This window comes from Bos grunniens, chromosome 18 (assembly GCF_055505025.1).
Source record: "Bos grunniens cultivar Pamir isolate PY7600 chromosome 18, Bosgru_T2T1.0, whole genome shotgun sequence".
Lineage (NCBI taxonomy): Eukaryota > Metazoa > Chordata > Mammalia > Artiodactyla > Bovidae > Bos > Bos grunniens.
In genome coordinates this window covers 25,235,453-25,294,706 of record NC_141182.1, presented here as the reverse complement: position 1 = coordinate 25,294,706, position 59,254 = coordinate 25,235,453, and the positions used below count along the sequence as shown (strand labels likewise).

At 52.9% G+C, this 59,254-nt stretch overlaps 1 protein-coding gene and 1 long non-coding RNA gene across 4 annotated transcripts; one reads left to right on the top strand and one right to left on the bottom strand.

The window, feature by feature from the left end:
- Window positions 1-3,588: 3,588 nt before the first annotated feature.
- CPNE2 (copine 2) lies at window positions 3,589-58,825 on the bottom strand. Of its 2 annotated transcripts, XM_086350784.1 has the most exons (16): window positions 58,626-58,825; window positions 35,476-35,690; window positions 32,447-32,626; window positions 30,413-30,487; window positions 28,527-28,598; window positions 27,070-27,153; window positions 26,693-26,782; window positions 25,607-25,705; window positions 25,067-25,153; window positions 22,951-23,010; window positions 20,923-21,056; window positions 18,822-18,876; window positions 13,936-13,987; window positions 12,340-12,473; window positions 5,354-5,590; window positions 3,589-4,019 (listed from the first exon to the last, which is right to left on the bottom strand). In XM_086350784.1, exons 2-16 carry the CDS (start codon window positions 35,653-35,655, stop codon window positions 3,912-3,914), a joined length of 1,647 nt encoding a protein of 548 aa, XP_086206910.1. In that variant the 5' UTR covers window positions 35,656-35,690; window positions 58,626-58,825; the 3' UTR covers window positions 3,589-3,911. The 2 variants fall into 2 exon arrangements, with proteins under 2 accessions (XP_086206910.1, XP_086206911.1); XM_086350785.1 differs by lacking the exons at window positions 3,589-4,019; window positions 5,354-5,590 and adding an exon at window positions 7,909-8,135.
- LOC147353282 (uncharacterized) lies at window positions 5,589-12,643 on the top strand. Of its 2 annotated transcripts, XR_015145511.1 has the most exons (6): window positions 5,589-6,161; window positions 6,797-7,013; window positions 7,491-7,568; window positions 9,580-9,763; window positions 10,556-10,790; window positions 12,231-12,643. It is a non-coding gene; the product is annotated as an uncharacterized LOC147353282 (long non-coding RNA). The 2 variants fall into 2 exon arrangements; XR_015145510.1 differs by lacking the exons at window positions 5,589-6,161; window positions 6,797-7,013 and having other exon boundaries at window positions 7,090-7,568.
- Window positions 58,826-59,254: the final 429 nt, after the last annotated feature.

Below are 59,254 nucleotides of genomic sequence, written 5' to 3'. Positions count from 1 at the left end.
TGCCTTCTGTGGATATATCACGGTAGCTTTGTGCTTGGAGCCAGACATTTTTTACTGGCTGAGTCACTTGGGCGAAGTCCTTAACCTCTCCGAGCCTCAGTTTCCTCCTTGGTAGATAGGAATAAGGATACTAGCTTCACAAATAAGGGTGAAAGATGATCTGGATTAGATACTTGGTGTGGTACCCGGTGCTCAGTAAATGGTAGCCATCCTAATGGTAGTACTGTTATCCTCGGCCTCCCCAATCTGGGTAGTGTCCAGAGTTTCTGTGAGTGGTGATTTATGGCAGGTTTATCCATCCTGCTGGCATTCCTCAGTTGTAGCTTGAACACTGCCGTGGTGATGGGTCAGATCTGGCCATCAGAGCTCCAACCGCCTGCGTCTCCTGTGTGCTTTCCTCTCAGTTAAATGTTAATTGCTCAGGCACACCCCGTTCCTTGGCTCGGGTGTCCTAGCCGTGGGTATATGGCTCAGCTGTCATCTTTAAGCCCCTCCAGGAAAACAAAAAGAAAAAGCTTAGTGGCAGTGCACCATCACTTGGATTTGGATGTTTCTTGATTTCTTGGTGTCCCCAACCCACTTAGGCGTAACAGTATGGAATGCAAGTTCTACTTGGTGGGAGGCTAGATCTTGGCAATACTTCCATAGTGTTGAACACAAAAAGCCAGTTGCGCATTCTTGCCTTAGTGACGCTGGCAGGGGCTGGTATTTTGCTCCCTTACCTGCTGGAGCAAGGGTTTAGGGAGAGGTGAGTCACACCACAAACAGGCAGAATGGGGCCCCAGCATCAGAGCTCCGCGGAGCAATGGTCAGCATGACCATGAGACAATGTCTGCTCTGAGCTTTAGGTCTTCGGCTGGGCGTCTCCTTCAGTTTTAGGCATGGTCATGCATATCCGTATCCCTTAATGTTAATTTGTTCATCAGTCGGCATTTACTGAGGGCCCACTGTGGTTGGACCAGGGATGTGTGGGATGTTTGCAGATTATAGTGTCTTCCATCCTGAAAAAAAAGTCCCGTGAAGCAGCCCTTCTCTACATTTTATAGAGGAAGCTAAAGCTCATAGTGATTCAGTGACTCGCCCAAGGTCACACAGGCAGATGTCAGAACCAGAATCTTAATTTGAGCCTGTAAGTCTGGGTTTCTGTGGTTTCAATGAAACTTTAAAACAAATGCTTGTGCCCAGGCCTTAGTGGAGGTGACTCAAGAGTGAAGGAGATTTCTGAGTTTACTTTTCATCCTGCTATCCATGTGCAAGAACCAAATAGCACCAAGGCGTGGTTTGTTCTTAGTGAAATACAGTTGACATATAACAGTTTCAGGTGTACAACATAATTATTCAATATTGTGTATATTGTGAAGTGACCTATCATCACAGTTACCAAACCATCTTTTTCTCGCGATGACAGCATTTGAGGTCTACCGTCTTAGCAAGTTTCAAATATACAAGCTGGTATTATTCACCATAGTCAACGTGCTGTATGTTACACCCCCGGGACTGACTTATTTGGTTTGGTTTTTACGTGGTGGTTTACCTGGTCAGGAGTTGAGTACATTCCTTTCCCCGGTGAACTCAAACCAACTGGGAGTAGAGGGCTTCCTTGACTGATCCATCCAACATCGGGCAGAGAAGCGGGAAGAAAGACATGACTAGATCTGCTCCCTTGTGCGGCTGTGAAGTGGGGGCTGCCGGCAGCACACTGAGGTAGGTGGTCCACAGGAGTTTGAGCCTTTATGATGGGCCTGATGCAAGACAGGGACTCTGCCTTAACCCATCCAGCAGATGTCAGTCCCCATAGCTTCACCAGTCTGGTAAATTATTCTCAAGGGGAGGTGTACGGGAGAGGTCTGCATCAGAAGGTGTCTCCCCAATATACGCATCCCCTGGGGGCCAAGGAGAGGATGTGGGGCTGGGAGGAGAAAGCTGTTCCACTAGAGAAGCCTCTGGTCAATCTGAACTTGACAGATTCTCCCAGGCTGAACTGGGTACAAACTTCCCTGGGTATGACATCTAGCTAGACTCACTTCAGCTACCAGACAGGAGGGTAAAGTCAGCAGTCGTGGGGTGTTATTTCACCCACCATGCAGTCTTACAGCTGGCCTGAGCAAGGGCTGGGTATGAAGCAGAGGTGCCAGTCCTGGGATTCTATCCATAGGGCCAAGATGGCCCTTGGCTGGTGGGCTGTGACTTCCCAAATGTCACTGAAGCTCCCTGCAGTCCTGCAGCCCTCTCAGGAGAGGTGAAGATGTCCTCGAGAATGTTTCAACCGAGTTGGTGGCCATCGAATCAGCAGACGCATCAGAAGCCTAGGATATACATGTCCCTCGCTCACTCCCACCAGATGGACACCAGATCCTGAACTTACCAGGAACCTGGAGGTAGCAACATGCCTGGTGCACCATCCCGATCTAGCAGGCCACTGGTGTAAGAATTGCTGACCTGGGAGAGTAGGTTAAGATGACTGACTGCCCAGTTCATTGGAGAGGAAGGGCAAATTCATTAGCAGCTTGAGCAGAAGATGGCCTCGTAGAGTCTCAGGAAGACAGTCAGTGCAGTTGAACAAGTGCGGGCTCTGGAGTTGGCCAGACCTGGAGCTGAATTCTGGCTCTGCCTCTAATAGATTTGATTAGCCTCTGCTTGTTTCCTCATCTCTGAAATGGTCATAGGCAGGAGCTGGTGGAAGGGTTCATCAAGATTATGCCTGTAATATGCTTAGTGGGGAGCTGGAAACCTAGTGCTTAATATGAATGTCTGTTGTTGGTTGCACTCAGGCCTGTGGCGTAGGGCCTGACTGGACCTCCAAGGAGGAAGTGGACAAGAGAGAAAGATGTTTGTTATGTTGAGGAGGGAACTGGACTTCTGGGGTTTCAGAGATGTGTCACCTGGCTAGTTTCATGAGGTTGGGCCTGAGCCCAGGGTGGGGCCTGTGAGAGAAACCAACGTCTGCAGCCAGGACAAAAGCAGCCCTGTTTAGTTAGCATCCTGAAGCCAGAGAGGCTTTCACGCGCTGTAAACCACAGGGTGTACCCCAGTGCCTGGAGGACCTCCAGGAGGAGCAGACAGGTGGCAGCGACTGCAGTCTTGTGGTGGGGGGAGCAGGTTTGGGGAGACATAGGCCAGGGTGTGGACCAAGAGGGAGGGCAGGGCACCATGTGTGTTGGCCAGGGCAGCATGGGCTCTGCCGGGGCCCAGGAGGCCTGCGACCACTGGTGAGGGCTCATGCATTCCATCCTGCTGCAGATGTTTATTGAGCACGCATGATGTGCCAGGCTGTGTGCCAGTTTAACAGCTGTATTCTGTTTGTGTGGAATGCATGTCCCCAGGTAGAGGTGATGGTACCGACTTCACAGGCTTGCTGGGGGAAAGGCGTTCTCATGTTTCCTTTCCCAGATCAGTGAGCCTGTCAGGTCCCAGCTGAGGAAGGAGCTGACACAGGGACATCCAAAACTCCTTTATTACCCTGAGTATAACAAATAGAACATGGTCACAGTATTAAAAAAACAGGAGGAATTAGGTGCAGGCTACCACAGAGTAGGCAGCGGGGACACGTTCCTTTGAGTCTGCAGCTAGTTACTTGGAGAAAGCCGATTATGATTGTAAAAATTTTATTCTCTTTAATAATAATTCCACTAAAATTATACAAAGTACATTCAATACTTAAGAGTGGCGAGGATGGGGAGAGGAGGACAGGAAGCCAGTTTGGCCTGGAAGCATCATCAGTCAAGTCCAACAAAGGAAGCCCAGCTGGGCTGGAGGAAGTTGGGGGTGGGGGTCCGGCTGTAAAAAATAAAAATGTGGATCATTTAAAAAAAAAAAAAAGGGCCACCCACAAGGAAGCAGGGTGAGCGTGCATGTTCCTGGGGAGGGCAGGAGGCCCAGCCGGCATGCTGCTGCTGGGTGAGGGCTGGCACTCAGGCGGGCTCCGAGTTGGTGGGGGGCAGGTTTTTATGCTTGAAATACTGAACAACTTGTTGGGGCAGTTCTGCCAGCACAGCTTTGGCCAAGGTCTCTTTTGCTGCCTGCAGGGTAGGGTGGAGAGTGAGAAGAGAGAAAGGATTACTGGGTGAAGTGGGGAGGCGCACCACACCCAGGCAGCTGATACAGAAAGTGTCCCTGGAGGACAAGCTGGACCAGAAGACCAGAGCTGTCTAAAACTAGCGTCCCTCATCCAACTCAAACCTGAAATCCCACCCTCAGCAGCGCTTTCCTTTGCCTTGACACTAAGTGTGACTCTTACCTGAGCACTCCACGTGCCCAGGAGTAACATTTCAGGATGGATTTGTCTGTAGGAGGCTTTTGGGGGAAAGAGACGGTGGAGGCGGGCTGCACAGCCTACTCATCTTGCAAACATTTCCTGATCTCCTTGGTCAGGATCAAGGGGCTGCAACTGTCTGATTTGCTGCTCATCACCCAGACACAGGCCAGGCACACCAGGAGTTCGGTCAGTGTCCGTGCGGTGCCTGGGTGGGCAGTGCTCAGCACTTGTCCTCAGGAAGCTCACACTCAGAGGAAGGAGCTGAACCAGCTCAGGCAAACCCACAGGGTACTGGGCGCAGAGGCGAGTACCACTGCTTCCAGGCTGGAGTGGCCAATTCTTCCTGGGACTAGCTCCCAGGACCTGAGCCACAGCACCCCGAAGTCCTTATGGTTGAGGCAGCAGAGGCCAGGAGGAGAGGAACACAGTGTGCCTCTCGTCGAATGAGAGGTAGGCTCCAGGCTGGCAGTACAGGGTGGCATCTGAGAGCTGCCTCTGGGGCTGCTTGTGGGCCCTGCTGCAAGGGCAGTGCCCAAGAAGTTAATGCCAGCCTCCCTGTAAGCAGACCTGGGTCCCCTGCAGAAGGACCAGAGCCAACTCCAGGAGCATAGTAGGCCTCCAGTTCCCCCTTAGAGAAGCCCTCAGGGAGAGGAGGCCATTGTAAGGTGGGCCTTGTTTTCCACCTGAAGTGAGGAGGCTGGTGAGCTATGAATCCCAGGAAAGCCCCTCGCACCTCAGGGCCTCTGCTCTCATCTTTCTCCTGGGATGCTCTGCCCCACGTGCATAATTCTGACTTGGTTCAGGGTTAGAAGGCAGGTCCTCCCAGAACCCCTATCTTGAAGTCCCAGTCTGGACTGGGCACTGCTCCCCTGAGTTGCTGAAGCAAGTGCTCAGCGACTGTCACATAGCCTCATCTGGGGACAGGGCCTGGCATGGCCCCGGGCGTGTAGTAAGCCCTCAGGAAGTATGTAGTCAACAGAGCTGAGGGTAGAAGAGCCTAGGACCAGGCAGGCAATCCCAGCGCCTTCAGCCTGGATTATTAACTGTGCTGGTTGGGGTCCTGTAACTGCCCCCTCCCCAGTCTGCGCCCACACTCACGTTGCGGAATTCTCGAAAGGGCACGAACTGCACAATATCGCGGGCTGCCTCCTCTCCTGTGTGGGAGCGCAGCATGCGGCTGTCCCCGTCCAGGAACTCCATGGCCGCAAAGTCGGCGTTGCCCACGCCCACGATGATGATGGACATGGGCAGCTTGGAAGCCTGCACCACGGCATGCCGCGTCTCCTCCATGTCACTGATGACACCGTCCGTGATGATGAGGAGGATGAAATATTGCTGTGGGAGGGGGTCAGCAGGCACTCAGCACAGCCCAGGGCCCCTGGCTGCCCTTCCCCTCCCTCCTTTCCCACCCGCCCCAACCCCTCTGACCCCTGGGAGGAAGGCGGCGCTTCTCCCAGAGCTGCTGCCAGATCGCAGGCACCTCCCTTCACGCTCGGGCCCTTCAGGCCTATCACAGCCGGAAGCACAGACTGCTTGCTCTCTTCCTCTGCCTTTCCCAGCTCAGGAGAGTCTGAGAGCTCCAGACTCCAGGCCTGGCTCTGAAAGTGGCTACACTGTGGGACTCTGGGCCACTGTCTCAACTGGCTGTGCCTCAGTTTCTTCATCTGCAGAATGGGAGTTCCCACACCTCTCAAAGAGACCACGCCAGCCATGTGGTAGCAGCTTGGTAATTGACAGCTGTACCCCCGGCAGAGCGAGGTCCACGGCTGCTGGGGAAGATGCCTTCTGGCTTGTGGACTCTGAGACAAGCCTACTCTTCTCTGCTCTACCTGCACATGAACACCTGTGACCCTGGTCATCCCCCATCAGCACAGCGGACCTTGTAGGAGCTAAGCAGGTCATCTAGGTCAGTGCTTCTGGGAGTGTGGGGTCTACTGGCAACAAGCAGACTCTGGGCACATCCCAGACACAGCAGCAGTCACAGTGGGAGGGTACTGGCTTTGCAGTGGTCTTTGAATTCTACCAACTGCACCCAGGAGGAAGTCTGTCTGGTGCCAGTGTGTCACACTTGCTAACCCTCCCTGTTAGAAGGCAGGAACCTAAGCGCTCCAGAGACAGCAGTCTTACTACTAGACCTTACTACCACTGTGCTGCCTGATGTATTTATTTCTATTGTTACTCTCTATCCTAACTCTATAACTAACTTTTCCTACACAGTGGGTTATTGTTTCTTTATAAAATTAAGTGAAAAAAATACTGAATAATAATTAGTGTAAGTGACAGGTGGCCATAGCACAGACTGTGGAGATGGGGGTGAGTAAATGAAGTTCAGGAAAGCTCACTGGATGATCTCTGGGCAGAAGCCCCAGGACTCCCAGCTGCCTGAGATCTCCTCTTCAGCTTGGCTCTGTGCCTAGCACCCCCTGGCCCCTTTTGGGGACTCAGTTTTCCCCATCCATAAAATGAACAGAAAAGCCCTTGTGGTCTTAACAGTCTCTGTTAAGAGCTTTTGCCTTTTCGTCTGACCCTTCTGATTCTTAGGAGAGTCACTGTGGAACCAGAGTAGTCAAGGTCATAGAGGTAAAAAGGACAGAACTAAGCCAGCTCCCAAGTCAGCATCTGGCCACCTTCTCACCCAGCAAAGCCGTCCACTGACTGGAAAACATATGGAGACCACAGGTTCAGCCATCAAGGATTCCTTACTCTCCTGCCTGTCTCCCAGGCACAGCTGTGGAAGGCAGGAATGAACCGCATGGAGGTATGGACCCCACCATCCTAAGCCCCAACCCCCAACAGTAATCCAACTTCTGCACTGTGCCTTTAAGAGACTGATCACTTGGCTGGGGATGGATACCTGTTGCTATGGAGATGGCAGCCTGAATCCTTGCAGTGGAGGTTGCTGCTGCCAGTCCCCATTCCTCTGGTTGGGGGTCACCTCATAAGCCCTTCCAGACGCTTGTCCCCTCACAGCCCACCATCGTCCCAGCCAGCCAGCACCCCCTTCTCTTTGTGGCCCTCTAACCCACTGCTATCCTACCACAAATGGTCCAGGACAGTATTTCTGGAGTACCTAAGTTGGCAGGAGAAGTCTGGCAATGAGGACAGAAAAGAAGCTTGGCCTTGGGTGACAGGCTTCTCCACTCAGTGGGTGGGGCTGGTTTCCAAGCCCTGTCCAGCTCAGACCACAGTCTCCTACCCTCCTCCTGACACGGCCCTCTTGACTCCTCCCTTTCAGCCAGCCACGTGTCTACATTTGGAGACCTGGAGCACGCAGGCCAGGGTTCCTGCAGAACTGTAGGCACCAACTAAAAGGGTGAGTCATGGTGGCAGTGACCACACACTCCCTGTCACCCTCACACTGGGATTCTCCTTTTGGAGACGGGGAGACAGGCTGAGGGGGTCAATGACTTGCTCAAGGACTCAGCCAGGAAGGGCATAGTCAAGGTTCAAGCCCAAGCCTGGGGCTCTTGCCACAGTGGTATCGGTGGCCAGTAGCTGTCTCTCCAATAGTGGGGACTGGCAGGGCAAAGGTTTCTGCACCCTCCCCCAGCACCCCAGTGTCAGGAAGCCTGAACGTCCAGGACAGCCGCCTAGGGCAGGGCCCAGAGGCATGGCACGGGACTCTCAACCCTCACTCCTGTGCACCAGCCAGACACACCCACAGTGCCCACACCGATGTGCCCGGCCTCAGCATCTGTGCAGCTGGGCCTTCCAGGGAACAGCCTGGGCCAGCCTTGGCACTGGAAGTGCCGCTGACAAGTCCTGGGCTTCATGCCCGTCCCAAGCAAAAATGAGGTTGTCCAGGAGCCTGAAGGTCTACTCCAACTCCAGGGGTCCACGATCCCATCCCCAAGACATCAAAGGAGAGATGGGGAGGGTGCTGTGGAAGGGGAGAAAGAAAGGAGGAGTCGGGCAGGAGGACGTGGGCAGGGCCTCTGCTGTCCCCACAGACAGTCCTGGTCTACCCCACCCCAAGCTTTCCCACCTCCGTGCCTTTCCTGGTTTACCTCCTGCCTGGGAACTCTCCCCAGCCACAGCTCAGAGACTCCCTGGGGGCCTGAGCTCTGCTTCAGCTGCCAGCGAAAACCCGCTGGGGAGGGCTCCTCTGGACACCTCTCCCCGCCTCCACACCCCCACCCCCCGCACCCTAAGAGCTCTTCAGGGCAGCCCCTCCCCCCAGGCCTTCTGTATCTCATGGGCCTGGCACCCTGTGTGTGCTCCATAAACATGACCAGCTGCCACGGGGTCAAACCCAGATCCCAAATCCCCAACACATTACAAAGATGGAGTGTATCTTGCCCTTACCCAAGAGGTTTTTTCAGGTTTCTCAGGCTGTAAGTAGTCACTTCCCCTAACACATTTAACGTGTGACTTGATTTATATGAAACTGACTTGACCACAGAATTCCAGGCAGAGTCCGGGAAAGTTGCACTCGTTCCTTCCTAGCTTACTTCTGAGAAGTTGGCAGCTGAGGGCCGTGGGGAGTGGAGGGAGATTCCCAGGGTGCTGACTGCTTCCAGCTTGCCCCCCACCCCTGCCCCACCCACCATTAGGACACTGGTTGCCTAGGCAGCCAACCAGCAATGGACCACGGATGGGAAGGCCCAGGGCAGAGGGGAGGATGAGGAGCTCTCCACAGTAAGAGGCCCGTGGTCCCACCCAAACTTAGTATCTTTCAGTGACTGTCACTGCCCTCAAGAGAAAGTCCAGGTTCCTCACTAGCTTAGAAGGCGTCTCTGGGACCTGGCCTACCTTTCAACCTTACCCCCACACACCCCTTCCTTCAGTTACGCCACACACCACACCTCCAAGCCTTTGCCCTATTCTGTTCCCTCTCCCTGGGACACTCCACACACACACACCCACCCTTTGTGAGACCAACTCTTAAGCAGCCTCCAAGTCTCAGCTTGGACATCACTCCTCGAGGAAGCCAGCTCTGAGCCCTCTGTCTGGGGTAGGTGCCACCTTTATAATCCTGTGCTTCTGCCATCACAGGTTTAATCGGTTGGCATTACAGCTGCTGTCTCCTGGCCCAGCTCCCCACTAGACCACCAGCCCTGGAAGGGCAGAGGCCACGGCCTGGGAACACGGTCTCCCCAGTGCTGCACAGAAACACACTGTAGAACTGAGCTGTGTGAATGAATGGGAGAGCGCGGGCCTGCCTGGAGAGATGCTTCCACCACCTGCTCTTGATTTCCTGTGTGTGGGTGTGCGTGCATGTTCGTGTGCCGGGGACAGGGAGGATGAAGCCACACCAAGTGTTTCCCAAACAGCGGCTGTTCAAAAGCATCAGGTAATGCACAGATCACTTCCTTTTGCTTTAGGCCTAAATGAGCTCAGCATCACCAATTGCCGGCCCAAGAGGCGTCCTCAGAAGATTCACCAACCCACGTTGATTAGGGGCTGTCAAGTTCCAGGCTCTGTGCTGAGCAGTTTGGATGCCGATCTGCTTGAATCCTTGCAGTGTTTCCCTTAGGCAGGCAGCGTTCCATCATTCCCATTGTACAGGTGAGAAAAACCAAAGTTTGGAGAGCTTAAGCAACCTGCTCTGGGTCCCACTGTCAGGAAGTGGGGGAGCTGGGATGTAAGCCAGGTCAGTGGGCCCCCAGAGCTTGAGGCTGAACCATCAGGCAGCCCCACCTTTGGTGCAGTAATATGGACGGAGTGAAGGCAGCAGAGTGGGAGGGGCCTCTTGCAGCCCAGAGATGCTGGCCCGAGGTCACACCTAGGGTGGGTGACAGTGCTTCCCCAGGGTGAGGGAGCCAGGGTTGGAAGGACCTGGTCATGACGAAAGGGGCTGGGGTATTGTGAGGATTAGGACTGGTCAGGATTAAGACTGGCTCAGAGCAAGGGCCAAGCTCTTCCCTGTGAGGGCCCTCAGCAGTTGTTCCCCAGAACACAAAGATACCTTCCTGGCAATCCCCAGGGCCCAAGCCTCTCCAGACTGGGGGTCTAGCAGGTACTGGCCCACTTCTCCTCAGGACCTCAACTCCTGCCCCTGCTCGGCAGTTGAAAGAGCCCAAGAAGAACCCTGGGCTCCATTCCTGCTCCACCCCATCTTTTACGCTTAAACAAGAATGCAGGCCATTCTTCCATCCCTCTGAAAGTGAGTCCAGGCAGATAAAAGACTAGGCGGGACAGTAGCCTCGGCAGCAGCAGGCAGCCAAACAGTGTGTGAGGTGAGGGGCTGCCTTCCCTCTGCCCTCTCCAGTTCTAACCCAGGAACATTAAAAAAGCAACTGGCAGGTCCTCCCCAGTTACCTCCCATTCCAGTGGGCTTACTTGTCCCGTTTCATAAAGGAAACAGGCTCAGAGCCGTCAGCTGCTACCACCAAGGCCAGGACTAGAGCAGGTCATGGTCCCTGGAGCAGAAACAACCGGGACCACCTGCCTTCGAACCAACCTCGTGCAGTGACCTCCTTCCTGTTCGTCACCGGCATCTGCTGTCCCCTCTGCCGCCTTTCCTCGTTCTCAAGTCTCACTGGTTGCCAGCTGGTGTGTTATCACATTTTAATCCTAACACCACCACCTCAAGGTAGGTCCTATTACTATTCCCATGGTACACACGAGGCTCAGAGAGGGTAAGTGATTTACCCAGGTCACAGTGATGAACAGGCAGGGGCAGGATGCACACCCTGGCAGGCTGACCCCAGGACCCCCTTTCCCGCAGACCCTCTGCTGCCTCCCCTGTGCAGACCATGGGGCGCTGTCCTGCCTCCCCAGGCTGACCGGTGTCGTCTTCTCTCATAACCTCCCCTCCATCTTTGGGAGATCAACCTCTACCTCCTGAGCAGGTGCCTCCCTCCTCCAGGCAGTCCGAACGGGACCCGCTCCCTTTGCCTTTGAGAGAGGCCTCCCCCAGCTCCTCGTGCAGTGCACAGCACACGACTGGGGCCAATTTAAATCCATCCATTCCCGGAAAACGAGCGTCCACCGCAGCACAGTAGATGAGACACGACACACACACTGCGCAGCCCCACGGGGCTGAGGGTCCAGTGCGGGAGACACACAATAGACAGAAACGCAGGGGATGAGGAGGAGATGCTGCTGCCACCATCAGAGTCAAGACAGGAAGAAACAGAAGGCAGGAGAGGCTCGAGCGAGTGTTCAGGGAAGGCCGCAGGGAAGTAGCAGTTGAGGGGACGCTGAGGGATGGGACGGAGCCAGCATCAGGAAGAACCTCCAGGCAGAGGAGACAGCAGAACAAAGGATCTGCTGGGAGACAAGCTGGTGTCTCTGAGGGGCAGGAACAAGGTGGAGGTGGGATGGTCACCGCAAGTGAAGAGAGGGGCATGGGCCCGTGGGGTCCAGGGAGAGGTGACAGCGGCCACGGCCGCGGGGCAGCCAGCGAATGGAGGCAGAGTGTAAAGGGCAGTCAGGAGAGACTTCAGCACTTGTGCAGCAAACCCTTTCCTTCCAGAGGAGAAGGAAGCCTCCTTCCACCGAGGGCTGGGACTGTGGCAGGGGCTCAGGGACCTGGTCGGATGGGAATTGGACCCATGCCTCAATCACAGTCCAGGTTCCACCACCCCAATGTGGGTGCCGGTTCCCAATCTTGGCTCAGCCTACTTGTGGCAGAAGACCTGCAACTCACATCACAAGCCCTGTGATGTGGACAGCAGGGGAGGTAGACTTGGTGACCCCCAACACTGGTACTGGGCCTGGAGCTGGGAAGGAGAACAGCTGGGATGCACAATGCCCAGGACAGCTGTTTGCCATATATTCCAGATGCCACACGGCAGCCCTGTCACTGACCGCCAGACCTGGGCCAGACAGTTCCAAAGCCCTCAGTGTGAGGTGGGAGCTGCAGGGACCCCAGGCCCAGGTTTCCCTCTGCCCATGAAGGCACTTCCCAATAATCACAACCCTATTTTCTGCTAAGCACAAACAACGGAATGGCTCTCTGTCCTGGAGTCTGCGCTCGAGGAAGCCAGAACCAAGGCAAGCTTGCCCCAAGCCCCTTCCATCCCTGCAGGTTAACTAAGAGTAACACCGGGCTCACCTAGGATTTTAGGACAGAGAGGCAGAACACCCAGCCGGTGCCTCCCCACCCTGCACGTCCACACCAGTGGTCACCTACTCACCGTGGCTGTCTGCTGCTGCGTGGCTTGGGCTGCAAACCGGGCCACATGGTTGACGATAGGAGAGAAATTGGTGGGACCGTAGAAGCGGATGTGGGGCAGGCAAGCCGAATATGCCTGGGCGATGCCGTCCACACCTGCCTCAGGGAGAAGAGAAGACTCTGGATCAGCCTGGTCCTCCCTGACCCTGCACCCACTCTCTGCTGCCCCCCACCCAAACACCCCTGCCATGCCCAGTCTGGGCCCTGGGGTACTGGAAGCTCCCAGAGAGCAGGGCCAGGGTGGAATAAAGAGCCCTGAACATGGAGGCTGACCTGAGTTCCAGTCCTGCCTTTACCACTTCTTAGTCATGGGGCCTGGAGGAAGGTACTTAAATCTTTCTGATCCTGTCAAAGGGGCTGGTAATCTCCACTCTTGGGAAGCTGGCAGGAGGGGGGTCTAGCAGGCTCCTCTTGGAGAAGGAGTGGGCAGAGCCTGTAGTGACACTGTGGGGGTCCATTTTACATGCTATGGCTTCTCAGCGTTGGTGAGGGGACTAAGGTTTGCACAGCCCTGCAGACAGAAGGTGCTCTGTAAATAGCTGCCGTTACAAGCCTAAGAACACCGCCTGCCCTGCCATCCTGTCCAGAAGGCCTCTGACCAGAGATGAGGTAAATGGACAGAATGTCTCCACTCCAAACCAGACAGACCCCAGCTGGAGGACAGGACCACACTTCCAGGTGACAAAGGCCCATGGCTTCTGAGTCACAGCGTCGTCCCTAAGGTGGTGACCTGATGCAGTCCCCTCCCAAATACAAACCTGACCTAGCTTCAGATATCCCCAGGGAAGGCAGATGCTACATCTGAAGCCAGTTGAAGCTAGAAGCTCTCATGGGGTCAGGGACCACCCTCTTCCCTACCCCTTCTCATTCACTGTTTCCTTTTTAAACATCAAACATACTTATTTAATGCCTACAATAGGCAAGGTCTTCTTGTGTGTGCTATGGTTTAGTCGCTAAGTCATGTCCGACTCTTGCGACCCCATGAACTGTAACCTGCCAGGCTCTTCTGCCCATGGGATTCTCCAGGCAAGAATACTGGAGTGGGTTGCCATCTCCTCCTTTCACTGACTCTGGGAGGCTCAGAACCTCTGAGGCCTGGGGCGGGGAGAGCACAGACACCACGCTCGCTGCCTGCCCTTCCCTCTTGCCCAGCACCCCTGCCCAGGTGGGGCAGGACATGGCTGGGCTCTCCCCGTGAGGGCAGGAGGGCTTTAGAGGCAGGTGTGTACTTTGCTGCCCTCTCCTCCTCATCTACACAGGGATTCCTGTCAACACTTCGCTTTATTCTCACCTGACTCCCCAGTGAGGTGAGCTCCCTCCCCTGGGGCAGGTGAAGTGGCACAGGCTGAGTGGGGCGCAGTGACCTCTCCAACTCACACAGCCAGGAACAGGCACAGCTGGCCTTGAATGCCAGGCCACCTGACTCCAAATTCCAGCTTCTCCCCATCTGCCATCCTGAGCAAGTGTGATGGGGAGAGGAGCGAAAACCAGAAAGCTGAACTCCGCCCCTCTCTCCACCCAGGGAGACCAGGGCTGATGCAGGGGGCTTGACACTCACCCGAGCAGAAGGGGTTGGTGGGGTTGAAGTTGATGGCAAACTCATGGGAGACCTGAAATGCAGAGAAACGGGTGAGTCAGAGCCTCCTGGCCTATACCTGGACCCAGGCAGGCCCACCCGCTGCCAAGCAAGACTCCCTCTGAGGGAGACTGGCTCTTTGCTGCCCGACCCCAGGTCAAGGCTGTGACACCCCCTGCATCTGCTTTCACCCCTACTGCTGGCTCTGAGCGACCACGAGGCCCAACCACCTCCACTTCATAAACAGAAGAAACTGACACCCTTCTCTCAGTCATGTCCGACTCTTTGCAACCCTGTGGACTACATCCCGCCAGGCTCCTCTGTCCGTGGAATTTTCCAGGCAAGAATACTGGAGCAGGTTGCCATTTCCTACTCCAGGGGATATTCCCGACCCAGGGACTGAACCCATGTCTCTTGCATCTCCTGCACTGGCAAGCAGATTCTTTACCACTGCGCCACCTGGGAAACCCCCAGATCCTTCTACACCACCCCGATCTCTTCTGGGGGGCCAGGGCTGTCTCTGCCTCCTCGCCCAACTCAAGAAGCCCTGAATAGGCAGAGATGTGTCTGAGGGTGACGGGTTCAAGGAGCAGCTGGAGCACTCCTTCACCACCTGCTTTCACGGTAGAATTTCACATAACTAGAATTACCCTTCTTCAGGCCTCGAGGGCCTTCCCCCATCTCACTAATAAGCACGAGTGTTTGGAAGAAAGCCCACCTTATGCCAGTGAGCCAAGCTGGGGCTTAGCTGACAAACCCACGCAGAGCAGGACTGGGGGATCAGGAAACACAATGGGGCCAGAAGGGCAGGGAGTAGAGAGCTCTGTCCCGGTTCCTGCAGACCCAGCTCCAAGCCTGGGAGGGTCACCAAAGGTGACCCTGCACACTCCCAGAAGCCACAGGCCCACACAGGGACCCATAACCAGACCCCGTTCAGGGCTGTGGGTAAGACTGCGGTGGCTGCAGAACCCAGGACCGCAGGAGGCCCAGAGCTCAGGTGGAGGTTAGGGTCTGCCTTCTCTCCCGGCCACTGTCTCCCAGTGAGATGCCACACAGCCCCTTCCCTGAGAACTGGGTGCTGCAGCCTATGTCCAGCACCTTGCCAGCGGTCCCCTCACTCGTTCTTCACAAGAATTCAGAGAAAGGTCTGGTATCACCCCCTGTGACAGATGTAAAACTGAGACAAAATGGACCAGATGATCCCACGGTCTCACATCTACCAAAGGGGAGCGTTGGGACCAGAACTGAAGTCGGGCTGTCGCCTGCGCTCACATAAACTCACTAACCTGAGAAGATGCTCCTCTCCTGAGTATAAATAGGAAGGTGAAGAAATGCCTGGGGGAAGGGACCCCAGCCTTCAGCTACTGGAGGAATGTTCCAGTCCAGACACAACCCCAGACATGCTCTTGCTCCGAGACACTACTGGAAGCCCCTGCCAAGTCCAACATCCCCACTTCACAAGTAAACTAACTGAGGCCCAGAGAGGGGAAGAAGCTGGGTGCCAAGACCACACAGCAGAAGAAACCTGAAGCCTAGGATCCTCAAGCCGGGTAAAAGGGTTGGTTGGACCTCTGACCTTGCAGAGCCCTCCTGGACCAAGATGGGAGGGGAATTCAACCCAGCACTGCCCTGTGTCTGCTGGCCTGAGCAGCAGACCCCGGCCCATTCAGGGGAATGGGCTTTTCTGTTCTTTTCCCCCTCAGCCCTTAAGTGCCTGGCATGGAGCCATTCCCCTGATGTCCCTCCTGGGCCCTTCCCCTGCCCAGGGGCCCTCTTCACCCTGTCCCCAGCCTGGGCTCCAGGTGTGGGGGCTGGAGGTCCTTGTTGCCATGGAAACTTCATGAGCCTCTACAGAGATTAAGAGGGGGGCTTGTACAGAAAGGGGCTGAGAGAGGAAAATGGTTGCCAGGGAAACAAGTCTCCCTTGGGCCGGCTTCCTGCAAAATCAGATTTTAGGAGATTTTAGAGACCAAGGGGGAAAAGCCCCCTTCTGACAGGAATGGATTAATATTCCATTTTCTCAGCCATCCACATTCTTCATTCCCTATTATTTTCCTTTATTTAGGGGAGAGTAGGGCCTTGTGGTCAAATGGGTGGGGCTGTGGGAGGTCACCCATCTACCCTGGATGCCTCTCAGGTCACCTGTTCCACCCAACAGCTCCATTTCACAGGTGGAACAACTGAGGTTCAGAGAAGCCCAAGGAATGCCCAGGTCACATGACTGAGCCAGAGCTAGAGCAGAGCCAGGACCGGATCCAGGGGATAAGAGTTCATGCTACCTGTGGCAGCCCAGCCCCCTCCCACACTTGCTGCCCTGGTTTGCCTGAGAAATGCCAACAAACAAGCTTCTTGGAGGCCACCTCAAGCCGATTAGGGGCCCCTGGGGACTGGCCAGCCACAGAGCTTTGTTCTGGGACTCTACTGCCTTCTGAATATCAACGGTTCTGTTGTCCCCACCTGGCTGGGCATAGCCCGTGGTCCCAAATTACTTCAGAGGCCATTCCCTCTGGTCCTGGCAGGGCAGTGGGTTGGGGCCACATAGGAGGTTGAAAGGACCTCAGTGATCATCCTCCCTGAGCCTCAGTTTTCCCCATCTGTAAGGTGGGAAGAGTCATAAACTGCTCTTTCCCACCCTGGACCTTTTTGCATAGGCCAATCCGTTGGCCCAATCCCTTTCTTCACCTGACTAACTCTGGCTCGTCCTGAAAGGTCAGTCCTTCCACCACTACCCAGGACAGGGGTCCTCTCCGTGCTCACCTGGACCAGATCCAGGCAGGGACTGAGGTCCTGAGGGTGGACGTCTGAGTCACATGCTTCTTCTGGCTTCTTCCAACCTCCCACTCAGAGAACCAACACCTCTGTCTGCTCAGCCCACCAGACCCCAAATTTACTGTCCACAGTCACATACTGCACACCGTGTGTGTGCCTGGAGCCCGACACAGCAAGAAGGAAACCAAGAGCCTTCCCCGAGCATTGAGCCTCCCTGAGACAATGAGCAAACCAGCACAGAGTGCCCACAAAGTGCTGGAGGACGATGCCAGGACAGGCAGGAGGGGCCTGAGGTAGTCTTCCTAGAGGAAATGACCTCTAGGCTAGCATGGGACGTCAGTGAAAGGGGGCCAAAGGCCAGGGGAAGACCACGTGCAAAGGCCCTGAGGTGGGAACGACCAAAGGAAGTTTCACGTGGCAGGACACGGCAAGTTAGCTGAGAGGGAAGGTAAGGGGCTGGGAGGCAGACCTGGCCTGCTCCAGCAGCAAGGGGAGGAGGGGAGAGCATTGCCCTTTCCATGCCTCGCCCCAGCAGCCCTCCTGGCACCGCTGGGCACTCCGGCCTGGCCACGCCCACCCTCCCCAGAGTTGCCCTGTGACATTTCCAAGGAGGCTTTTTGCGCAAGAAAACATCTCATTCAGCCAGAGTTCTTCGAAAGCTGGCTGGTTTCCTAGCAACGAGCTCATGCTGGGCCTGGCCGCACCAGCCTGCCCTCCCCCCAGCAGCATCACTGTGTCTGCTCAGAGGCCCAGCTTTGGCCCCACAGGATCCTGTCCCCTGCCACACGATGGCCAGCATGCCACAGAGCCACTCCCTGAAGTTCTAGCTGAAAACTGCCCTCCCTGGAGGGGATGAGAGGGGAATACTCAGTGGAAACAGCACATGGTACAGGATGGCAGGTGAGAGAGGGCACTGGCTGAGACATAATGTAGATTTAGGAGCCCTCTGTGCTCACACCCCTAGGCTTCTCATCAGTAAGGTAGCACATTCTGAGAACAGATTTGAGAGTTCACCTGCCCAGCTGAAATTCAGGCTTCCTGTTATGAAGATGTCCTTGGACAAGTCACTGAGCCTCTGTTGTTTTTCACCAGAGATGGATAATGCCCCTTCTCTCCATCCCTCCATTCTGCCCAGCATCACCCCAGCCAGCTCCCACTCAGCAGCCAGAGTGGGCCTTCAGAGTGCCAACAGCACGTAGACCCACTCATAGCTCGCTGCATGCCTGGCTCCCCACCTCTTCAGACGCATCTCTCTCTATCCTGCCCATCTTCCATGGAGAGTTCACCACGCCCACCTTCTTTCAGTTCCTCCAACTCACCCTGCTCCCTCTATCTCCCAGACTTTGCACAGGCTCTTCTCTCTGCCCTGAACACACTACCTGCCACACCACCACTTCAAGTCACTCTGCAAATTCCTACTCTCCCTTCCCTTCTTAGTTTAGACCTTGCCTCCTCCAGGAAGTCTTCCCTGATACCCCCAGGCCAGGTTGGGGCCCTCCTCTAGGGACTGCTGCCCCATCTTAGCACTGATGACACTGCCTGTCTTTAGGGCTGCCAGACAGAGTATACAATGCCCAGTTCAATTTGAATTTCAGATATATAATGGATAATTCTTTAGTATAAGTATGTCCTAGGCAATATTTGTTGTTTTACTCTGCGACCCCATGGACTGTAACCCGCCAGGCTCCTCTGTCCATGGGGTTTCCTAGTCAAGAATACTGGAGTGGGTAGCCAATCTCTACTCCAAGGGATCTTCCTGACCCAGGGATTGAACCTGTATCTCCTGCATTAGCAGGTGGGTTCTTTAGTACTGAGCCACCAGGGAAGCCCTAAGCAGTATGAGGGACATACTTAACCTATTTATCTGATAGCATGTTCCCCTACATGACTGGGTGCCAGGGAGTTGATAGGATAACTTATTCCCTGTTCTAGCTCTACTACCTGTGTGAGGTTCAAGACGAGAAATGAGTGTGGGTTTGGGATAAACATGAGAAGTCAGGGAAGGTAGGCCGCAGCCCAGCCTTTCCAAGGCAGATTCCAGAGAGGCCATACACAGAAACCTCATCTCAGCCAAAAGGAAACAATCTGGCTCCACTTACCTTCCAGTCTGGGGGTAACTGTGCCCCAAAGCCCAGAGCTGGAAACATCTTATCACTAATCAGAGAAAAGAGAAAAAAAAACATTACTGTGAGACAACCAGGCAGGGGCCTCCTCTGTCCACGCTCACCCTCCCCACCCCCTCCCCAGGGCTGGGCCCACACTACTGTACACGCTTCCACAGACAAAAAAAAAGAAGCTCACCACCTCTAGAAAAAGCTCTGTTTGAATGATCTCCAAACCCACTTCTGGGTATCTGGTGAATTAGAGGCGTCACCCCCATCTACACCTATGGCAGACATTGCTAATCAACCACAGCACTTCTAACCAATGGGCCTGAGTGCCTTGTTGAGATCCTTCTCAAACTGGGACCTTGGCGACCACTAAACCAGTCACGAAGCAATTGAAATGTACTGGCTGTCTCTTTGCCTCCCTTTTATGACTGGGAAAAATTCTAAAGTGAAAACACTGACTTGGCATTCAAGACCTTTCCTCATCTAGTCCAAGAGTCTAGTCTCTTCTACCAGCGCTCCCTCATTCCCCACTCCCGGTCACTGGCTACTCGCTCTTCCCCAAACACATAGGGCGTCTTTAGATTTCAACTTCAGCCATGTTGCACCCCTTCTTGAAATACCTCTCCCCAGTCTCTTCCCTGTGGCAAACTCCTACTCATCTTCTAAGGCCCAATTCAAATGGCCCCGCCTCTCTGTGGGTTTCCCTGAGACCCCAGGATGCCTCCCTCTTTGGTGCGTCCGTAGCTCCTGCCTCACACATAAACTGGTCTCTGGGACCTGCAGTGATTTCCTGTCTTCTTCCTCGAGTGGGAACTCCCTGAGCACAGGGACCCCGTCTCATCTGTTCATTCAGCATGTATTTACTGAGGAAACCTGTGGCTGCCATGTGAAGAACAAACTGTCAGGGGCTAGGGCAGAAACAGGGAGACCAGTGAGGAGGCTGCTGACTCAATCACTCTGGGCAGGAGGTGATGGTGGCTCAAACAGGTTGGTGGCCATGGAGCAGGGAGAAGAGGTTGGATTCAAGTACATTATGAAAGGATTTCCTGAAGGAATGATGGGGGAGATGAGGGAAATAAAGGAAGCAAAGGGTTTTCAGTGAGTGGCACAGGTGTCCAGTTGCATCTGAATGCACATGAGACAGCCCAGCGAATACAAGGGTCTGGGCAGATGGATACAATGGTCTCTGGAGCAGCAATGGTAGGCTTCCCCACCCAAAGATGCAGGTGGGGACTTCCATCTCCCTTGCTCTGCTTGCTGTATCTCTCTTAATGTGGCCTGGGGTCACAGCCACCGCTTAGACCCTGAGCTCCCAGGAGTCAGAAGCTGGTCCTCAGGGTGCCTCTCTCAAGAAAGCCAAGTGCAGACAGACTTCCCAAGCCTGCTCTTGTGCCTGCCAAATCTCAAGGACCCACTTCCCATGTATTGGCCTCCTGGTCATTCCACACTCTCACCTGGACGTTTCGAGAAACACCATCTGTAAAAATGACACCACGACCCTCAAGCGACTTCTGGATACTCCAAGGCCCTCTCAACTTTGCATGTGGCCCATCCTGTCAGTGGTCACACCCTCTATACAGCTCTCCTTTACTGACTTTCCACTGTCCTCCCATCCAAAGATCTCTAGGAGGCATGGTCACGGGCTGAGGGCCTATGCAGGCACACTGCCCCTCTGAAGTTTCCCACAGGAGTGAGACTGTTAGGCCATTAGGGGACAGGTGCAGGAATCGGAATGTCTGGGTTCCAGTTCCCTGATCTGTGTGATAAATTCTCTCCCCACACCCTAGGCCTGTTCTTCTCCAGCTCTAACAGTGGAGGTTGCAGCAAGAGCAAATGAGTTTCATTTTCTGTCTTGACCCATTTTCTTACTGGCTACGTGGTGTACGGTGTGGAGAAGGATCTCAGGATGGAGCTAGGACCAGCTGGTAAGAGATCAGCAGTTGATTAGCAACGTCTGCCACAGGACATACATGTCCTGAGCTACCCATTCCTAGGTTTGATGATCTCTGGGTCCCTTCTAGCTTTGACAGCTGAGCTTCCTGGAATGGATGGAGCCCAAGACGACCATCACAGCCCTTCATAAGCATACCTGTCATAGTCCTGAATGATCTGCCCAACCGCCCAGATGGCCGACAAATATTCGTTGGTGCCCATGGGGTTGATATAGTGCAAAGAGGAAGGGTCGAGGGGGTTTCCATTGGAGGCTGTGAAGTCTATCCCAACCTGCAGGAAAAGGCCAGAGACCCCAGCTCCCTATCTTGCCTCCAGGGAACAGAGAGACTGATGGAACATGGGAAGCCCCACTCATCACCCCACCCTGGCCCCCCTTCCATAAGATGGTCCCAAACCTGGAAACTGACCATGTTACTCCTCTGGCTCTAATGCCATCTGTGGCTCCCTATTGCCAGAGCATAAAGTCTACTGCCTAGATGTGATATAAAACCAATGTACAGCCCCAAACCTTTTCCCTGTCACAGTTCCATTTCCAGGCCTTCATTCATGAGGTTCCCTCTACCCGAAGAGCCAGGCCATTTTTTCACTCTCCTCCAATTTTCAGGCCCAATTCAGACACCACTGCCCCACTGAAGCCTTCCCAGACACCTCTCCCCCACACCAGGCCATCTCCCCATTGTCCCTCAGATCACCAAGGGGAACCAGGACCTGGGGCTGGCTGGTAGGGCAGTGCCTGCACATCTAGTCACACTGGGTGCTCACTGCAGGTAAGATGCATGGTTCCAGAGCCAGGTCCACGGTGGGGCACAGAGCACCAGGCAGGTGCCCCACATGGACTGAGACTGGCAGATGGGCAGGATACTGAGTTCCACCTGCTCTCTCAGCCCTGAGGGTTTCCAACCCAGCCTCTGGATGGGAGCAAGGAGGGGTTGGGCAAGGCCAGAGAGGGACCCAAGGCATGAGATGGCCACCCGAGGACTCAGTTGGGATCAGCCAGGGACCACTGCAGGGGCACAGCCTGGAGCCGGGCACACAGGAGGTGCTCGGTATCGTCTGCAGAGTGAACACAGGCACAAAGGAGGAATAGCAGGGCCTGGGCTCTCTGCAGGGTAGGGGGGCTATGACAGCTAGCAGGGTTATAGGTCAACAAGACCAACCCCCTGCCTCCTAAGAGTCCTGCAGATGACTTCCAGCCCCCATGGGGTCTAGAGGTGGTGATGGAGAGCAGAGAGGCTAGGTGGGAAGTGGGCAGAGTATAGGACCCCAGCAGGTTCTCCCCTGGTCCTGAGGCTTCCCTTCGGGTGAGGAATGGGACAAGTCTGGGGCATACACTCTAGGCCACCGGCAGAGCAACCATTCATTCTCTCAGTGAGTATTTACTAAGCACGTGCTACATGCTGGGTACTGAGTGATACCTCGAGGGTGGAGAGGAAACAAAACAGCAGCCCCGCACTCAGGACACTCACAGTCACTAGTGGGGCAGGGACAGTGAAATATATTTGAGAATCCACTGCAGGGGGTGTGGGTTTGATCCCTGGTCGGGGAACTAAGATCCCACATGCCACGTGGTGTGGCCAAAAAGTAAGAAGAAAATTTAAAAAAAAATACTTGAGAAAATTTCAGAGTGGCATGTGCCCTAAAGTTACTAAAACAGGAGACGGGACGGAGAGGAATAGGAGGCCTGGGCGGAGGTGACCTGTGTCACGGCCTGCAGGGCAGCAGACACAAGAAGGTTCTGGGGAAGAGTGTTCCAGGCAGGAGAAACAGCAAACACAAAGCCCCAAGATGGAGCAGAGCTGAGCTGGTGCGTGGGGGAGCAGTGAGGATCAGTGTGGACAGAGCTGAGTGAGCAAGGGGAAGGGTGCAGCAGATAAGGTAGGAAGGGAAAGGGGAAAGAACTGGCTTTTTTTCCCTCCTGAAGAAGTGTAGCCTAACCAGTGATGCTCAGGGCTGAGCATCCAGGCTTTGACCTGCAGCAAAACCCTGACTCAGACCCATCCACCCATACCCTCTCCTCTGGGCCAGACACAGCCCATGCCCTGGGAAAGTCCTTCCTGAAGTCTATCCCAAGTCGCTCCTGCTGAAGTCGTAGCTCAAGCCCTTCAGGAGGATCCTCACTGGGGAGGGGAGAGGTGTCGTGGGGTAGGGTGGTGGAAAACCTTACGGTGAACATGAGCTGGCAGCCTCCCAGGATGTAGTCCAGGAAGGAGTAGTCCCGGGTTATCTGGAAGGAATCAGAGAGGTCAGTGGGCCCCCACCCCACACCTGAGGGCTGGCCCTCACTTGGCCATGCTCTCCACAAACAACCTTTGGGGAGCTGTCGCTCTGGGCCCAGATGGTGGTCAAGGAGGCCGCAAAAAGCAGATGTACCTGATCTGATTACCGCAGAACCCAAATCCTGCTGTAACAATGGAGCAACGGTTCCCAGTTGGTGGAACATCTGTACACACACAGATGCACGATAAGTCCACACAGTGTCCCAGGGCCTAAAGTCAGTAACAACTACCAATTATATGACAGCTGCTGTTTAGTCACTAAGTCATGTCTGAGGCTTTGTGACCCCATGGACTGCAGCCCACCAAACTCCTCTGTCCATGGGATTTCCCTGGCAAGAATACTGGAGTGAGTTGCTGTGCCCTCCTCCAGGGAATCTTCACACCCAGGGATTGAACCCTCGTCTCCTGCACTGGCAGGTGGATTCTTTACTGCTGAGCCACCTGCAAAGCCCAATTACATGACAAAGAAAGCCTCAATTTGTTGCCATTTGGTCCCTAAGTCTCTCTAGCTCTTACCCACCTCGACTTGGAACAGGGAGAGGCCAGGCCACCGGATCAAGACCTTCTGCTGTAAATTACTAAAGCTGTTAAAACATAGTTTGGATGGTCTTTATCTCCTTTTGGCAAAGGATACTGGCCTTCCAATACTGGTGACATTAGAAGGGTTCCTTGCAAAATAAATGTTTTTAAGTAAAAAAAAAACACCCAAATGGGAGGAGGTGGGGGGCTGAATACAAAAAATAATAAGCCAGGTGCCAGAAATCCAGAAGGGGGATGTGAGTGACACAAGTTTCAGAAACAAGGACCTGAAATCACGATGCTGCAACCCACCAGCTTCACTGCCACAGGGTTCTGCTGCGTTGTGACCGCACTGATGCTCACGTAAATCTTAGTCTCCAGGTGAGGAAACTGAGGCGTGGGGGCGGCCAGCTGGTAGAGCAAGTGACGGGGACCTTCAAGCCCAGTGTTCCGGGCTCCTGATGCCCTGGCCGGTGCTGCCTTCCTTAACATCCCACCCGATTCCAGCAGACATGTGGCCACCAGACATCTGGGGGCCCGGCCCCTGGCCTCAGCCTGGCCACAGTGGTGTGAACATCGTCACTGTGGGCCCCAGTGGCCCCAGTTACACCACAGGGCAGGAACCTGAGCCCTCACTAATGTCACTGCGAGGGGATAGGGTGTGCCGGCCCAGTGTTCTCTCCCCCTCTGATGCTGAACACGCAGGGGACAAGCCTGGGGAAAAGCAACTCCCTACAGTTACCCTGGGCCTCCCTGGTGGCTCACTGGTAAAGAATACCCCTGCCAGTGCAGGAGACTCTGGTTCCATCCCTGGGTCGGGAAAATCCCCTGGAGGAGGAAATGGCAACCCACTCCAGTATTCTTGCTGGGAGAATCCCATGGACAGAGGACTGCAGTTCATGAGGTGGTGAAGAGCTGGACACAACTGAGCAACTAAACAACAACAGTTACCCTCCAACCAGGAGACCCTGGAAGGTCATCTCATGCCCTCCTTGACTTTGGCACAGGAACAGGATATAAGACTTTATATGCTTAATCATGTTAACATTTCCATTCCACAGATGAGCAGACTGAGGCCTAGTGAGGTTAAGCTCAAAAGGTCTCAGAGCCAGGACAGAACTGGCAGAACCAGGATTTGAACCCAGGCCTTGCTGGCTCCACTACCCACCCACTCCAGTATTCTTGGGCTTCCCTTGTGGCTCATCTGGTAAAGAATCCACCTGCAATGGGGGAGATCTGGGTTCGATTCCTGGGTTGGGAAGATCTCCTGGAGAAGGGAAAGGCTACCCACTCCAGTATTCTAGCCTAGAGAATTCCATGGACTGTATAGTTCCTGGGGTCGCAAACTGAGTTGGACACGACGGAGCAACTTTCCCTTCCCTTCACTTGCTGGCTCCACACCTAGTGCTCTCTCTCTTCCGCACTGACATCTCTCTGGTGACCCCAAACCTTGCCCCTGCACCACGCCCACCCAGGCTGGCTCACCTTGCAGGAACGCAGGATAATCACCCCTGAGTTTTTATAGTTCTTCTTCTTCTTTTGCTTCTTGGGGTTGATACACTCAAACTCTCGCTGTGCAACACAGGAGGAGAAAGAGCTCAGCCTGGGGCTTCTGCAGGGACTGACCCTCCCCTGGGCCCCAGAACCTATTCTACAGCGTTGACCAAGGGTTAGCACACCTCCTCCAGGAAGCCCTCCCAGAACTGGTTCCTGCCACCCTGGGCTCATGCCTCCCAGAGCTGGTCCTGCCACCCATGGGCTCCAGCTCATGCCTGGAGTCAAATGGATAGCTCCCGAGGGCTCACTATGCACTTCACCTGTATAATCTCATGTAATTCCCACTCTACTCTTTTGCCTCCACTTGACAGATGGGGAAACTGAGTCTCAGAGAGAGTGAATGTCTTGCTCAAGGTCATAAGACAGAGAGGTGGGATCTGAGCCCCCGTCTGCCCCTGATTCAAAAACTCCTGCCCCTTCCCCGTCCCCTATGGAGGTCTTGGGGTCATGCCCTTGTGCACATCTTACCGGGACACCGTCACGAGCTTCACACATCTGTGACACCGAGGTCTGGAACTCACCGATGAAGTCGTGGCCCCCGTCATTGTCGTAGTCATAGCACATAACCTGCAGTGGGTCCAGCAAGGTCACCCCAGAGCTGCCTACAGCAGGCACTCACAGCTCCTCTCAGTTTCCTGAGCAAACCCCATGTCTTTTTTTGGAGTGGTGGTGCCTCCCTCTCCCTCTCTAGATCTGACTACCTGGCTTGGGGTGATGACTGTAGCTCCTGAACTGCCTCCTACAGGAAGCCTTCCATGATTGCTGGGAAGAGGAGAAAGGGTGTTCACTCCAGTAATGGAGATTCCTCCCTCTGGTGCAGGAAGCTGCACACCCCATACACCTGACACTGGGCTGCTACTCTATCTTGGGTTGTGGCCCACTTGGCCTCATGAGCCATGGCCTGGAGTCCTCCCTAGACTTGTACTTCTTTTCCTGAGATGGGCACAAAAGTCCCAGCTTGATATGCTAACTTAGCTGCCATTACACTCCTAGAAGGAGGGCAGGAATTACTGTACCCATTGTACTGATGGGTAAACCAAGGCTCTAAGTGGGAACCACTGGCCCAAAGTCTTACAGTGGCAGCAGGACAGCCAGGACCAGAACCCAGTTTCCTGGTGCCCCTCTGGGGGTCCCTACACGGCCTTGCTGCCTTGCCCCACCCTGTCTGCTCTCAGACCCGGCCCCAAGGACTGAGGGCTTTTAGAGACTAGCAATCACCATCTTCATCACAGTGACAACACTTGGTTGTTTCCAAGGTGATTCTGCATTCATTAGCTTAACGAGCAGCACACAGCCCTCCGGGAAGAACAGGGCAGTCACTCTGTTCCCATTTTAAACAAGAGGTTCACAGAGATGAAGGCCCTGCCCAGATCAGTCAGAGAGTCAGGCAGACCTGGGACAAGGACTCAGGTCTCTTGCCCCTCCCCACCATGGGTTCTTTTTCCATCTTAATAAGAAAGAGCTTTGCCAAGGCATCCCCAGGAAGACTCAGGTGACCGTGAGGCCAGAGCTGGCAAGGTGGACAGCAGGATTCCCACAGCCCCCCTCACTCACCTGGATGGGTTTCTCCATGTCTCCATCACACAGGGATACCAAGGGCACGGTGAATGGCTTCCACACGGGGTCCAGTGTGTACTTGATCACCTGCACGACAGTGAGGGGGTAGGGGTGAGCTGGGACCCAGGGGTGGCAGTGCTCTGGGATCGGGCCAACCCAATGGGACAGGGGGAGGGCAAGGTGGAGAGACCCACAGCCACACTTTTGGGGATGGACGTGAGCACCCCGTGATGAGGAGGGAGCAAGTCCTTAGGGGCCATCAGGGGTTTCCCTGGGCACTGTAGAATGTGCCTGCCTGGTCCCATCCTGAGCTGTCAGGGTGGCCAGACTGCAGGCCCACTGGCTCAGAGACCCCTGGTGCCCTACACACCCACCTCAGTCCTGTGGACCAGCATCCACTTGCCGTCATCTCCTGGTTTATAAAACTCGAGAAATGGGTCCGACTTCCCGAAGAGATCCTGGAGGAAGCGGGAGGATGTGGGTGAGGGAGGCATAACTACCGGATTCAGATGGGGTGGGGGTGTGGCCCAGCTGTCTCCCCACCCCACCCCACCCCCAGCATCAGGAGCGGGAGCTGCTGGCCCCAGCCCCTCAGCCTCTGCAGGGCTCAGCAGAGACCCTGGCGGTTGCAGCCTCCTGGAACCAAGCAGCATCCCCAGGAGAAACCGCCCCATCCTGGGGTGACCAGAGCTTGTGCTCAGAGAGCTGGAGGCCTGGAGCCTGTAGAAGTTACAATTCCAGCATCTCAGGTGGGGCAGGACGTCAGAGAGAGAATGTTCCAGGCAGGGGGAGGTACCCAGCAGAATGGGATTTTAATTTATTTTAGTGGGGTTCTGAAAAAATAAAAGCAAAATTATCCTAGCAGAAGAGTTCTTTAAAACTCCATTTAAGAAAATGTGGACTCTATAACAAGTGACATTCAAGAGGTGGGAGACATAAAACAAAGGAGTAAATACCATACATTGGGACTTCCCTGGTGGTCCAATGGATAAGAATCCGCCTGCCAAGGCAGGGAACACAAATTTGATCCCTGATCGGGAAAGATTCCATGGAGCAACTTAAGGCTGCACACTGCAACTACTGAAGCCCACACACCTAGAGCCCGTGCTCCGCAACAAGATAAGCCCAGCACCACAGCTAGAAAGTAGCCCCCGCTCAGTGCAATTAGAGAAAGCCTGCCTGCAGCAACGAACACACACAACCACAAATAATTATAATATACACTAGGCAGCAATTAGTGATAAGGAGACAGGTAAAGGAGGAGGGGGACGGAAGGTTAGGGACCACTGCAGAGTCCTTTAGGGAAGGCTTAATTAGAAGGTGACATTATAAGCAAAGGCCTGATGAAAGTGAGGGAAGAGCCAGTCATGAAAAAATGCAGGGCGAAAAGCATCCCAGGCAGAAGGGACAGCAAGTGCAAAGGTCCTGAGGCAGGAGGGTGCCTGGTTTAATCCCAGACAGTGAAGAGGCTGATTTGACTAAAACAGAATGAAGGCAAGGAATGTGGAAGGGGTGAGGTCAGGGAATCTGGGGGCTATGGATGCATTAGGTGGGGTCCTGTAGGTTATTGTAAAGACCCAAGCATTTAGAGAGATGGGGAGCCCTAATGAGTAGGCTTCCAGTCATGCCTTGAATACCTCTAAGTGATAAGAAACTCACTACCTCAGTGGTGAAGCAGTCTTAGCTTGGAGTGGCCTGCAGGGCCATGTGCAACAGACTTGTCCCTGGAGGGGCAAGGAAGGCGGTGGCTGGAAGTCCCAGGCCATACAACCCCAGAGCTGGGGAGGGTTGCTGCCCCTTGATGGAGAACCCCCTCCCCTGCCTGCCTCACCTTCTTGTCCAGCTTCCTGCCCGCCAGGCTCAGTGTGATGACCCGGTTATCTGACAGCTCCTGAGCAGCGATCTGCAAGGCCAGAGGAAAGTTGGGGGTTGAGACCTGTCTCCAAGACTCCCTCCTCCGACCTCCTTTCAGGCAGGGTGGACATGGGATGCCCTAGCAGTCAATTCTCCGGGGTGGGGCGGGGAGAGGAAAAGTAGTACCATGTGACTTGGCATAAGCCTCTTGTCTTCCTAAAACCTCAGTTGCCATCTTCGGGGAAAGTGGGGCTAAATAACTTATCTGGATCTGAGAATCAGAAAGTGACCCCAATGTAGCTCAAGACAGGCATGAGATGGTGCAGGCAGACGAAGCGGGGATCAGACACAGGGATGGTCTGGAGCCCTGGGGAGAGGTTCTGGGTAGGGGAACAGCCTGACAGGCCTCCTCATCCCCCCACTGCTCTCTCGGCTAGGACTCCCTCTCCTCCCACACCTCTAGGATAGCCCTACCTGCTGAACGAGCTATTTGACTCTGAGAACCAGGGACAGAGGCCAGGCTGGAGGCCCCTCGCTCCTGCCTCCCCTCCAGCTGAGACCTTGCTCAACAACCCTGTAGGGTAGGCCCTATCATTACCCCTATTTCAAAAGAGGTGGGTACCCAGGTCTGGAGGGGAGCTGCTGGAAATGCTGGGGGAGGGCACACCAGCTGGGTGGGGTCCTTCTGGGCTGGCTTCCATGTGGAGGACAGCTGACCAGTGGAGGCACTTCAATGGGGAGGTTTTGCACCCCAAGAGGTGGGAGGAGGCTGGGAGGGGACATTCAAAGTGGCAGAACAGTGGATAACAGCCTGGGGTAAGTGCTCCCTGGTGGCTCACACAGTAAAGAATCTGCCTGCAGTCTAGGAGACCCGGATTCCATCCCTAGTTGGGGGCGGGGAAGATTCCCTGGGGAAAGAAATGGCTACCCACTCCAGGAATCTCATGGACAGAGGAGCCTAGCGGGCTATACAGTTCATGGGGTTGCAAAGAGTCGGATATGACTGAGCCACTAACACTTTCACTTCGTGCTTAGAATTTAGTATGCCTGAACTCAGGCCCATAGTCATGAATCGGGTAAAAAAACAGCTGAGATTGCTGGGTCCCTCCCAGCCCAGAATGCACGGCTCCACAGGCAGTGGGGAGGCAGGAATGTTCCAGAGCAGGCAAGTAAGGCTTCATGAGTGAAGACACAGAGGTACAGCCCTCCTCCTCCCAGCACGGCCAGTTTCCTTGGCGTCACAGGCTCTGAAGAGGGATAAGCCAGGAGAGAAGCTCACTGGCTGAACCGCCCCGGGGCACTTTTTCCTCTGGACTTCTGTTCCCTCATCTGTAGAAGCAGACTCTGCCTTCCCAGAGTCTGAGGACCAAAGAGCTCATCTGCTCAAAGGGCCTGCATATCGCAAGAATCACTCTGCAGCGTAGGGATCATTGCGCATCACCGAATCGTTGCGTATCAGAGGAATCATTGCGCATTGCAGCCATGAGCCAAGCTAAGAGGGGCAAGGAGCTCCTGAAACCTCCCGAAAGACCCCCCAAGGGAGGACAGCAGGGGCCAGGGCCAGGAGGGGATGCAGGGAGGAGTAGGAGCGGCCCAGCCCGGGGAGACGCCGTGGGGACCCCTGGTAGTCCCCCTCCATCCCCCAGCTTGGCAGCCCCAACGCATCATATGTGGAGCCAGGAGCCCGTTGCTAAGAGACCTGTTGCCAAGTTGTAAGTTGGGCTTTTTTACTCCAAACAAAGCTGGTTATTATCTGCCAGTGAAGAGGCCCATTGATGGGGGAGGGCAATGGGCAGCGCCGGTTGGGCGTGGGGAAGGCGGTGGCGGAGGGTGCCCATGGAGAGTGGGGGACGGGGCTGGTACCGTAATCAAGCCCTTCCCCGCAGGCTTGTCATTCATCAGCAGCAGAGGCCGAGTGATCTTCTTGCTGGAGACGATCTGGAGGGAGAGAGGAGGGAGAGGTGCTAGAAAAATACTCAACAGGCACTGCTCGCAGCACAACACTCCATGCCAGGAGCAGGTTAAAACCTCCCCCTGTGGGATCCCCGCCGTGGGGGACAGACCGCCACCACTGCTAGCTCCACTGGGCAGCTGAGGCGACTGAGGCCCAGAGAGGCTGAGACTTGTCCGAGGTCTCACAGCTGGGTTGGAATTCAGGCAGTCCGATTCCTGAGGACCTGCAAGCCCCCAGGAAAAGGCTCCTGGAAGGCTCACATTCTGGAGGCTGCTGAAGAGGGGCTGGCCAGTAACCGCCTCCCCCAGAGTTATCCAGAGACCCCCACCTCCCTCTGAGTGTGATCCCTGATGGAGAGGATCAAATCCTGACTCCTTCCATGTATTTTCAATGGTTTGAATAGTGACATTCACACAGGATTCAAGGATCAGTACAATATAGGGAGGACAAGCGGAACACACTGTGAAGCCTCCCTCCCACCCGCCTCTGTACCCCCAGTCTCACTGCCTCCGTGTGCCACCACGGTTCTCTGTTTCTCAGGGGAAATGCTCGTATTTCTTTGTGCTGATGTGAGCATGTTCTTACTGTCCCTGTGCTAGCTTTTTCTCCCCACCAGTTCCACTCTCAGCCTTCTCTGTGCCGCTGTGGACTACATCACCTGGCTCCCCTGTCTTCTAGATTGTGGGGTTTCACCCCTCCCCTCAGTGGGGGTCTAGCAGGAGGGAAGAAAGGCTAGGCTGAAGCTTTGCTGCTCATCATCGGCCTCGGTTCCAGTCCTGGGGCCTCTCCACGGTGGTGACAGCTCTCCCCTGCCCCCGGCAATACCACTTCCTGCACTGCCTGCCCCTCCCTCCAGACCTGGGGTGGCCCGGCTTCAGCTTGGGTCAGGCCCCATGGTGTCCCCATGGTGGTGACAGCTCTCCCCTGGCCCCGGGCAATACCACTTCCTGCACTGCCCCTCCCTCCAGACCAGGGGTGCCCCGGGCTTCCGCTTGGGTCAGGCCCCATGGTGTCCCCATGGTGGTGACAGCTCTCCCCTGGCCCCGGGCAATACCACTTCCTGCACTGCCCCTCCCTCCAGACCAGGGGTGGCCCGGCTTCCGCTTGGGTCAGGCCCTGTGCAGGTTTCCCCACCCCTTGTAGGTTCCTGCTGTGCCCACTGGTCCTTCAGCTCTCTGCTCCGTTACCCTTTGAGGGTGTAGACACATCGTGGGGACCCTGAGGGACACAACCTCACTTCTTAGGCCACTGCCGGGTCCTTGCTTTTTTCATTGACCATCATTTCCTGGAAGGCCCAGGGCGTTTCAGTCTCCACAAGAACCTCCTGGAGCCGTTCCCATTTTATTCACCCACTATCCCTATAGGCTGAGCAGAGCAGTCATCACTGTTCCCAAGTAAAACAGGAGGCTCAGAAGGGGCTTGCCCTAGAGCCCAGAACTGTTAACACTGACCAGAACTTGTATCAGGAAGTCTTAGCCCTGCAACTTCCATAAGCACACCAGAGAGTGAGCCAGAGGGGGGAGCGTAGCCCCAAGAAGGAAAGGAAGTTGCCCAGGGTCACACAGTGAGCCAGCCGCGGAAGTGGGACGACCAAGGGTATCTTCGTGGCTGGTCCAATGCTCCTGCCCCAGGAAGTCCAGACCACACCTGCTTGCTCCTGTCACTCAGAAGCTCTGGCCACAGGGGCCCACACCCCTCTTTGTCACTGTGCTCAGTGTCGGGATGAGAGCGCTTCAGGCCAGCCCCGAGCCCACCTGGCTCCTTCCCCCTTTTGGTGCCTGCGGGCCCCCAAGGCTGTCTGCATTTGTGTTGCCACCTCCAGAGGCAGGTGTGGAAAATGGGGCCAGGGAATGCAGGCAGCAGGAGACTCCCTAGGAGGTGCTCCATCCTTAGGAGCCAGGCAACTTGCAAGGACTCTGTCCTCCTGGGAGGGCCCGGCTCACCGTGCCCAGGCTGCAGGAGAACTGGCCCAGGAAATCATGCTCCTCCAGCTGCATGCTTGACTTGTCCTGGTCAAACAGGGCAAACTTGAGCTTTTGCACCTCCTCAAAGTGGTAGTCAAGCACGAACTTCTTGGAGAAAGCGGGGTTGAGGTTGTTGATTGCAGTTTCTGTCCTGTCATACTAGCAAAGGAGCAGGAAACAGGGGTCAGAGTCAGGTAGCCAGCTCACCCCTTCTTTGTCGTCGTTTAGTCACTAAGTGGTGTCTTTTGTGACCCCACAGATTGTAGCCCTCCAGGCTCCTCTGTCCCTGGGATTTCCCAGGCAAGAATACAGGAGTGGGTTGCCATTTCCTTTGCCAGGGGATCTTCCCAGCCCAGGGATCAAACCTGCATTAGCCGGTAGATTCTTTACCACTGAGCCACTAAGGAAGCCCTGTTAACCGCTTCCTGGGCTACAGGAAATCATGGTGTTTATTCATGGAACACCCATCTCTGTGCCAGACACTCAGGGCAGTTATCCGCGTGGCTGAAGCAATCATTACTCCCAGCTCACATAGGAGAACACTGAAGCACAGAGAGGTTAAGTGACTTACCCAAGGTTGAACAGCTAGAGGGCACGGCCAGGATTTGAACCCAGTCCTGACTCCAGCCTTCACGCTTCTAACACACTGGCTCTGGCTCCGTGCCCAGGTTCTAGGATAAGAGTTCAGACCCTGTCCCTGCCAAGATTAAGTGACAGAGGGCGTCTCATTTCCCATCGGAAGCTCAGTTCCCACTTGTGTAAAATGAAAGGATTTGAGTGTTTGTGGCTTTGCTTCCTTTTTATTTGTGGAGAACCCTTTCTTCAAACCATGTTTTACATGAAGCTGAGAGAAGAAACAGAAGGAGGAGGGATACTTAGGGGGAGGTGAGGTCAGGGTTCCCTGTCCTCCATGGAAGCAGATGTTTGTACCTTCACGGAACCCTGGGATGTCAAAACTGGGAACTGAGCACCCCCCACCCCCCACTGAGAGTGGAAACTGAGGCCTGGGGAAGGACAGGGCCATACACTGGGAGCCACTGGTGGGGCTGGGACAGGAACCCCGCCTCCTGGCTTCTCTGCACTGAGGCCCCAAACCACGGAGTCTGGGTGACCATCTATTTTGGGGCCTGGGCTGTGTTGATTTTTCCTCCCACCCATTCCATTTCCAAGGGCCAGAGAGCAGCAGGGATGGAAGAGGTCTTGGCCCCGGGCTATTTTTAGCCAGGGTGGTTGGCCCGGGTGGGAGAGAGATGGAGGTGGGTGCCTGGGGGAGGAAGGGGTGGGGCCGGGCGGGAGTTCCGGAAACCTGGCAGATAGGCCTCAGGCTTCTCCCAGCAGTCCTTGGCTGACCCCACATCCCAACTCTCACTTCCGGCTGCATCACCAATGTGCTGGGTGAGACAGGTCAGTCCCTCCCCTCTCTGGGCCCCATTTTCCCCTCTGTAAAATGGGTCAACAGCCCATTTCCTTGGCATCATAAGAAGGAGCCAACATCTGTGAAAACTCTTTGTAAACCACTGTATGTTCTGGGGAACGCCCACCGAGGCCTCGTTAAATAACTATGAAAATTAAGAGACATATTTTGGAAAGTTTACATGCATGCAAAATTATCTGGAAGGCTGGATACCAAACCGTTCACAACTGGTTCTCCCTGACAGGTGAGTTCCCAACCACTTTGATTTTCTGGATTGTCTCAGTTTACTACAATGCATATAGATACCTTTTGGAATAGGAAACAAAGCCATTTTTAAACCTTGAAAGCCTTAATGGTTTGCATTTCTCAGTATCCTTCCTTAAGCTACATCTTTCCCCAGTCCACAGGCTGAAGTCTTCTAGCTCAGAAATCCTTGGCTGTGGCACCATCAGCATCCTCAGCTCTGAGGCTCTCCAAGGTAGGCATAAAAAGAAAAAATCATTTCACAGATGAGGAGACAGGCTCAGAGAGGGAGAGCCACCTGCCCAAAACCACACAGCAGGGAGTAACAGAGCTGAGACTTGTCAGAAACAGGGAACTCTGTTAGGCTTTGGTCCCCCGCTGAGACGGGACCAAAGCGTAAGAGTTCCCTGTTTCTCTCTTTGTTCCTCACTGACTGTGCTCATTGAGGAATAAGTGGGGAAAGTTATTTTAAAAATGGAAGCAAGCATTTTGCAAAACTCTCTTCTAACCATCTATTATAGTAACCTAACGGAGAAGGCAATGGCACCCCACTCCAGTACTCTTGCCTGGAAAATCCCATGGACGGAGGAGCCTGGTAGGCTGCAGTCCATGAGGTCGCTAAGAGTCGGACATGACTGAGTGACTTCACTTTCACTTTTCACTTTCATGCATTGGAGAAGGAAATGGCAACCCACTCCAGTGTTCTTGCCTGGAGAATCCCAGGGATGGCGGAGCCTGGTGGGCTGCCATCTATGGGGTCGCACAGAGTCAGACACGACTGAAGCGACTTAGCAGCAGCATAGTAACCTAAGGGCTTCCTTGGTGGCTCAGTGGTAAAGAACCCACCTAACAATGCAGGAGACACGGGTTCGATCCCTGGTTTGGGAGGATCCCCTGGAGAAGAAAACACAACCCACTCCAGTATTCTTGCCTGGGAAACCCCATGGACAGAGGAGCCTGGCGGGCTACAGTCCATGGGGTCGCAAAGAGTGGGACACAACTGAGCGACTAAACATCAACAGTAACTTAAAATATAACAAACACTAAATATAAAATTATGTAAACATAAATCTACAAATTATTCAGTTCTATCGCTCAGTCGTGTCCAACTCTGCAACCCCATGGACTGCAGCATGCCAGGCTTCCCTGTCCATCACCAATGAATTATAATAAACACAAATATAAATATTTTAACTAATATTATAAACATTTCAGAATAACAATTTTCCAGGTAATCCCCAGCTCCCCCTCCAAGTACTTCTAAGGGCCTGACCCCAGGGAGGCAGGGGGAGCGCTCCCCAACGACTGCGTCGCCCACCACCCAGGGCAGCCGCACACCAAGGAGCCTCACCTCCATCCACCTGCCATCCATCTCTGTGAAGAGGACACAGAAGGGGTCGGACTTGGAGGTGACATCCCGGTCCAGCAGGTTCTGGCCACTGACCGACAGCTCCACCTTGCACACGCAGTACTGGGAGCCCACGGGGGCCGCCCCCGAGGCTGGGGCACCCCCACCGGGTATGTAGGCCATCGGGGCTGGCAGCGGCGGCAGCAGCGCCTCACAGTCTAGGGAGACAACGCTGAGGGTCAGAGAGGGGACAGACATCTGCTGAGGCCCTCCACACCCTGGGGAGGCACCACCAGGCCCTCAAGATGCGGAGACTGAAGTGTGCGTGTGTGGTTGGGGAGGGGAAGGGGGTGGGGATGGGGCAAAGCCTGGAGAAAGAATGCATGAAATGCATGAAAAAGGAGTCTCTGTAGGTGAGTGTTTAGTTTGTCCCTGAAGTTGTTCTCTGCTTTGGTCTGTCTTTACCCGTGAGATACACGCAGGTCCAAGTTGCTCCTGTCAGGGCAGTAACAGATCACGGTGGACACAGGCATCCCATTCATGTTGCCAGGAAAACCTGGGCTTCTCCTGAGCAACTGACACCTTGGCGCCTTGCGACACCGAGGCTCGCTCATTCACTCCAGAGTGTTTACCAAGCATCTGCTGAGTCCCAAGAACTGTGCCAGGGCTGGGCCTGGCAGTTAAGAAGATGGCCTAGCCTCAGCCCTCTCTGAGCTCCCGTTCCAGCCTGGAGGGCAGCCAGGTCTTGTGGGCTGGAGGCTCCCAGGGGGAGCCAGGGCTTTGTTCTGAGAGTGATGGAAGCCTTGGAGGGTTTTAAGCAGAGAGGTGACATGATCTGATTTGTGTTTTTAAAAGCTCACTCCAGCCCCTGTGGGGAGAAGGGGTTGTTAGACAGAGGAGAGGCAGCAGGGAGGCCAGCGAGGAGGTGGCTGTCATCCAAGCAGAAGGATGGAGTCACAGTGGCAACCTGGGGCCCAGCCCACTCCCTGAGCACTAGCTTCTCCCTGGCCCAGGTCTCAGGAGGCCTGAGTGTGGGGCTCCATACGAAATCGCCCCGGGGCGTGCCTGGCAGGCAGAGGATCTGGGCAGAGACAAAGCCAGTGCTCAGCCCCCTCCCTCCCACCGTCTGTCCCTAGAACCTCATTACAATCACACGAGCCCAGAGCATCAGGACAGCACTGCAATTTGCCTGCAGGATTTATTCATGTCGTGTAAAAATTAGTTTCCATCAGGGGCTGGAGAGTCGCGCTCCCGCTCACTGTGCAGCTGGGTAGCCGTGCCCCGTGGGGGAGGGGCAAGCAAATCCTCGACTCAGCGAGGAGAACGGGGAATGGTGATGTCCTGCATAGACATCGTGGACTTCCCTGGTGATCCAGTGGCTAAGACTTTGCGCTCCCAACGCAGGCGGCCCGGATTCGATTCCTGGTCAGGGAGCTAGATCCTGCATGCCCCAATTAAAGATCCCGTGTCCTGCAACTAAGACCCGGTGCACCTAAATAAATTTTTTTTTTTTTTAAAAAAAAGGACATCTTGCCAGGAGGCTGAGAGAATACCTGTTTATGCTTATACCTACCCATGGAGGATGGGGAGGGGAAGCATGGCAGCCACTCCCATTTTGCAGATAAGCAAATTGAGGCTCAGAAGCAGAAATCACCTGTCCAAGGTCACATAGGAACCAGCAGAGGCAGGGCGTGAGCCAAGTCTCCAGACTCCCAGGCCAAGGTATGCGTTCCGGCCAGGGCAGGGGGACTGCTGGGCATGGTGGGAATCTAGAACCCAGGTGGGGGCTGTCTGGGGTGTCAGCCAAGCCCGAGGGAACCTGAGGCTCAGAGGGCCCCAGAGCGCCCAGGGTCACTAGTTCCTCTGGGGTTGCCCTGCCCATACCCCCGTCTCTCTCATCATCACTGATGGGGTGGATTCCAGCTCCACCTCCTCTCCACCTCACAGGCTCCCTTCCTAACAGCCAAGATGCCACTTGGGCCTCCATCCCCACCCCCACTGCCAAGTCAGAGACCTCTGTTTCATTCTGGGGGGCCAGGTTCACACACTTCCTCGTGCATGTACACACGGACACACACATATACTTAGGCCCCCAGACTAACAAGTGTGAAGGCAAGCACTCAAATGATCACACTGGGGCCTCTTCTTCCCGCTCTCCCCCGGATCTGAGCCACCATCACCACGCGGTTACTGCACTGTCCTCCTTCCCCTCACTGGCTCAGCCTGGCTGAGGGTGTGGCCAGGAGGGCCAGGTCCCATGGGAGGGTTGGACTGGGTGGGGCTCCTCAAAGCCCACTGCCACCCCACCTGGATCAGCTCGCAGGCCCCAGAGAGCCGGAGCGATGGGTGGGTGGGGAAGGGGCACTCCTCCCCCAGTTAGGGGCAGGTCCCCCATCCCCAACTCACCCTCTGGCTGGAAGCTTCTAGATGCCCGAAACGGGGAGCACATGGTGTCTGCAGTGGGGGCAGGCGAGGGTCAGTGTGGGTCCCTCTGTGCCAGCCGGCAGCGGGCAGGCGGGCCAGACCCTGAGGCCTGACGCAATGGAAAAAGAAACCACAGCCTAGGCTGGGCCGGGCCCCCTCCCCTCCTACTCCAGCAAGAGGGCCGGCAGGCAAGGTGTCATTAAGGGAGGGCTGGGCCTGCCATGCGCATCTGGGCAGGGCGGAAAGCTCCCTGATGCTTCGCCCCGCGCACCCCGAGCCCCGCAGGTAATTGGAGGCTTCGGGCTGGAGAGGGGGTCTGGGGAGTCCGGGCCCGCTTGTGGATGGTCCTGACTCCTGGCCCAGATGGACATAAGCCTTCTGGGGTGACCAGCGCCCCAGGGAAGGAATCGGAAGGCAGGGATACAGAAGGGATAGTATTCCTTTTTACAGAAAGCCAGGCAGAGAGCGGGCAGGGCTTGGGAATTCCCCTTCATTCATTCAGTCAACATTCCTTGAGCACCTTGGGCTACAACAATGGACAAGACTCAGGCTTAAGCTCCCACAGGGTCCACTGGCCCCAGGCTTCTAAGGCATCTTACTCTTCAAGCAGAAAAAAACAGAATTTGCGGACTCTGGTGCTGAGCCACAGGTCTAAGAACATTCCAGTTTCAGCCAGAAACCTAGGAACCCATCATCCTTGGCCTCCCTCTTTCCTTCAGCCCCTATCCTACTCCTGCAGTCAGTTCTACCTCCAAGATGTATCCAGTGTCATCCCCATCCCGCCCCTTCCACTCCCCTGGCCAATGTCAGGTCTCCCTGAGCAACCCCAGACTCTCTTTTCCACACCAGAGCCAGAGGGAGTCTCGAAACATTCAATTTGGGGGCAGGGGCTTCCCTGGTGGCTCAGTGGTAAAGAATCTGCCTGCCAATGCAGGAGACACATTTAGGTTAGATCTCTAATCCAGGAAGATCCCACATACCACGGAGCAACTAAGCCCGTGCGCCACAACTACTGAGCCTGTAATCTAGAGCCCGGGAGCTACAACTACTGAAGCCCGCTTGCCTAGAGCTTGTGCTCCGCAACAAGAGAAGCCACCACATGAGAAGCCTGAGCACTGCAACTGGAGAGTAGCTCCCCACTCTCTGCAACTAGAGAAAAGCCCGAGCAGGAACGAAGATCCAGGACAGCCAAAAATAAATACATTAACTAAAAGAAAAAAACATGCAAATCAGATGCTACCACAGCTCTCCCTGAAAATCTCCCAGGGCCTGCGCTTCCTGGTCACACAACCCAAATCCTCTCCCGACCCTCCCCTTCATGCCATGCTCGCCCTCACTCCCTGTGCCCCAGCACACTGGTCTCCTCCCGCTCTGCAAATGTGCCAACCTCGCTCCTGCCTCAGGGCCTTTGCACTTGCTCTTCCCCCTGCCAGAGATGCCTTTCTTCACACGACACATCTTGGTTGTCAGCTTAATGTCACCCCCCCAGAGGCCTTCCCTGGTCACCCAAGCGAATGTAATCTCAGCCCCACACCATTTTCTTTGCAGATCAATGTGATGTACGAGCATTTTACTATTTGTCCAACTGCCTTGTGTGCTGCCTGTCCTTCTAGAGTGTACATTCCACAAGGGAGGGATCACCACTGTTTTCCCAGCACCTAGAAGAGCACTTACACTGTGGGCAGGTGTGGGATAAACAGGTGCCAGATGAATGAGGAAGGGACTGCCCCCCCACCAGCCCCGCCACCGACAGCCCCAGAGGAATCACAACCACTGCCCCACTGCACACATCACGCAAGAGATCACAAAGCCCTTTCTGAATCCTGGGATCCTCATCACTGCTCCAAGAGGCCAGCACTAGAGGGGTTCACAGTCCCACTTCACAGAGGTAGAAACTGAGGCTCAAGAAGGGGCAGTGGTGCCAGGGAAGGGTGGTGCTGAGGCTAAGAGCTATGGCCACCCAACCATCTTTCTCCCTCTCTGCTGACCCCAGTGGCTCAGGACCCAGAAGCTGGGTTATGCACCCCACCCACTGTGGGGAAGAGACGCCAAGGTGGCCTGCAGAAACCCCAATTCAGAGATGGACAGTGACGGGAGACACAGAGGGGCAGGCTCAAGGGGCAGGCGCGGGGAGAGGGATGGCAGGGGGCAGGGGAGGCAGCGGGGGGGAGGTGGAGGCAGCAGCCTCCACTGCAGAGTCTCATCTGGTGGAGACCAGGGGGCAAGTGCAACAGCGGGTGGCCTGTCAGAAATGGGGGGCCTCGTGCGCCCTCTGAACAAGCCTGCTCAACCTGACACCTGAAAAATGAAATCCTGTTTTCAGTGCCAACCACACGAAGTAACGTTCTATAGACTCTTGTCGTGGAAGTTACAAGGACAGGAGTGCGGTCCTCTGGATAGTACCGTGCCAAAGTTGAGAGCACAGACTCTGGACTCAGACTGTCGGGGTTTGAATCCTTGGGGCTTTCATTTACCTGCTGTGTGGTCTCAAGCAAGTTACTTACCCTCTCCGGTCTTTGTTCCCCTTCTATAAAAAACCGGAACAGGGACTTCCCTGGTGGTCCAGAGGTTAAGAATCTGCCTACCAATGCAGGGGCCATGGGTTCCATCCCTGTTAAGATTCCACAGGCCCAGAGCAACTAAGTGCCATGGGCCACAACTATGGAGGCTTCGCGCCTAGAGCTCCTGCCCTGCAGCAGGAGAAGCCACTGCAGTGAGAAGCAGCCCCTTCTCACCACAAGAGAACGTCTGCATCCAGCAATGAAGATCCAGTGCAGCCAAAATTAAATAAATAAATAAAATACAGAAACCTTAAAAAAAAAAACAGGAACAATAAAAACGCTTTCATCAGGTATTGATATCGAGGATTAAGCAAGGTGAAGCACTTAGAATGCCACTCTGCAGCTCCTGCTATTAGCAGTGATTCCAGATGGCTGGGGTCAGGGGGACAGATGTGTGAGGTTTATGGTGCGTATAAAGGGGACCAGGGGTTAAAACTGGTTGAGTACATGATCCTAGGCTCCCCTTTTCAGCCGTAAGTCAAAGCTCAGAGATGCCAAGGATGGTAAATGCAGGGTCAGGGAGAGAATAACAGACTCAGACCCCACACACTTCAAGGTCTATACTCCTGGGCCATGGTCCCCAGGATCCCGAGGGCATCTGAGCCTTCATTCAGGCAGCAGACCGTGCTCAATGGGGTCTGATCACTGACAGCAGAGGTTCCCACAGTGGCCTCTACTGTCATCGCTCCAACTATGGTTCCCAGATGGGCCTCCTCCCTCCCTCCTGCAGGTTCCTGGGCCCCAAACAGACCCGCTTAGTCAGAGTCCCCAGAGTGGCATTTGTGTTTTAACAAGCCCTCCTGGTGGCAGGGCTTCCCTGATGGCTCGGATGGTAAAGATTTTGCCTGCAATGCAAGAGACCTGGGTTTGATCCCTGGGTTGGGAAGATCCCCCGGAGAAGGGAATGGCAACCCACTCCAGTATTCTTGCCTGGAGAATTCCATGGACAGAGGAGCCTGGCGGGCTCCAGGTCATGGGGTCTCAAAGAGTCAGACACAACTGAGCGACTGATACTTTCACGTTCCTGGTGACACTAGCAGTGGGTTCAGGACACACAGATCCCAGAGGGGTGGGTAGGTGGGGTATCTTGTTAAAATGCAGTTGCCAGTGCCCACAGGTCTGGGGAGGGAGCTGAGAGTCTGCATTTCCAACAAGCTCCTGGGTGCTACTGAGGCGGCCCATCTGAGACCACACTTTGAACACCAACCTGCTCCATGGCCCCCCAGTGGCTGACCACACCCGGGGATGGCTGTGGTTTAGCCTGCTCTCGGCATAATGAGGCAGTCATAATACTTGGTCCCCATAAAAGCCCTGCCAGCTTCACACGCTGAGTTCCTGCTGTGTCTCGGCAGACCTCTGAGTCTGTAGCCTCTGGTCTTAGGTGGTGACACCCCGGTAGCCGGAACCCTTGGTTGGCCAGCCACATGCCTGGTCCCCACTGGCCCTGATGGCCGTGTTTACTGAGCTTTAAGGGTGGGAATGTGCCTTGAATGCATCCAGATCTAAGTTGCCTCCTTCACCCCATTTCCCAGAGGAGAAGACCCAGGAAGAAAAATGGCAACTGTATTAGAGTTCTCCTGAGAAAACAGAACCACTAGGAGGATATCTGCATAGAGAGAGATTTCTTTTAAGGAATCAGCGCATGAATTTGTGGGGGCTGACAAGTCTGAAATCTGCAGGGTGAGATGCAAAGCTGGAAATTTGGGTTACAGTTGATATTGCATTCTTGAGTCCCAAATCTGCAGGGCAAGCCAGGCGGACTGGAAACTAGACAAGGTTTCTATGTTGCAGTCTTGGGGCTGAATTCCTTCTTCTGGGAGAAACCTTAGTCCTTTCTTTTAAGGCCTCTGATTGAATGTAGCCCACCCACGTAATGGAGGATTAACATAAATCTACCGATTTAAACGCTAATCACATCTGAAAAACACCTGCAAAAGCAACATCAGACAGTTGTTTAACTGAACAACTGGTCACCATAGCCTAGCCAAGTTGACACATAGGATTAACCATCAGAGCAACCTTCAGGTCCTAGGAGACCTACCTGGGGCAGGAAAACAAGGTGCTGAGGCTGGAGTTCTCAGCCAGGCCTTCCTTAATCACAGGAGCTAGGAGAGCCCACGCCTATCCTGTCAGCTGGCAGGGAAGACAGGTAGTGGTGTGGCCACGCAGACAGAGACACGAGGTAAAACAAGAATAATAATAACACCTGCCTGAGGCGCCGGGCCCAGTGTGTTAGAGACTTTAACTTCTATAGCTTCACAACATCCTTGAGCAAGGAGCTCTCACCACTCCCACTCTCCAGATGAGCAAACTGAGGCTTGGAAGGATTTGCATTCTAGAGCCTCTGCTAATATGACTCTGGACAAGTCATAGGCCTTTCTGAATCTTAGCTTAGTTTTCTTGTCCACCAAGCAGAAATTACAAAGTGCCTGATACACTGTAGGTGCCAGCTCAAAATGAGACCATCTTCTCCAGGACTCTCTACCATTCTCAGGACAACATCCAAACACCTTGACAGCCCCCCTCACACTGCCTCAACACATTTCTGGTTCTAGCTATGCTGTTCACAGGGTCCCAACAATACTTTTTCACATCTCCGTAATTTTGCATATGTTGTTCCACCTGCCTGGAATGCCCTTCCCTCTTCTTGAGTTAGCTCTCTCCTTCTTCAAACTCAGCTGAGCAAAACCAAACAAAATCAATGTCACTATGCTCCCACCCCCAGGATAACATCTTAAAAGTTGGTCCAGTGGTTAAGACTCCATGCTTCCACTGCAGGGAGTGCGGGTTTGATCCCTGGTCGGGGAACTAAGATCCCGCATGCCATGCAGTGCGGCCAAAATGAGTAAATAAAAAATATGCTTTAAAAGCTGGCAATACAAAGTGTTGGCAAGGATGTGGAGCAACTGGAACTCTCATGTGCTACCAACGGGAGTGTAGACTGGGACAACTACTTGGGAGAAACGTCTGGCAGTGTTTACAAAGCTAAATAAATGTATCCGTTATGACGATCCCAGCAATGCCCAGCAGAAACATGCAGTATGTTCCCCAAAAGACACACCTGAGAACTTCCAGAGCAGCACTGTTTGTAACAGCCCCAGGCCAGGAGTCCCCTGTGTGCCTATCATCAGGAAAGGGGATAAATAAATGATGAATGCGATGCGCACACAATGGGCTGAAGTGCCATGAGCCCAAGGAAGCACAGGACACCAACAACAGGAACGGGGTCTCCCGAACATGCTGAGTGGAGGAAGCCAGACACAGAGGAGCATGTCATCCTGTACGATCTCATTTTGTTGTTGTTGTTCAGTCGCCCAGTCGTGTCCGACTCTTCTCGACCCCATGGACTGCAGCATGCCAGGCCTCCCTACCCCCCACCATCTCTGGGAATTTACCCAAGTTCACGTCCATTACATCAGTGAAGTTAAACATGGACAAAACAAATCTATGTTGTTGGGAGTCGGGGTTGCAAGATAGTGGAGCATGTCATCCTGTACGATCTCATTTTGTTGTTGTTGTTCAGTCGCCCAGTCGTGTCCGACTCTTCTCGACCCCATGGACTGCAGCATGCCAGGCCTCCCTACCCCCCACCATCTCTGGGAATTTACCCAAGTTCACGTCCATTACATCAGTGAAGTTAAACACGGACAAAACAAATCTATGTTGTTGGGAGTCGGGGTTGCAAGATAGTGGGGGAGGGTGTTAGTAACTGGGAGGGGCTACCAGGGGGCTTCGGGGACAGTCATGTTTGTGTCTCAGTCTAGGGAGTGCTAACACGGATGTCTTCAGTTTGTGAACAGTCATTGAGCTGTACACCTGGGAAGTCTGCTCTATATTGTGTATTATACTTCAACAAAATGTTTAAAAAAACACAACTTGGAGACTGCTCTACAACTGCCCCCTGAGCCCCTGGCCCCAGACAGGGATGCACTTACAATTGTCACCATATTGCAACCACTGACTTAGGAAATGTCACCCTCACGTGAGCTTAAAGACGGGACCAGGTCTATTGGCGCAGAGAAGCATAGAATGGGAGCTCGACAAACCTTTGCTGAAAGTACAGAAGAGTTAGGGTGAAGGGGAGACGACTCATGGCATCTTGGAATTGCAGAGGTCCACGACTAGGGATGCAAAGAATCCAGAACCCTGGGATTCCAGAAATTAGGACTTCACTGAATCTCTGAGCTTGAAAGGCTTTAGAGTTTATCTGGTCCCACCTTCCAGCCACAGCCCCAGCATCCCCATGTCCCACAGCCCTGGTTCTCTGAAGTGTATGTGTGTGTGGGTCCAGCCTCCAGCTGCTCATACCCCCTGGGGCCCTCCCTGCCTACCCACTGCTGCACTGGCCCCCGCCAGCAGGTGTGCAGACCCCAGGGAACAGCCCAGTGCTCTCGTCAAGGTTGGGGGGGGGCAGCATTTTGACACAAATCACTTCTCCACTTTAACTAAGGCTGCTGTGCCCTGAAAATGCTGCACTCCCGACAGGCAGTCAGACTATTGTAGGGATAAATATAGATACAGACAGTGTGGGGAGGATGCTGCTGCAGGGGTCAGCCCTGATGCCCTCTTCTGTCCTCTGAGGCCCCCAGCTTTGGCCAGACCACACCCAGAGGGAGATTATTCCCTGCAGCCCCCACCAAATCCATAAGCTCTAGACTTGGGGGAAGGGGCCTCCTCTAGGATCCCAGGGACCCTGGTTCCACTGAGCCTTGTTTGGAAGGGCTCGGTCCCAGGGTCTCCTAGCCTACCACCCTAGGGGTTGGCCCTGACCCCCAAGGAGCCAGGCACCGGTTTCTGCCCAATTTTTGCCCCCACCCCATGTCTCTGCTCCTTTATCTGCAAAGTGGGGCTGGCCATACCCTGGCCTCTGGCCTACTAGTAAGCACTCTAGGGGATGGGCGTAGTTGGACTCTGGGGTGTGGAAAGTACATCAGGGACCTGGGGCAGTGGGTGGGTAGGGGGGGGTCTGGCTAGGCTCAGAGTGGGGAATAAACTAATGGAGGGTGGAGGGCATGGTGACAATGATCACCAGCCAAAGTCATTCCAACCTAGCTTCACTTGAAGGGTAGCTGCCTGCAGCCACCAGGAGCTGCAAGTGGGGCAGCCTCAGGGACTGGGGTACAGCCCTGGGGCTCTAAGCCCTGGTGCCCACACCCACCCAGGGGCCCTCCATGGGGAGACAAGGAGACAAGGGCTCCCACCTCTAGATGTGAACTCCCCACAAGTCGCTTTCACTCTCTGCCTCAGTTTCCCTGCCTGTCAGACTGCAGGCTCCTCCCAGCTCTGGGGAGTCTACATACGCTCCTCTGTCTTTGCTGGGCTGCACCGGGCTTCTAGCCCAAGCTCCTGCCCAGAATCTCCAGGCTGATTGGGTCTGAAAGATCATCTGGGCTCACTCAAGTGTGTGAATGGCTTTGTGGGCTCCTACCATGGCCGGGCACCCTAGCTCTCTACAGATGGGACTCCCCACTTTTTGTTAAGAGCTTTCATCCTACCACACTGAAGAGGTGCCCAGCCACCCCTACCCTCCAGACAGTGTGGAGGGGCCTCTCCAAGCCTCTGCATCCCAGGCCACCCAGCCCCTAGTCTGCCTCAGCAAGTCCTTCTGGGCAAGGACATGGCCACCTGCTCCCCAGCTCCTAGTCCCAGCTCTCAGGAAGCCTTCATGGAGGAGATGGAAATAATAGCATAGACTGAGTGCCTGGCCCTGTCCTGAGGTTTCCACCATTCCATTTAGGCAGCCCTGCAAGCCTGGCAGATGAGCCCTATTACTACCATTCCATTTCACAGATCAGACAGCCTAGGCACAGAGAGGTCATGTTACCCACCTATCAGAAGCTGAACTGTGTCCCCTGGAAGAGGTGTTAAACCTTCACCCCTGGCACCTTAGAGTGCGACCTTATTTGGAAACGGTAGTTGCAGATGTGGAGTTAAGATGAGGACATCCTGGCACACGATGGGCCCAGATTCCCACGTGACTGATGTCCGTAGGGGAGGATAATGTGTGAGACACAGAGGGAAGGCAGTCATGAGAAGCAGGCAGAGACCAGAGTGACACTGCCACAAAGCAAGGGGTGCCTACAGCTACCAGGAGCTGGAAGAGGCAAGGAGGCACCCTCCCCTAGAACCCACAGAGGGAGCATAGCCCTGCCAACACCTTGAATTTGGACTTCCAGCCTCCAGAACTGTGAGCGAATGCATTTCTGTTGTTTGAAGCCACCCAGTTGAGGTGCTTCATTACAGGGGTCCTGGGGAACTAATACTCCACCCAAGGTCACTCAGCTAGTCGGGGGCAAAGCACAGTGTGAAGTGAGGCAGGGCCCACTGTGCTCTTGCCCAGCCCAGCACAGCCCTCGGGGAGCCCATGGGGATGGGACTTTGACTTGGGAAGATTGTTGAGACCCCAAAGGCGGGAGCAGTTGGACAGCACCATCTGCTGGGAGCCAAGCATGTGCTCTCCCATGTCATGGGGAAGGGGATAGTCAAGGTACAGCGGGCAGGCCAGATGCCCCAAGCTCCTGAGGAGACATGACAGCCACCAAAGGAGACAGAGAGGTGGGTGGTGGAGAGAACAGGCTCTTGGAATACCCTGAGCAAGTTCCCACCTCATGGCCTTTGCAGGTGCTGCTCTCTCTGCCCGGGCACCCCTCCCTCCTTCATTCATTCAAAAACACCCACAGAGCACCTGCTGGGAACCAGGTAGGCTGGGAACCAGCCATGAATGTCATGCCGTCCATTAACATCTCAGCCTGAATGTCACCACCTCCTGCTCTGAAGTCTCCTTGACCCACGTCCCCTCCCCACCCCCACCCCATCACATCTCAATTACTCCCCTTGGTTTATGTTTTCTATGGCATTTTTGACCACCTAGAGTTTTCCTATCTCTTTGTCATTTGCTTGCCTTACTCTGTCCCCTCAACTCTATTTGGAGCTCTGTAGTTGTGCCTCAGCTTTGACACAGTCCCTGGCACAGAGGAGCTGGTTCAGAAAACATTTGCTGAGAAGCCTGCCCAGACAAGATGGTAGAATAGAAGGATCTGAGCTCACCTGCTGTCATGGAGACATCAAAATCACAACTAACTGCTGAACAACCATTGACAAGAAAGAAGTGGAATCTACGAAGAGAAGATCTTCTACCTCCAAAGACAAAGAAGAAGCCATGACGAGATGGGGACAGACACCAGAAGCAAGAGGAACTATGATCCTGCAGCCTGTGAGACTGCAGACACAGCAAGTTAGATAAAATGAAACAGCAGAGGAATATGTTTCAGATGAAGGGACAAAATAGAACCCCAGAAGAACAACTAAGTAAAGCAGAGATAGGCAACTGACCTGAAAAAATTCAGAGTAGTGATAATAAAGATAATCCAAGATCTTGAGAAAAGAATGGAGTGCACAGATCAACAAGATATAAGACATGTTTAACAAAGAAAATTCAAACAAGCAGAGATAAACAATATAATAACCAAAAGAAAAAATACAGTAGAAGAAATCAATAGCAGAATAAATGAGGCAGAAGAATAAATAAGTGAGCTCAAAGACAGAATGGTGGAAATCACTGCCTTGGAAAAGAATAAAGAAAAAAGAATGAAAAAAAAATGAGGACTCTGGGACAACATTAAATGCATCAATATTCACATTATAAGGGTCTTAGAAGAAGAGAGAGAGAAGGGGTATGACAAAACATTTAAAGAGATAATAGCTGAAAACTTCTAAAACATGGGAAAGGAGACAGTCACCAAGTCCAGGAAGCACAGAGAGTTCCATACAGATATACCCAAGGAGGAACACACTGAGACACATATTAATCAGACTGACAAAAATTAAAGACAAAGAGCAAATATTACAATCAAAAAGGGAAAAGCAACAAATAACACAAGAGAATGCCCATAGGTTATCAGCTGAGTTTTCAGCAGAAACTTTGCAGGCCAGGAGGGAGGGACATGATATATTTAAAGTAATGAAAGGGAAAAAGCTACAACCAAGAATACTCTACCAGCAAGGCTTTTATCCAGATTCAATAGAGAAATCAAAAGCTTTATAGACAAACAAAAGCTAAGAGAATTCTGCACCATCAGACCAGCTTTGCAACAAATGCTAAAGGAACTTCTCTAGGGCGGAAAGTAAACCCCACAACTAGAAACAAGAAAATCACAAGTACGAAAGCTCACTGGTGAAGGCAAACATAGAGTAAAGGTAGGAAATCATCCATATACAAATATGATATCAAAACCAGCGACTGTGAGGAAAGGACAAATGCAGGATGTTTGGAAACACATTGAAGTTAAGAGAACAGCAACTTAATACAATCTTGTTTATATACCAAACTGCTATATCAAAACCTCATGGGAACTGTAAACCAAAAATCTACAATAGCTGTACACACAGAAATGGAAAAGGAATCCAAGCACAATGCTAAAGATAGTCATCAAATCACAAAAGAACAAAAGAGGAAGGGAAGGAAAAAGACCTACGGAAACAATCCCAAAACAATGAACAAAATGGCAACAAGAACATACATATTGGTAATTACCTTAAATGCAAATGGATTAAATGCTCCAACCAAAAGACACAGACTGGCTGAATGGATATAAAAACAAGACCCACACATATGCAGTCTACAGAGACCCACTTCAGATCTAGGTACATAAACAGACTGAAAGTGAGGGGATAGAAAAAGGTATTCCATGTGAACAGAAATCAAAGCTGGAATAGTAATAGGAATACTCGTGTCAGCCAAAATTGATTTTAAAATATTGTTATAAGAAACAAAGAAAAATACTACATAATGATCAAGGGATCAATCCAAGAAGATACAACAATTGTAAATGTATATACACCCAGCATAGGAGTATTTCAACTTATAAGGCAAATACTAATAGCCATCAAAGGAGAAATCAACAGTAACTGTGGGGGGACTTTAACATGCACTTACATCAGTGAACAGCTCATCCAGACAGAAAATCGATAAACAAACACAGACTTTAAATGGCATATTAGACCAGATGAACTTAATTCATATTTATAGAGTATTCCATCCCAAAGTAGCAGAATACACATTCTTCTCAAGTGCACACAGAACATTCTCCAGGATAGATCATATGCTGGGCCATAAAGCAAGCCTTGATAAATTTAAGAAAACTGAAATCATATCAAGCATCTTCCAACCATAACACTATGAGATTAGAAATGAACTATAAGAAAAAACCTGTAAAAACATAAACATGTGGAAGCTAAACAATATGGTACTAAATGACCAATGGGTCACTGAAGAAATCACAGAAGAAATTAAAAAAAAAAAACCTAGAGACAATGAAAACAAAAGCATGATGATCCAAAACATGTGGGACACAGCAAAAGCAGTTGTAAGAGGGAAGTTTACAGCAACACAATCTCACCTCAGGAAACAAGAACACTGCCAAATAAACAACCTAAATTTACACCCAAAGCAACTAGAAAAAAAAGAACAAACAAAACCCAAAGTTTAGCAGAAGGAACGATATCATGAAGATCAGAGCACAAATAAATGAAATAGAGATAAACAAAACAATAGAAAAGATCAGTAAAACTAAAAGTTTCTTTTAGTTTCTCTTTGAAAAGAGAAAATTGATAATCCTTTAGCCAGACTCATCAAGAAAAAAAAAGCAGGAGTGCTCAATAAAATCAGTAAAATCAGAAATGAAAAAGGAGAAGTTGCAATGGACATCACAGAAATACAAAGGGTCATAAGAGACTACTATGAGTAACTATACGCCAATAATATGGACAACCTAGAAGAAACGGATGAATTCTTAGAAGGGTACAGTCTCCCAAAACTGAACCGGAAGAAACAGAAAACATGAAAGGTCAATCACAAGCATTGAAATTGAAACTGTGATTACAAAACTCCCAACAAACAAAAGTGCAGGACCAGACGGTTTCACAGGTGAGTTCCATGAAACATTTAGAGAAGAGTTAATACCCATCCTTCTGAAACGATTTCAAAAAATCACAGAGGAGGGACTTTCCTGGTGGTCCAGTGGCTAAGACTCCACGCTCCTAATGCAAGTGGCTCTGTTCAATCCCTGGTCAGGGAGCTAGATCCTATTAACACATGCTGCAACTGAGAGTCTACATGATATAACTAAAGATCTGAAGATCCTCCATCACACAACAAAGATCAAAGACCTGGCGCAGACAAATACACAAATATATATACACACACACACACACACACACACACACACGTGTGTGTGTGTATATATGTGTGTGTAGTTAAATTGCAGACGAAGGAACATTCCTAAATTCATCTATAAAGCCACAATCACCATGATACTAAAACCAGACAAAGATATCTCTCTCACACACACACACGATTATAGGCCAGTATCACTGAGACACTTACTCCTTGGAAGGAAAGTTATGACCAACCTAGACAGCATATTCAAAAGCAGAGACATTACTTTGCCAACAAAGGTCCGTCTAATCAAGGCTGTGGTTTTTCCTGTGGTCATGTATGGATGTGAGAGTTGGACTGTGAAGAAGGCTGAGCACTGAAAAATTGATGCTTTTGAACTGTGGTATTGGAGAAGACTCTTGAGAGTCCCTTGGACTGCAAGGAGATCCAACCAGTCCATTCTGAAGGAGATCAGCCCTGGAATTTCTTTGGAAGGAATGATGCTAAAGCTGAAACTCCAGTACTTTGGCTACCTCATGTGAAGAGTTGACTTATTGGAAAAGACTCTGATGCTGGGAGGGATTGGGGGCAGGAGGAGAAGGGGACGACAGAGGATGAGATGGCTGGATGGCATCACTGACTCAATGGAGGTGAGTCTGAGTGAACTCCGGGAGTTGGTGATGGACAGGGAGGCCTGGTGTGCTGCGATTCATGGGGTTTCAAAGAGTCGGACACGACTGAGCGACTGATCTGATCTGATCTGATCACTGAAAAATATAGATGCAAAAATCTTCAACAAATACTAGCAAAGTGAATCCAACAATACATTAAAAGGATCATATACCATATACCATCACCAAGTGGGATTTACCCCAGGGATGCAGGGATTTTTCAATATCCACAAATCAATCAGTATGATACACCACATTAACAAACTGAAGAATAAAAACCATATGACCACCTCAAAAATGCAGAAAACACTTTTGATAAAATCCAACATTCATTTATGATAAAAACTCTCCAGAAAGTGAACAAAGAGGGACTATACCTCAGCTTAATAGAGGCCATATATGACAAAGCCACAACTAACATCATACTCAAAAGTAAAACCCTGAAAGATCAAGAATAAGACAAAGATGTCCACTTCCACCACTTTTATTCAACATAGCTTCGGAAGTCCTAGCCACGGCAATCAGAGAAATAAAAAAAGGAATCCAAATTAGGAGCAAAGGTAAACTGTCACTGTTTGTGGGTGACATGATACATTTGTTGTTGTTTTCCAGTTGTTAAGTCATGTCTGACTGCAAAATACCTAAAGATGCTACCAAAAAACTAGTAGAGCCCATCAGTGAATTTGGTAAAGTTGCACTATAAAAAATAATACAAATCTGTTGCATTTCTATACAGTAAAAGCAAAAGATCAGAAAGAGAAATTAAGGAAACAATCTTATTTACCACTGCATCAAAAAGAAGAAAATACCTAAGAATAAACCTACCTAAGGAAACAAAAGACCTGAGCTCTGAAAACTATAAACACTGATGAAAGAAACTGAAGATAACACAAACAGATGGAAAGGTATACCATATTCCTGGATTGGAAGAATCAGTACTGCCAAAATGACCATAGCACCCAAGGTAACCTAGAGATTCAATGCAATCCCTATCAAATTACCAATGGCATTTTTTGCAGACTTAGAAGAAAAAAACCTTAAAATTTGTGTGGAAACACAAGACTCTGATAATCAAAAGCAATCTTGAGAAAGAAAAACTGAGCTGGAGGAATTGGGCTCCCTGACTTCAGAATATACTGTAAAGCTGCAGTGATCAAAACAGTATGGTACTGGCACAAAGACAGACTTACAGATCAATGGAATAAGATAGAAAGCCCCAAAATAAGCCCATGCAGCTATGGCCAACTAATCCATGACAAAAGGAGACAAGAATATAATGGAGAAAAGACAGGCTCTTCCATAAGTGGTGCCAGGAAAACTGGACAGCTACATGTAAAATAATTCTTTTACATCATATACAGAAATAAAATAAAAATCAATTAAAGACCTAAATCTAAGACTGATACTATAAAACTCTTAGAGGAAAACATAGGCAGAATGCTTTTTGACATACCACAGTAATATTTTTTTTGATTCATCCCCTAGAGTAATGAAAATAAAAACAAAAACAAACAAATGGGACCTAATTAAATTTAAAAAATTATGCATAGCAAAGGAAACCATAAACAAAACAAAAAGACAGAATGGGAGAAAATATTTGCAAATGATGCTACCAACAAGGGATTAATTTCTAAAATATACAAACAGATTATGCAGCTCAATATCAAAACAAATAACCCAATCAAAAAATAGATCTAAACAGACATTTCTCCAAAAAAAAGATGTACACATGGTTAAAAAGTACATGAAAAGATGCTAAACATTGCTAATTATTAGAGAAATGCAAATCAAAACTACAATGAGGTATCGCCTCACACCAGCCAGGCCATCATCAAAAAGTTTACAAACAACAAATGCTGGAGAGGATGTGGAGAAAAGGGAATCCTCCTACACTGTTGGTGGGAATGTAAACTGGTACAGACAGTTAAGCTATTTCAAATCCTGAAAGATGATGCTGTGAAAGTGCTGCACTCAATATGCCAGCAAATTTGGAAAACTCAGCAATGGCCACAGGACTGGAAAAGGTCAGTTTTCATTCCAATCCCAAAGAAAGGCAATGCCAATGAATGCTCAAACTACCACACAATTGCACTCAGCTCACACGCTAGTAAAGTAATGCTCAAAATTCTCCAAGCCAGGCTTCAGCAATACGTGAACTGTGAACTTCCTGATGTTCAAGCTGGTTTTAGAAAAGGCAGAGGAACCAGAGATCAAATTGCAACATCCGCTGGATCATGGAAAAAGCAAGAGTTCCAGAAAAACATCTATTTCTGCTTTATTGACTATGCCAAAGCCTTTGACTGTGTGGATCACAATGAACTGTGGAAAATTCTGAAAGAGATGGGAATACCAGACCACCTGACCTGCCTCTTGAGAAATCTGTATGCAGGTCAGGAAGCAACAGTTAGAACTGGACATGGAACAACAGACTGGTTCCAAATAGGAAAAGGAGTACGTCAAGGCTGTATATTGTCACTGTGCTTATTTAACTTCTATGCAGAGTACATCGTAAGAAACGCTGGGCTGGAAGAAGCACAAGCTGGAATCAACACTGCCAGGAAAAATATCAATAACTTCAGATATGCAGATGACACCACCCTTATGGCAGAAAGTGAAGAGGAACTAAAAAGCCTCTTGATGAAAGTGAAAGAGGAGAGTGAAAAAGTTGGCTTAAAACTCAACATTCAGAAAACGAAGATCATGGCATCCAGTCCCATCATTTCATGGGAAATAGATGGGGAAACAGTGGAAAGTGTCAGACTTTATTTTTTTGGGCTCCCAAATCACTGCAGATGGTGACTGCAGCCATGAAATTAAAAGACGCTTACTCCTCAGAAGGAAAGTTATGACCAACCTAGACAGCATATTCAAAAGCAGAGACATTACTTTGCCAACAAAGGTTCGTCTAGTCAAGGCTATGGTTTTTCCTGTGGTCATGTATGGATGTGAGAGTTGGACTGTGAAGAAAGCTGAGAGCCGAAGAATTGATGCTTTTGAACTGTGGTGTTGGAGAAGACTCTTGAGAGTCCCTTGGACTGCAAGGAGATCCAACCAGTCCATTCTGAGGAGATCAGCCCTGGGATTTCTTTGGAAGGAATGATGCTAAAGCTGAAACTCCAGTACTTTGGCCACCTCATGGGAAGAGTTGACTCATTGGAAAAGACTCTGATGCTGGGAGGGATTGGGGGCAGGAGAAGGGGACGACAGAGGATGAGATGGCTGGATGGCATCACTGACTCGATGGACGTGAGTCTGGGTGAACTCCGGGAGTTGGTGATGGACAGGGAGGCCTGGCGTGCTGCGATTCATGGGGTCGCAAAGAGTCAGACACGACTGAGCGACTGAATTAACTAACTAGCTGCCACTACAGATAACAGTATGGAAGTTCCTTAAAAAAACTAAAAGTAGAACGACCACATGATCCTATCCTATTACCATCATTCACAGCAACAGGGATGGACCCAGAGATTATCACAGTAAGTGAAGTAAGTCAGAGAAACACAAATATCATGTATCACTTAAATGTAAAATATTTTAAAAGGTTATACAAATGAACTTATTTACAAAATAGAAATAGACTTTGCAAACAAACTTACCAAAGGGGAAAGGTGTGGCAGTCGGGGGTGGGGGGAGATGGATAAATGAGGAGGTTGGGATTAACACATACACACTACCATATGTAAAACAGATAATCAACAAGGACCTATTGTATAGCACAAGGAACTCTACTCAATATTCTGTAATAACCTATATGGGAAAATAATCTGAAAACGGATGGATACATGTATAACTGAATCACTTTGCTGTACACTTGAAACTAACACAATACGATAATCAACTATAATATAAAATAAAAAGTTTGTTAAAGTCTGTGAATAAACAAATCATACCTAAAACAGTAAATAAACCCTTGACATATTATGCTATTACAAAACATTGTTGAGGAACGAATAGATGGCTACATGATGAGAAAAGCCTTCCTGCATGGCAGGGAGCCAAAGGCACTGGTGGAAACCTGGGCAAAGCCTTCTTTCGTTTACAAGCCCTTTCATAGCTGCCTTTAAGAACCATGTGAAGAAAGCAAAGGAAGAGCTCCTAATGCAAAGTTCCTGCATGTCTAGATGAAGAAACTGAGGCCAGAGAGATTAAAAAATGTGGCCCAGGTCACCTGGAGGATGGGTGACTCTCCCCAGAACACCCCAGATCCCTGAGTCTGCAGACCATGACCCACCCAGGTCAGCAGCTGCCATGCCCTCCTCCCCCAGATCCCAGGGTCAATCAGTGCTGGATGAATCTCACCTCTCCCAGACTCACACCTTTCCCTTCCCCCAGGCCAGCGCTTGCTCCTCCTCCATCGGCAGGGCCACCGCCCTCAGATACCGCCCCAGCACTCAGCACAGTGAGACAAGGATCTTCCCAGAGTCCCCAGAGGGTGAGCTCTGGACTCTTCCGAGTTCCATGACCCAACATCACAGACCCATTCAACAAGGAGGGGCAGACTGAGCCATCTCTCCAACAGCGACCGAGCACCTGTAAGTGCAGGGAAAATGCCCTGAATAGGATGGACGTAAGATGCCCGTGTCGTCCCTGGAGCTGACCCGATGGGGAGGAGGGCAGAGAACAAGCTGACATACACACACCACCCCCGCCCCCCCAGATGAGGGGAGAGAGTGGCCAAGAGCCCAAGAAAAACTAGGCAAGGTGATGCAATAGTGAGGGAGGGATCAGCAGCCAGTCGTTTCATCTCGGTGCGGGTGGAGAAATGCTCCAGGCCATGGGCCTGCAGAGCCCTTGGCTTCACCATAGAGCAGAGGCCGGGTTGCCCAGCAAAGGGAGGGGACACTGGTCTGGAAGCCATGAGGTGCCGTGGGACTTCAGGAAGCCTTGAATCCCCTTGGGACTCGCATCCTCCCTCTGGGGAACGGGGGCAGGCCATGATTCATCTTCTCCACCTGCTGCCTTCCCAGATCCTAGGGTGACCTGGCCTCCCAGCTCCCAAAGAGCCCACCCTGTGTCCCGTGGTGGTGGTAGAGGGGGAGCAGGCAGGAGGGGAAGGAACCCTGCCCCCTTTCTGAGGCCATATTCTCCCAGCTGGAGAGGGCTGGATTCCTGAAGTGACCACCCTGCAAGTATTTGAGGAGGGGAGAGCATCAGGCAGATGGGACCCCGGCGTCAGCTGATGGCTTCTCAGACCTTGCCTGGTGACCCTGCTCCTGCGGGAACTCCTAGAGAACGCTCTTCTGTTTTCCATCACCCATTAGAGCCCTGGGAGGCCGGCCCAAGGTGGGGGAAATGGGACCACCCCACCGGATGTACCACCCCCCCATGGTGCTCTCTTCAGCCTATTGACCCCTTCCTGCTCAGGACCGGCCCCTGGAATAGCCTAAAAGTCTGCCATCTGGATTCTGAGGCTTCTCTCTCCAGGAAGAAGGTGGGAGAGAGAAGAGCCGAGCTGGCCTGAAAAAATCCCAGAAGGAATCCTCAAATCAGCAACCCACATCAGGCTTACTAATATTCCCATAACCATGATAACCACGGTTAACGTTAACCCAGCACTTATTACAGACAGCCACCGCGCTGGCGCATGAGCCCTCTGTTGTCGAATTTAATCCTCACGGCTTCCTTTCGAGAACAATACAATCACCCTTAAAAGATTATAAAGGTGTAGAGTAGTGCTCTCACTACTTTACTGGTACAGAAACTGAGGATCTCTCTCCGACCCTCTTCTTACATCCCTGAGTTTTTAAATTTTATGGCCTCTGGGAGGAAGGTCCCATGACCACCGGTGCACCCAACTTGGCGGAACACCTGCCCCCTGCCCCCAGTTCTAGTCTCCCAGCAGCCCGGTAAACTGGACTGAGTCATATTTTGCTTCATTTTACCACCGGAAAAGCCCTTAAGCCTTAGAAGTGGCAAGGCACCTAAAAAGGGACAGGGCAGAGGGCCAGAACCCAAGAATCCACTTTCTTAGCCCACGATTCTTTCCACGGAGCAAACTGCCTGGATGACCCTCTCACTCGGGCCAGCTCTCTCACGTGCCTGGGGCATTCCCACTCTGGGCTCCACATCAAGGTAGTGCAATAAAACTACTCTTTATGTTTACACCCTGCCTCGGTACGCATAGACTGGGGACAATCCGCCCATTTTACAGATGATGACCTGGAGACTCAGAGGGAAGGTCTCAGCCAGGGACCCACTGCTGGCTAGGTGTTCAGACCCAGGTCTCCCCAGCTCCCCATGAGGGCTGGTCAGAGGCAGCTGCAGCTGCCGAAGGTTACAACCTGGCTCCTCCCCCCAATGACTGAAGCTGTGGGTACCCCAAGAAACCGAAAAAGTTCCCCATCCCTCAGTGACAGCTGACATTCCTAGGGGAGCAAAAACTAAGGGTCAGTGGGGCAATTCTCCACCCCCTCGTCACTTCCCCCGCCAGTAACAGGGCCAGGGGGAGTCCCAAACAGCAAGAACCACCTCCACCTGGCTACCAGAGCCCTGAGTTCCACCTGTGACCTTGGGCAAATCACAAATCACAACCCCCTTTGAAGGAGCCCCTTCCCCAAAGAGGCTTGTCCAACGAGGCTGGGGGATGGAATAGGAAGAGGAAAGTCAGAGCCCTCTATCTTTTCAAAGAAGCAGCGCTGCGGGGAGACGGGGACCTGGAAGGAAGAAAGGGTCTTGCTCTTTTTCCATGCTTCCTCCCTCCCCGCCCCCCTCTCCAAACACACAGGTGCCAGACAGCTTTTACGAAAAAACTAGTTTGCAAACACACTCCGACTTCTGGGAAGGTGCCCAGTTCCACTCCCTCTCTTTACTCCCCCTTCCCCGGCCGGGAGCTGATTCTCTAGCAGGTCCCACGGGCTGCGGGAGGCGGCGGGGGTGGTGGGCCCGGGTGGGAGCAGGGCAAAAGTTGGCGAGGAGCGCCCCGAGCCTGCCCCGAACCAGCCTGACTCCAAGACTTTCGCAGCTGCGGCGGTGGCGGGACTCCACCTTCCCGACGCCCCCACTTCCTCCCAGGGTCCTCGGGCGAGGTAGGAGGGTGCGGACGCGGCTGGGCTCGGACCCCGGAGGGCACCTCCGTTCTCCCGGCACCCTGCCCTCGGCATCCCCGCGGTCCGGGAAGACGCCAGGGCGCCCCCGCGTGGCCGGGTCGGAGCTGAGTCACCGAAACGCCGGAGCCTGGATGCGAGCCCGTGGCAGGGGCTTTGGGCTCCGCAGCCCCTCGAAGCCGAACCCAGCTTCCTTCCAGCTCGCCACTGTCTCCAGAAGCCAAGCCCCCAGGCCGAACTTGAGCCCTCGCGCCACGGGCCCCAGCCCGCCCCTTTGCCCGCCAGGGCCCCCGCTCACCGCGGGTCCGGCGGGCGCCGCTCCCCGTCACCGCACGGCTGCCGCTCCCTGCGCTCCGGGCCACTGGGGCATCCCAGGGCGCTCCCCTGCTCGGCCGAGCCCGTGGGCGCGGGACGGGCTCAGGGCGCTGCCCCTGCGGCCATGGCCAGCTCGCGTGCGCTCCCAGCCGCTAGCGGTCCGGTCCTCCTCCCGGGCCGGGCGGGCGGGCGGCGGCGGCGTTGGCTGCCGCTCGGGCTCCTCCCTCGGCCGAGGAGGGGGGCGGGCGTGGGGCGGGAAATGGGAGGCGAGGCGGGCGCTTCCTGGAGGGGCGAGCGCTCCCACGGGCGGAGCGGGGGCGCTGTCCCGCCCGCCGCCGGTGGTTCGGACACCGCGGCTGGCGCGCCCTGGTGCTCGGGGCTCCCAGCGCCTCGGGGCTCCGTGGGTTCGAGGCGGGGATCCCAGGATCCGAACGTTCGAGGCTGGAATCCGAGGGTCCTAACGTTGCCCGCTAGGACTCCGCGGATCGGAACGCGAGGCGGCTCGCACTCGCCCCAGGCCGGCCTCGTCCGAGCTGCGGGCACCTCTGAGTTGCCTGCACTGTGCGCCCGGGTCCGAGGGTGGGCCCTGCCCGGGCCTGCGGGGCCGTAGGG

Coding starts and splice junctions, on each gene's coding strand:
- CPNE2 (XM_086350784.1), bottom strand. CDS start 35,655: ATGGCCTACATACCCGGTGGGGGTGCCCCAGCCTCGGGGGCGGCCCCC. Junction 23,011..25,066: donor TTATCCTGCGTTCCTGCAAG/GTGAGCCAGCCT, acceptor GATTCCTTCCAG/ATAACCCGGGACTACTCCTT. Junction 13,988..18,821: donor AGTTACCCCCAGACTGGAAG/GTAAGTGGAGCC, acceptor TCTGCATTTCAG/GTCTCCCATGAGTTTGCCAT.